Genomic DNA, 70859 nt, shown 5'->3' with positions numbered 1-70859 from the left:
GTTTCAGGCTGCGGAGGTGGCAGGCTGGCATTAACAATTTGCATTTTTCTTTTATTAGGTCGTGAGGAGTGGCACTTTGTATCTCTTACTGCAGTCAGGCAACGGAGGGCAATTGACACCTCTCAAAAATAGGGCGAAATGCAAAGGTTCTACTCCATACATTATTTATTTAAACAAAGTTTATGCAGGAAGGTGTGGGAAGCACATTTTATTTTATTACTAATTTTGTTTCTCTCTGAATCTCCAGCTAACCAAAGCTGCTCTGAGAGGGTAGCTCCCTACTGAGATGAATCAACAGACTACTTTACAAAGGGTGACCGTCTTTTCAGCTGGGAAAAGTGAAACCTGCTTATGTCAGGACAGACCACATGGTCTTTTCCTTCTCGCTCTTTCATTCACTATCCTTTTTACGCACAAAAATGAAAGAGGCTATTCCGAGGTGAACAGGACGCAAGGAGCCCCGTGCCACAATAACTTTGAAGTGTGCATAGTAGGTATCCACACAGCTTTCATCAAAATCTTTAAAAGATGCTCTGGGGAGTCAGAGGATCCGTAATGCCATGAAGCGTAATTTTAATGTATCCTTGTACTTCACCAACACACCATTGCACAGATCCGATGAAATCTGGCAAACAGAATTCCCCCCTCCGTTACTCCCTAGATAACTGGTCTAAAAAACAATACCTCTTACTGGATGAACCACAGTATGTGAAACAAATTTCTCCTCAAGGAGGAGTTGTTGTGTTTTGAAGCCATTTAAAACCTAAGTTGACATACTGGCCAAATTAACTAGGAATGCAGATTTTTCAGTCATGCTGGTAAGCTTGTTTTAAATTCCCGTCTTTTGCCCCAGGCCACAATCCTTCAAACATCGCTGAGGAAACGCAAACCATTTAAGGCCACCATTTTAATGAATGCTAGCTCTACAACTTTTAAGAAAACAAAAAGAGAACAATTGTGTTGAATGGAATTGTTTCAGGGGAAGATAATGTTTTCCACTCAAAACATCTTTTTGTGCAAGTTGCGATCTCAGGACGTAATGTTTTCCACATGCCCTAGCTTTATGATTAAAGCCCAAAGCATCCCACACATCTTAGGAAGAGTACACATTACACTTTGGAAAAAATGGTAAAGCATTTAATGAACCCGAGTTAATAATGGCCAGCTTAACATTGGCGCTTGTCAGTTTAAAAATATCCAAATTCCATTTTGGCATCAGCAAAACTAGTTTGCCGTATTTGATATGGTCAGTCGTCCAGGAAACTAGCACTTCTCTATATTCATCCTGTTTAGTTAACAATCTGAATTACCCGTAAATATTCTGGAAGGAACTGATTTCTACAGGAAGGTGTTAACTTATAAATTCTACCCTCGCTAGAATTAACAAGCATTTAAATAATGGACAGGCAGCTCTGCCTTGACCCCAACTCTTATGGGTCCAGGGATGGGAAGAGATGGTTGTCATTACCAACACAGGGGGAGAAGATCCCACAAATGAAAAGAAGAGGCGAGACAATAACTCAAGTTGTCTCTCTCACTCACACACAAGTGCTGGTTTTGACCAGAGGGCCATGCAGGAGAAAGATAAGACAGCTCCAGGATATGGAGAACCTAGGAGCATGTAACCAGAGTCATCTTGAACTTAGCAAAGTGGCTTGAAACATGCGATTCTTAAAAAATAAAAAAATGTAGGCACTGAGCCTGCTCTGCATTGCTAGCCAAACCCTAAAAAAAGGAAACCACTCACTATTGTTTTACACATCAGCTGAAACTTGTTTTGGCAAGTCCACCCAGTCGTATGATTTAGGGGTGGTTGTTTTTACTAAAAGGCAATTTCTTTCAAAAGAAAAAAAAATGCTTCATAGGTTTTACTGGTTTTATCTGTTTAATTGGGAGTTTAAGCATTTTTTAATAGATTTGCATATTTTATTAAATTTACCAGCTGCTTTTTTACCAGGGTAACTAAAAGCAACATGATGCATAAAACAAAACCAAAAAAAATCACATACTGAGATTGGATGTCCATCGAGCCAGCCAGGCACGACGACGCAACAGGCAAAGTTCAAGTGCCCTCAAAACATGCAAAAGTCTATTATGACAAACTGGAGTGAAGCAAAAAATCAAATGAAACAAAAGAAAAAGAAGCGGATTCGAACGATGAGCACAATCTTTGGTTTGCTCTCTGCAGGAGCTTTGATATGATTTCAGAAATTTCAACACTCCAACCCTTTCTTAGGTTTGTGCCCTGTATGAATTCTTCGATGCGAAGCAAGTTTGCCAATCTGACTGAAGCTTTTCCCACACTCGAAGCAACTATAAGTTTCGTCCCCTGTGAATTCGTTGGTGCAAGAGCTTTGAGTGAAGTTCTTGCTGCATTCCCATTGTGCATGGCCAGGATTTATGTGGGGGGGGGGGGAGATTTATTGGGGAGGAACTGAGCTATTTGCGACACGATTGGTCACTTAATTATTTTTTATTTATGTACTTGGTTGGGGGAAGCAGCTTGCCACTTGCCACCCCCAGCTATGCCCCTTTCCCATCACTTACTATGAACGTCTCCCTCATTCTCTTATCATAGCAATGGCACCCACCAGAGAGGTGCTGGAACTGAGCTCTGGCAAGTTCTTGCTGAGAAAAAGCCCTGGAGAGAACCACAGGGAAACCAACAGCAGCCATTTTTCTGCAGGCCAGAACAATTCCAACAGTACTTGTTGCCCACAAAGGCATGTGTACTTCTGAAAAACAGATCTTTAAAAAATAATCATTTAATCAGCAATAGTTAAAAAGAAATCAAACACATGTACGTTTCTGAGCACAATTCAAACTGTTGGTGTTGACCTTTAAAGCCCTAAACGGCCTCGGTCCTGTATACCTGAAGGAGCGTCTCCACCCCCATCGTTCAGCCCGGACGCTGAGGTCCAGCGCTGAGGGCCTTCTGGGGGTTCCCTCATTGCGAGAAGCAAAGCTACAGGGAACCAGGCAGAGGGCCTTCTCGGTAGTGGCACCCGCCCTGTGGAACGCCCTCCCATCAGATGTCAAAGAGATAAACAACTACCTGACATTCAGAAGACATCTTAAGGCAGCCCTGTTCAGGGAAGTTTTTAATCTGTGACATTTTAGTGTATTTTTGGTCTCTGTGGAAGCCGCCCGGAGTGGCTGGGGAAACCCAGCCAGATGGGCGGGGTACAAAAAATAATTCATTATTATTATTATTATTATTATTATTATTATGTAACTTGTGCATGTGTGGTCAGGCTCATCTAAAAACAAGCAACAGGCAGCACAAAGAGCTCAGTGAAGGCACCTGTCAAATGTCAACAGGCGGGGAGTTCCAACGAGTAGGTGCTGCCTGCACTAAAATACCCATTTCTTACAAGCGCAGAACAAGTATTAGGTAGGACCTGTCGGAGTACCAGTTCTGTGAATCAAAGTGGTCGAGTGAATATATATGGGGTAAAGGGATCCTGCATTTTGCTTTGAGCATGAAGGGAATAGGTAGCAACAGACCATTTATAAGCATTATTTTTATTGGGGGGGGGCGGAACCCACCAAACTATGCATTGGAATACAAGAGAATGAATTTTTTTCTAATGGGATCTGTGCTTTATTAAAGTTTATGAACCCATTACCAGGAAAAGCCCGTTCTGAACAACAAACGGTCCAAAGGAATCCAAACCAGCCACGTTCACAAACCACGGAAATGTAGGTGGGAATGATGCACTGGTGCAGGAAATCTGCATTTAGCTCTCTGTTCTGAGCCATGGTGGGATAAAACAAAACACCAACAATTACAGATACAGATAAGTATAAGATGTACTCTGTGTATCATTAAGCAGTTGCATTAATGTACCCAGTTGGCATTGTCTTGAAAAGTATTTAAATGTATGTCCATGCAAACTATTCATGGCCTCAGCTACAATAATATACTGCAACTTGGGGTCAGATCTGAGATTTCTGATCCTCTGGCACCATGACTTTAACAGTGCCTTCCATCACTGTTTTGCCACTTTCTACAACAGTACAGGAGACGGAAATATAAGCGAGGCATCTCTTCAGTTTCTTCACTTCCGCTGCAGCCAAGACCTCTTCTCCGACATATAACGGGGATGGGAAATGAATTTCCTGAGAAAGAAAAACGCAGCCATGCCCAGGCATCTTAGTGCCCAGAACAGCAGAGATGAGCCCGTTGATCAGAACACCGTGGACAACTCTCCTGCCAAATCTTGAGCTCTCTGCATAGTCTTCATCCAGATGCAATGGGTTTGTGTCTCCCGTTAACTTCGAAAAGGTAACAACATCCTCCTGCGTAAATGTCTTGGTTAATTCTGCCTTGTCTCCGACTTGTATGTGCAAATGATGAACAGAGGGTTGAGCAAGTGGAATGGCAACATCTGGCCGTGCTGGGAAAGTTTGCTGGAGTCTCGCACATAGAAATCTGCATTTCAGCCATGCCACCTGCATCTTAAGACAGCTCTGGCTTTTCACAAGCTCGAGTCAAGTTGACTTTTCGGTTTATTTAATCCAGCACCAGTTCTCTGCTGTTCCCAGCTAACGCAAGAAGAAACGGAGAAGTCTAGGAAGGGGAACAAACAGGAACGTGAATTTCAAAACAAGAACAGGAAAATTCCTCCTGCAGAAAGCAAAATGTGAGTAACTTGTGCCAACAGAATGGAAGTTGATTAATCTTCTTGGAAACCAGAATAACAATAAAAAAAATATTCTGAATCTCAGAAGCCAGAACAGCAAGAGGGATCGCTGTGCAGTGAAAGCAGCAATCCCTCTTGCTGTTCTGGCTTCTGGGATAGCTGCGCAGCCTGCATTCGCTCCATAAGACGCACACACATTTCCCCTTACTTTTTAGGAGGGAAAAAGTGAGCCTTATAGAGCAAAAAATACAGTCTAAGCCTAGGAGGTGAGGGTGAAGTGGGCATTTCAATGGCAGTGGGAGGGCAGGAACACTCAGTTCTGTAGCCACCAACAGTCACTTTTACATGCTGATGACAGCCTACATAATTATTTGGTATTCAGAATAAAATCATAACATGATATATCAGCAAATCAGTAGCCACAGAAGTGAACATTCAGAGTGAGCAGCTTCTAAGCAAGTTTGACAAGGCTTTTTTATGCATTTGTTATTTAAATTTCTGTTCCACCTTTCAGCACTAGGCACCTGCAAGGACAAATATATATATATATATATATATGATGGGGAAAAGCCACCTCCTCAGAACACACAGAATAGCTTACTTTTCTAAACAATCCCATATTGAAAAGAATTGGTCTTTTACCAGCATGAATACCACAGTACAGTATGGTACATAGATTTCCACAATCTGGAAGCTCCAGGGCAACAACCAAGAATATTTGATAAACAATGGAATTAAGGAATAAACTTTGATCAGCCAGTTATAATGAGGAGACTGAAGTCTGGCTAGCCAAGTAGTGTGATGGGGAATTCTGATCGATTAGTATTAACCAATGATCCAAATACCTCATTGATTACTCCATCCATCCAGAAAGTGTTTTAGCTAGCTGGGACTATTAACTGCAGAGGAAAATCAAAGCGGGACTTAAAATGAATTTTAATCTCTTCGCTATGAAAAAGCAACCGCATGGGTTTCAAATTCCGTACTTGAGGTATTTATTGTAAGCTACTTTTGGTTTTTCAAGAGAAATTCAGAAAATAAGACCACTTTACTACAATTTGCTTTGTGTGTACTACAAACCATTACTGAAATAAGACTTCTGTGACTGGTTATCACATAACATCTTTTGGCAACAATTTTTTATCCATCTGGGAGTAACCACCATTGCACTCAAAGGGACATAGGTAAAGGGACCCCTGACCATTAGGTCCAGTCGTGGCCGACTCTGGGGTTGTGGTGCTCATCTCACTTTACTGGCTGAGGAAGCTGGGGTACAGCTTGTTAATGTAAATCCTGAAAAAAATGACCATTCTGTTAGGCAGCTTTATAACCTGGGATCAGATTGTTTGCATCTTAACTCTTACCTGTATCACCCTAAAAGCACACTTTCTGTTCTGATATGAACCAAACAGCGTCAGAGCACTCCACAGCTTTGCGAGGCCACTGTTCAAACGACAGAATTAGAGACATTCTTGCTCACATAAAACAAGTGCCAACACAACATGACAGAAAAGGCTAAGGACAAATATTAAGATTTCAGTCTCATTCATTGAGAAGAAAGATCCACAAAACCAAGGCGAGCTTTCCCATAGAAAGTAATGCAAAATGGATTAATCTGTTCCAGACTTTTAAAAACAACCCCTAAAACAGCAATTTAACATGAATTTTACTATCTAACAAGACCATTGATCCATAAAATGAAAGCAATAAACAATGTACTGCAGTCACACAATCAATCAATCAATCAATCAATGAATTGTTAAACTGGGTTCCACACAGTCACAAAAAGAAATCAAAAAGAGCTGCAAAAACAGACAGACCTCAGCGTGACACTCAAAATGGAGGTGTGGCTCTCAAATCGGAAGAGTAACACTGAAAACGGAGCACGTTCGGCTTCTGAAAAAGGTTTGCAAACCGGAACACTTACTTCCGGGTTTGAAATATTTGTGTTCCAAGTTGTTTCTGTACCAAAGCATTTGAGAACCAAGGTACTACTGTACTGGCATCTTGAAATTGGAAGTATTTTTCCAAGCCTGACCTTGCAGGAAAGACGAGGAAATTACACCTTCACCACCATTAAGTAACACTCCTACACCCAAGCAACAACAATGCTACATACAGGCAACTCCCCATTTGTGCATGATTGGCACAAGCACAACCATGGAAGCAAGCACCGTTTTCGGCACCAGAAGAGGGTGAGGGGGACAGGCTTTGCACAGTTCCTCAGAACCCAACCCTGTGTAAATGAGGAGTTGCCAGTACAGTACCAACCAAGCTTGTGACATCTTCTTTAAACACAAAGAGCATCCCCTTCATTTTAGAGAGCCTTGTTTTCACCCAATAGCGCTTGCTAAAGATGTATATTCAGAGTTCCTTACGCATTAGGTACTCTGAGTACTGCAGACAATGTTTCTTCCTCATAGGTCAGCACATCGACAAGCAAAGCGGCACCAACCTAAAAAGAAAAGATATTACGTTGTTACTAAGAAGCAGAAAGAGACTTTGAAAAATGAAGTTGCTGAATACTCATACTTTATATCACTTCCTCTCTTCATAGTCTTCTTTTGTTAGGACCGCAATGTTTCACCTTTTTAAGTTGGGAGAAACAGCTGTCTGTTCTCCCCTAGTTTTAAAAGCATAAAGACAAACAGTGCATAGCTGTACTCCTTCAGAAGCCATCTTTCCTCTATGCAGTGGATCCAAATAAACAAGGGGATATTTACATATGCATAATTTGGAAACTGGAGAAATGCCATCTCCAAATAATGACAGTCAACATAAACAACAAACATACCTCACCATGCAGCCGTTTCAGAGCAGAGATGATAAGCTGTTTGAATTCAACAGCATTTAGGCAAAAGTCATCTTCCTGAAACTCCCTGAAATGTAAGTTAGCAATAACTCTTATTAGAAAACCCTATTGATCAACAAAAGAATACGCCGCACAAAATCCTTCCAAGGTGAAGGGGCAAAAGGGAAAAAAGGCATGAACTTACAAATGGATCTTTAGATAGTGGTATTCAGAAGCATTCTTGAGAACTATTCTTTTATAGGAAGATGGCTTGTTGCCCTCTCCAAATTCAGTCATTTTGGTAAGCTGACGTCTAAAAGAAGAAATAGACACTTAATGCACATCAAGTCCTACACTGGAAATTCCACAAATTAGGGCCCCACTCTCTTGGCCCCCCACCCCAAAAATCACTATTAATATACTTCTTCATTCGGTTCAACAATTACTTTGATAAAATACATAAAATGGCTTTAGATACCTATGAGGTCCATAAATTACCATAAAGCATATATTCAACACAAAAAACAGGGGCAATTTGTTGTTGACAAAGGACAGCTGGACATATAACGGGCCCCATTACCTTCAGTAGCTTAGGGCCTCATCAAACCTAAATCCGCCCGGTATATAAATTCAATAAAAATGAATGAATGAATGAATTTTCCCGCAAGTTAAGTGGAGCCAGCATTGAAGTCAACCTACGAAATCTGCATTGTATACGCACAGGAGCCGGCCAAGGCTGCCACGAGAGTTTCTTCGACGGAGCCCTGCGACGGGGAAACCTACCGACAACTATCCTGCATCGAACCAGGCGCCACATGCCTCCCGCACGTGCCTTTCTTCTCGGGACAACACACAGAACGATGCAGGGGGGGGCGGGGAGGGAGACAACAGGACAGAACTTCCGCCGGCCAATGATGGAGCCCCGTATCTTCCGTTCTGGCCAATGGCGGATGCGCGAAGTCGTCAGGAGCTCCGCCCCGCGCGTAGGCCGGCGGCCCAATGGGCTGATCGGTCATGGAAGAGACGTAAAGGAGCACTCGGGAGAAGAGAGGGCGGGGGAAGAATCAGAGTTGGCGCGGGGAGTGGGCGGGGCGGTTTGGAACGATTGGTAGCCAATAGGATCAAAAATTTCCATGCTTCGGAGGCGGGCGTCTCTCCCTTAAGTTGCTGGACCTAGCGCGCCTGCGTTAAAGGGCGTTCGAATGGGGCTGCTTTGTAGAGCGCTGCTGCGCTGTCGCGGAGGCTGAGAGCTGGGGAAGGGGGACGGGCAGCGAGCAGCGCTTGCCTTGCTGTGGGGACGGAGAGCAAAATGGGTCGGGAAGCCTTTTTCCCCACCCCCATTCCGCTTTTGCTTTTCATCCAGGGAAAGCTTACAGTCAAAGCAAATGGGCACAGGATGCCTCGCTTTGCTGCCATTCTTAGTCACAAGCAGACACCATTGTGCTCAGCGAGGCTTACTCCCGGGTAAGCGTGCACCATTTTTCGGGAGCCCTCCCGTGAATTACAGGAATGACTTTTGTTGTGTCCCCCCCCCCCCCCGCTGAGTCTGTTACTTCCCCATGTCTACATGAGTGGAGGGGAAAAACCATCATTTTAAAAAATCATTCCATTTGCAAAATTCTCTACTTGGGCATGAAGTCTTGCGCCAGTCACTGCCTCTCAGCCCAGTCTACCTCACAGGGTTGTTGTGGGTACTATTGCTCAGTCCTTTTTTTCCTGGGGAGACGCAGGGGTACGCATACCCCTAAACATTTTGTGAACCTTAAGTTTGGCCTCATTGAGGCGCAGTATTTCAATATGAGTAGGAAAATGAGAGTACCCCTAAACATTTTTTTTTAAGAAAAAAGCACTGCTATTACTACTATTTTTTATCAAATTTCTATGCTGCCCTTCATCAGAGGATGACAGTGATTTGCAGTATAAAACACAAAAATATATTCCATAAAATAAAATAAAGTTACCCCTCGCCCCAGTTTAAAAGTTCGTAGATTGTTTAATTAACCAAAGACCTGGGAGAAAAGGGATGTTTGCCTCCCTAAGGATGCCTAAAGATTTAATGAAGGCACCAGATGAGTTCCTGGGGAGAGCAGGGAGCCACCTCCGAAAAGGCCTGTTCTCATGTTGCCGCCCTCTGGGTACACAAAGGAATGCGTCTGATGATGGCTACAGGGTCTGGGTCGGTTCATATGGGGGGAGGCATTCTTGAGGCATTGTGGTCCAATTTATAGGCAAGGAGGAGGGGAACCATGTACGGCAGCTTGAGCTCCTTGGAGGAAAAAAGGTAGGATATAAATGCAATTTAAATAAATGAATAAACCTTCCTGCAAGCAAATCAGGATGAATGCTCAATAAATAGCCAACAGCGTCTAATTATCACCATCATTTTATTTGAAATAAATAAAAAAATTGTCCAGTATCACCTTAGAGACCAACTAAGGTGCTACTGGACAATTTTTTTATTTTTTTATTTATTTCGACTGCATCAGACCAATACGACTACCTACCTGAATCTAGAATCATTTTATTTGTATGCATCCCCAGATCCCAGCTATGGCCCAAATTAAATCTGATATTGCAGGACAAACGACTCCTCTTATAAAAGCCCTGTACAATAGAACCAAACTGCAGGTCCAATGTAGTTGGCAGGGACAGTTATCGAGCAGTATCAAGATGACTGGGGGGGTGAGACAGGGATGCATTATGCCCCCCCCACACTGTTTTGCCTATTCTTAAGCGACCTAGAAGCGAGCCTAATGGACCCAGATGGACACCTTCCAAAAATAGGAATGAGAAGGACCCCCTTGTTATATGTGGATGATGCGGCCATCATTTCATGTTCCAGACCGGGTTTGAAATATTTGCTGAGGAAGTTTTCTGATTACTGTTTTGAAAATGGCTTATCCATTGATTATGAAAAATCAAAAAATTAATATTCGAAAGAAGCTTCTCCTGGTTTAAATGGGTGCTGAATGGCCATAACCTTGAACAGATTACCGTATTTTTCGTCCCATAGGACGCTCCGTCCCATAGGACGCACCTAGTTTTTTGGGGGGGAAATAAAGGAAAAATTTTTTTCCTTTATTTTCCCCCCAAAAGCAGGTCCGGGAAACCCAACCAGGTCGAGGAACAGCAGGGTGGCGGCGCTGCGCCTCCCTGCTGTCCCCCGAGCTTGTGGGGCTGGCCAATGTCTGCCCGGCGTGAGGGGCGCCCTGAAGCAGAGCGCCCCTCGCGCCAGGCAGCAGGCTGCTATCTGCAGCGTGGGGAGCACTGCGGGGAACTCCTGGAGGGCTCCCCACGCTGCGGGTGTCTGCCTGGCGTGAGGGGTGCCCTGAAGCAGAGCGCCCCTCGCGCCAGGCAGCAGGCTGCTATCTGCAGCGTGGGGAGCGCTGCGGGGAACTCCTGGAGGGCTCCCCACGCTGCGGGTGTCTGCCTGGTGTGAGGGGTGCCCTGAAGCAGAGCGCCCGTCGTGCCAGGCAGCAGGCTGCTATCCGCAGCGTGGGGAGCGCTGCAGGGAACTCCTGGAGGGCTCCCCACGCTGCGGATGTATGCCTGGCGTGAGGGGCGCCCTGAAGCAGAGCGCCCCTCGCGCCAGGCAGCAGGCTGCTATCTGCAGCGTGGGGAGCGCTGCGGGGAACTCCTGGAAGGCTCCCCACGCTGCGGGTGTCTGCCTGGCGCGAGGGGCGCTCTGCTTCAGGGCGCCTCACCCGCGGGGCGGCAGGCTGCTATCCGCAGCCTAGACATCCCTGCGGGACCTCCTGCAGGGCTGCCTAGGCTGCGGATGTCTTCCTGAAGCCTGGAGAGCGAGAGGGGTTGGTGCGCACCGACCGCTCTCGCTCTCCACGCTTCAGCGAAAGCCTGCATTCGCCCCATAGGACGCACCCAGATTTCCGCTTCATTTTTGGAGGGGGAAAAGTGCGTCTTATAGGGCGAAAAATACGGTAAATACTTCAGTTTTCTAGGGCTCACATTCCATCATACAAGATCTTGGAAGCACCACTGGCAAACCTCCCTTCAAAAGGCGGAGATCACAAAGCTAGCCGTACTCAGATTCTTTTTCACAAAGGGCGGCAAGTATATTCCAGCAGCCTTACGGGTTTTCAACGCAAAATCCTTTCCCCAATTCCTGTACACTGCAAATGACTGGCATAATGGGGACCCGGCTAAGCTAGATGGCTTTCAGGCAAAATTTCTACGACCTCTGCTGCAGGCACCCAACTGTGTCCCCAACTCCATATTTCTCTTAGAAGCTGGTGAATGCCTAATTTCAACTAAAGCATGGTGGGCTGCCCTAAAACATTGGCTCAGGATTGCAGTGTTTGATATAGGGAAGGGTTTGTATCAACACCTGACCAATGATGAGTTTTTCAGCAATTGGCAGAAAACCATGGCTAGAAAAGCCATCTCTATTGGTCTGTCACCCCCCCCCCAACTCTATTATCTGGGTTATGAAGGCACCCTAAAGACGTTAAAGCAAAGATTATGAGATAATACACACAGTGACTTGCGATCTCTATCACACGCAGTCTGTAGTCCATTGGCAGTAGGAGTACAATATGGGCATGTCTTGAAGTTAACACCTTACATTAAAAACCTGAAAGTACCAAATTACCGAAGGTTATTCACCAAAGCCAGACTAAACATTTTTCCTTCTGCAGTGTTGGATGGCAGGTTGAGAGGAGTTCCCTACCAGGACAGACTTTGCTCGTGTGCCCAAGACATCAATTCTATAAAACATATTTTGCTGCACTGTGCGAAATACGAGCAAGCCAGGGCTGAACTGATATTACCCTTGCTGGTACCTTTTCCCGGGAAAATCAGAGGCTCACTATGTCAGGTTCCTATTGGAAGACCGGACTAACACTAGAACATTAGCAGTGGCAAAGTTTTTATCGGTGGTTGGAAGAACCAATGATCCCCATCTTTAAGTCTGAACAAAATGCTTGCTTAACCTGGTGGTAGGCTGTCTGAATTGTGTATTGCTTTGTAATGATTTGTTGGGTCTCTGGACTGTAATAAAGATTGATTGATGATTGATTGATTGATTGATTGATTATTTGTATGTCACTTTTCCACAGTTAAAACAATACTCAAGGCGGCTTACAATATGAAAAGATTTACATAATTACAAACATTGCAAAGTTGTCATAAAAAATATATAAAACACATCAAAAACTACATAACCAAACTGAACAATTTCCACATAAAAAATAAAGATACAAAAAAATAATGTCAGTAACAGTAGCCTCAACGCAATTTGGGATGAAGGCTCAGTATCCTGGCAGATTGGAAGCACCCAAAGTGAAGAAAAGTAGAGGGGGAGAACATCTGAAAGAGATGCCACAAGAGGCCGCCAGTAGACCAAGGAAAGGAATTGTGGTTTGCTACATAAGAATGGAACCAGGAAATCAGCAGCAACACAGTCTTGTGGCACCTAAAAAGACAAGCATGTTCATTATGGCATAAGCTGTTGTTTCTATGGCTCCATCATTGCAAGCCTTCCAATCTTATCCAAATAAACTAGGTCAAAAATCTTGCCTCCCGGTGCACTAATTGTTAGAGGTAGGCCTACAAGACAGCCTTTCTGATATATTATTGCTTGCACAGCTACACAAAATGTGTGATATCCAGCTAAATCATTGGATATCATCCAACATCCCAGGGCCAGTGTGGTGTTAATGGTTAGCATGTTGGACCATGACCTGGGAGATCAGGATCCGAATCCCCAATCAGCCATTGGAGCTCACTGGGCGACTCTTCTTACCTCTGATGCACCCACCCTGATATGGGACGCGGGTGGCACTGTGGGTTAAACCACAGAGCTTAGGGCTTGCCAATCGGAAGGTCGCGGTTCAAATCCACATGGCGGGGTGAGCTCCTGTTGCTCGGTCCCTGCTCCTGCCAACCTAGCAGTTCGAAAGCACGTCAAAGTGCAAGTAGATAAATAAGTACCACTCCGGCGGGAAGGTAAACAGCGATTCCGTGTGCTGCTCTGGTTTCGCCAGAAGCGGCTTAGTCATGCTGGCCACATGACCCGGAAGCTGTACACCAGCCAATAAAGTGAGATGAGCACCGCAAACCCAGAGTCGGCCACGACTGGACCTAATGGTCAGGGGTCCCTTTACCTTTACCTTTACCCACCCTGATAACCGTCTTTTCACTCAGAGGCCTCTCCTAGACACACCCTGCCTTGTTAGAATTGGCTTTCTTCTTGCTAAATCATTATTATATTAGTTTCCAGGCCTTGAATGTTCCATCCTTTCTTACTACATTGCAGTTCATCCTTTATCACCCGAGTGGGAATCCTGCAGACCTCCAAATGTTGGACTACAACTCCCATCATCCCGGAGCATGGAATGGGGCTGATGGGAGCTGGAGTCTGGCACAGGAGGGTCACGGCTTTCCCAGGCTTACTTTATAGCTTGGGTCCAGATTTCCCATGAGCCTTTCTATAGCTGCAAGACAGCAGAGGTTTAGAACTACCTAGATGGGCTACCTTCCCAGGTTAACAAGCCCTACTTTGGCCTTCGGTTACCTCTACAGCACATGCAGAAACCACCTCCTTGCCTGTTGGACCCACTACTGGTCTTGTATGCTCAATCTTCGCATGTAGAGGAAGTCCCTAACTCACCAAGGGTTTGAGGCCCATCGGCTACACTCACCTGTTTTAGTTGGCTAGCCGAAGCCTCTTCCCAGCACTGATGGGGGGGGGATATCCTTCCTGCCCCCTAATACAGCAACCAATGATGTCAAGGACTCTACAGTGGCAACTCGGGTTAAGTACTTAATTCATTCCGGAGGTCCGTTCTTAACCTGAAGCACCACTTTAGCTAATGGGGCCCCCCGCTGCCGCCGCGCCACCGGAGCACGGTTTCCGTTCTCATCCTGAAGCAAAGTTCTTAACCCGAGGTACTATTTCTGGGTTAGCGGAGTCTGTAACCTGAAGCGTATGTAACCTGAAGCATATGTAACCCGAGGTACCACTGTACACAATTGATAATACAACAGGGAGAGTGGGCGGGAGGTCCAATGCAGCGCAAGAGGCAGATTGGCCCATTTGCAGACAGGCTTGTATTCAAAGTCCCAGCCAGTGGGACTTCCCCTCGACAGCTGGGCATCTCCACCAATAGCCATTCGACAGCGGATCATGCCAGGCAAGGAGCCACCAGCCTGCAACACAGCCACACCCGTAAATGGCAAGCAGACTTTTGAGGGATAGCTGTGTTTTAGTTCACATATTGATTCAGGAAGTGTTATTGAGGTTGTTTCATAATCAAATGTGTACAGAATCAGGTCCCCCTCCACCCTGCTGCCTGCCACGTGTTCACGCCCTTTAGAGGGCGAAAATGCAGGGAATTCTGATCACAAATCTCTGGAATCGAGGGCATCATGATTTTTAATCACTAGTTACCCTGTTCCATCAAACCCAGCCCTGATTCTTTTGCATCATTACACAGCACACTGTAATCCAGTTCTTAACAGAGATCTAATCACCTTCCTTGGTGAGTAACAAATTTGCCTTTCCTGAAAAACAGAACTGGAAATCAGGTCTTTCTCTTTTTTTTTCAAGGCGAAGAAATGGTGATTACTAAGAAAACTGCCAGTCCACTTGAGCATAATTATGGCTGAACAAAAGATAATGTGAATGGCCAGGAGAGGGTTAGAGAGAGAAACAGAACTCATCTTGTCTGCAGGTGTGTCAAGTTTTATACGTCCACCTGTGCTGCTCATCTGAATATCTGCAAACTGAAAAGCGAATATTGCAAAACACCACAAGTCATTTCGCAGCCTACAATGGGAGGGTAGAAACCCAACATAAATAAGTCTAGCATTTAAATGAATCTCTCTACCAGAAACATCACCACCACTGAGGCATTATTGACTTTAGTAATAATTATATACTGGGCCAGATTAGATTAATCTATTGGAATTGGCGTGGTGTTAGCAATCAATGGCTTACTCACAGAAAAATTTGCCAATAAAGATTGCCTCGCCGGTTAAGAACCAGTCTTCGACTTAGAGCTATTAGGGTTTATTGACTTGGGTTTATTGCAAAAACCTGATCTCACCCACTGAACGGAGGTTTGGGTAAGCAAAATCTTCCTTCATATTTTGCATGTGACTGATAGGATCCAGTGAGCAAGATCGGGTTTTCGCAAGGCACATCCGCAGAACAATGAGAAAAATTACTGGACTTCAGGAAGTTAATCAGTACACAATACAGTCAAAATACAGGTCAAGCAAAAGTGTGGATGAGCTTTTAGGGTCTATCAGTTTGGAAATTAAACAAGGCTACCCCCCAGAAAAGTTTAAACGGGGGGCCGCTAGGGGCGCATTGGAAGATGGCCGACAATACCATCTCTCCGGCTCACACGAGGTAATTAAGAGGCTGATATGGGAGTATGCAGCCTCCCTTGTTACCCCAAGGGAATGGGGAAAACTGCCTTGCCTGCGGTTGCCATAAATCACCCCCAGATTCGAAAGAAGGGGGTGAGGGCACTAGGCACACAGCCCTCATGGGAGACGGCTCTCCCTGAAGCTGTCTCTGATCGCGTGTCCTGGTTGCAGGAGTTCAAAATAAACAATTAGAGAGAAGCAAATGCACATATTTCGAGTGAAGATCGGGAGATAAGACTGCTAATTAAAGTGATCTATGTGAAGTGGAGCGACTGGCTGGATTTAACAATAAATCAAGAAGAAGATTCATCAAAGGATCGGTATGTTGTAACGGGACTGAAAAGGGGAGGGGGACTTTTTAAATTTTATCTTATGTGAGTACCTAACAATGCTCCCCCCCAAGAAAGAATCGTTGCAATTACTGATTACAAGCAGGATGATTAAGAACTGTGTGGAAATAAATTACTAATCAAAGATATGGCTTGTGGGAACATCGGGAAAGGAATGAAAGTTCTTTGTGACGCAGTTATAAAAAGAGAGATTTGCTACGGCAGGCCTGGCCATAGGATATCGAGGGGGAGGAGGACCATGGCTTGTTATTATATCGGACTGTGAGTGTGACCTGGCAGGGCCCCCAGAGAAAATTGAGGAGAGACTGGCAGGCCTGTGGAAATTAACGGACAGACTTTGGGAATGTTTTTTATGGAGGTGCGGAAATGTCATCTGTCTATTTTGATATGGCTCTTGAAGGAGTGTAAAATCCACACAGGATATAACAACGTTTGTTTTCAACCCGCTTGTGGAGACTACCAGAGATCACAAAGAAAGGAATATATGATAACAACAAGAAGATGAGGAAAATAACAAAGAGAAGATTGAACAGAACTGTGAATACTCTTTTGACAGAACTGTGTACATTAAAGCAGCAGCAAGAGAGATGATTGGATCTCTTTCTGAGCTCGAAACATGGGTACCCCCAACAAAAATTTAAAAATTTGGCTGTGTAATTTGGAATTAATGTGATTTGGAATTAATGTGATTTGATTGGCCTGTTAATAAAAATTATTTGAAAAAGAAAAGAAAAGTTTAAGCAGTTATGAAAGCGCTTCTAGGTCTTATCCACCGCTGAGTAATCCATTGAGAAAAAGGAAACTGAAATGTTTAAATTAACATTCTTAAAGAAACCAGAAGCTTTTCTGTTGGGAATTTTAGGCAGAAATATCCCGAAAAATATAAGAGAAATCTTTTTATATGCAACAGCGGCCGCCTGTCTATTAATAGCATCTAATTGGAAGGGGGGAAAGATACCAACACTAACGGAATGGCAAAATAAATTATTAGACTATGTGGAAATGGCTCAATTAACAGATAGGTTAAGAGGTAACACAAAACAATCATTTTCTCAAAAATGGGAAATGTTTAAGAGAGGCAAAAAACAACAGCGACATATTATCTATGCTAGTGTTTGAATGACCCTTGTGTATGTAAAATATTAAGAAATAAATAAAAATCGGTACAAGATGTTGTACGAAAGTATTAGAAAGTATATTAAATGTAAGTACATTCAAAATCATAAAGGTCAACTATATTGGGAAAGGATGGGAAGTCTACATTTATTTTATTTTACTTTATTTTGTTATCGGTTACTTTATTTTATGTCACATTATTTGATCTTAGCTTAGTTGAAATCTAAGCGGCACTAGAAGTTTAAATTAACACCTTATGGTAAATTAATTTAAGAATACCGTATTTTTTGCTCTATAAGACTCACCTTTTCCCTCCTAAAAAGTAAGGGGAAATGTGTGGGCGTCTTATGGAGCGAATGCAGGCTGCACAGCTATCCCAGAAGCCAGAACAGCAAGAGGGATTGCTGCTTTCACTGCGCAGCGATCCCTCTTGCTGTTCTGGCTTCTGAGATTCAGATTTTTTTCTTCTTGTTTTCCTCCTCCAAAAACTAGGTGCGTCTTGTGGTCTGGTGCGTCTTATAGAGCGAAAAATACGGTATATATTTTCTTTGTATGTATGTGTATGCGTGAAGTTAAATCTGTAATGACATTAATTAATTTCAATAAAGATTTTTTTTTCCACAAAAAGAAAAGCAAAGGAGCTTTTTAGTCCTGTGAAGAGAAAGGGAAAGATGATACTAGGCTTGAAGTTTAAAGCAAGGGGAAAGGAGCATTTTTTCAGCCCAAGGACCTCACTTGCTCACTTCAGGCGCAATGAGTGAGTGGAGCAACAGATGTGACTTTTCCCTATGTCCTGGTCAAGCAAAAGCAGGTTTTTCTGTATTCCCGGATCAAGGGCATAGAATCCAATGAGGGCATGCAGCAGGGCTGTGACCTAGTGATGGGGATTGACTTAGAGAGAGTACGGAGGGCTGGACTGGGAAACTTGGAGGGCTGCATTCATCTCCTGTCATGGACTGGCTGGATGTAGAGGAGTGGAGGGAGACACCAGCTGGGGAACCCCCAGGGGAAGAAGTCTCAGAACCAGGGGACTGGTGGTGGGGCGACGGTGAGTGGTCAGAGGGAGCAGACTGAGAGAAGTGTCAGAAGCAGATGAGGTCACAGGGTTTGGTGAGCAGGAAGAGTCTGTGGTAGAGGGCAGTTCAAACTCTGAGGCAGAAGCGGAGGCTGGAGGGGTGCGGGGCCAGGAGACAGAGAGGTAGGCTGCTGAAGAAGCCAGGGAGTCTCCCCCTCCTGCAACCAGCTCCCCTCCACCTGGTCTCCTAGGACATACAGAGAAATGAAGAGGGCAGAACAGGGGGGGGGGGGTTTGCAACTGCTTAAGAAAGACCCTGGAGAGGAGGTGCCTTAGCAAGTGGTGGGAAGATGGGGACCTTCAGTTCTTGCAGCTGCCTCATTGGGACAAGACCTGCTGGGAAGAGTTGTTGGGATCACTAAGGCTGCACTGTTTTGGTTTCTTTGAATAAAGTGTTAACTTCACTGACACTGTATATTCTTTGATTGACGACCTACGCTTGACACCAGTTCCTGACAACTCCCCAGGCTTGTGGTTTACTCCCCTACTTTAAAGTATCCTGGAAGGATTAGTGGAATTAGAGCCTCAGGAGTAGGAGTAGTACAGTGGTACCTCAGGTTACAGACGCTTCAAGGTTACAGACTCTGCTAACCCAGAAATAGTACCTCGGGTTAAGAACTTTGCTTCAGGATGAGAACAGAAATCGTGTGGCAGCAGCGGGAGGCCCCATTAGCTAAAGTGGTACCTCGGGTTAAGAACAGTTTCAGGTTAGGAACAGACCTCCAGAACGAATTAAGTTCTTAACCCGAGGTACCACTGTAGTGTTTTTTGAGGGGTGACATTATATCCTTCCCCCTCCCTGCAAATCCACCACTTGGGATCCTGAATTGGCCAACTAGTGGATTTACACAAATCCAGAGGAATGGGAACAAACAACATTCGTCTTTGAAAAAAGCATTTTTCTGTTTAAAGGGGAAAGGAAAAAAATATGCTCCAACCATATGAGAAAAGGGTGGTGAGAAATTTCCGGTGACACACAAGTAATCCATTGTTTTTCTTTGTCAATGGTTACAAAAGCAGCAGATCTTGGCTGTGAGTCCCGGAATACCTGTTCCCTGCCTTGCAGGCCTTTTCCACCTGGCCTGGGAGGGTGAGGCCTTGACTGGCTCCAGCTACGAAAACTGAGGCTGCTGAACAGACTCTGTGGCTGGAGGGTGTTGTTGGCAGGGGGTTGTTGCTGGTGGGTTTTTGTGTCTTTATTTTAGATTTTGATGTATGTGGAAATGGTTCAGTATGGTTAGGTATTTTGTATTGTTTTATTTATTGTTTTTGACTACTTTTGTTATGCTGTAGTGCTGTATTTTTCTCCATGCTGTAAGCTGCCTCAACCATGATTTGAACTGTGGAAAGGCAGACATATAAATAAAATTATGTATGGAAAACAGGAGTGCCTGGCGTGCTCTGGTCCATGGGGTCATGAAGAGTTGGACATGACTAAACGACTAAACAACAACAATGCATATGTGCACACGCTCTTGGAGCACATCCCACAGGAAATTGATGCGGATGGCATTCTAGGGCACTTGAGACATCCCGAAAAATTGGACGGTGCTTCCTCTAACCCAGGATGGGGGGATGTGTGGCCTCCAACTTCTATCAGCCCCAGCCAGCATGACCAGTTGTCCGAGTTGTTGGGAGCTATAGTCCAGCAATATATGGTTCCTCATATCTACTGTAACTGAACCATTTTGGCCAAGGGAAAGATGGACTAATAGCTTTTCTCATAGCACCCCTTGATTGTGTGGGACAGGAGGGTAGGCAGTTATCATTCACATGAAGAAGAAGAAGAAGAAGAAGAAGAAGAAGAGGAGGAGGAGGAGGAGTTTGGATTTGATATCCCACTTTATCACTACCCGAAGGAGTCTCAAAGCGGCTAACAATCTCCTTTCCCTTCCTCCCCCACAACAAACACTCTGTGAGGTGAGTGGGGCTGAGAGACTTCAGAGAAGTGTGACTGGCCCAAGGTCACCCGGCAGCTGCATGTGGAGGAGCAGGGAATCGAACCCGGTTCACCAGATTAACCACTCTTAACCACTACACCACACTGGCTCTCTCACATGAGTGGTAGTTGGTTCCAGAAAACAGCCACCTTGATTTCTCTGTGAAGTGAGATGAGGTCTTTCTTTTTTCATGTATATCCTTCCTTCCTTCTTCCTTCATGGTACCCAAAGCATAGGGTTGCCCATCCAAACCCTGACCAGACTTGAACCTGTTTAGCTTCAGCAAGGTGCCTTCAGACCAGACCCTGGGACCATCCATCTGGAGTCAACCAAGACAGGAACAAAGCTGGTTTGAGGGATGTATCAGTCTGGGACACTAATCATTTGGTGACAAAACTCCTGGTGGTTTCAGTCTTACAGTGAGACGGACATCAATATGAACCAGGCTCTGGAATATTCAGTAGCATCAAAGGGCGTTGGCAGGGTGTCAACGGAAGAAATTATTATCTTAACACCTCCACTGACCTAGGGAAGAAATTGTTTACAAATTTGCAAGCTAGCTCCTCCTGCCTGCTACAAGATGCAGATGCCCACAGCCGTGACAGCAGTGAAAAAGTGAGGTTGGGGAACAGCTCACAACTTCCCATCCCAGGTAAGTTTCAGCATATATCAGAAATGGGAGTGAGATTGCCATTTATGTATTTGCCAGCCTCTCTAAGCACGTTGGCTATGTCAGTGGGAAGAGGCAGGTGGATCAACCTGCTGAGATGATGTAAATCCTGTATCATAACACAACGTTGATTGTAGTACATTGTGTAGAACAACTCGTCCTTGGACACTTTGTTGAGCTCAGTACAGCGTACAAGAGGAAGGTTTGTTGTCCATTGTATTTATAAGTTGCTGGAATTCTGCTAGTGCTGGGAAATATCCCTGAGATTTATGCAAGATGCTTGGGCTAAAAACCATTAAGTTTGGGGTGAAATAGATCCTTACTGGGTAGCATGAACTGTTGGCGTAGTGGCAGTGACTGGAATGCATATACCGTTCCTTCCGAAGCTACTGGCTGCCTATTTCTCAATGTGGCTTACCCCTGATTGCACAGAACCATTCATCCCACACAATCAGAGTTGAAGCACACAGAGAGTTGAATGGAGAGAACATTATGCACAGAATTCCGAATGAGGTTTAAGTTTAAAGTTTCGAAGAGGCTCTTTGTTTGTGCCAGCGGCCAAACAGGACCTTCCAGTTCATAGCGAGGTTGCTTTTATTAAAGCACTCAGACTTGGGGTTGCGTCCAGTTGTGTTGCTCCGACGAAGGGAGGTTTTTGACCCAGCAGATGCTTGCATCAGTGGACCAGGAACGGAGGGCAACTTCTGCATATTCACACACAAACACACACCCTGCAGACTCCATTGCCCACTCTTGATTAGAGGCTTGGTGGACACTTTGGAACAACATAGGAGGTGGCACCAGAGGCTGCAGAAGGGAAGGCAAATCATCAAAAATAGCCACCCATCCCATTCAGCAGGTGCTTCTGCTGAATTAAAATGGCTTCCATCAACAGAATGATGATACAACCCTTTGATAGTACAAGTGGGGCTTGCCACAGAATGTTGGACTGTGGTGAGATGGTCCTATGCAGCTTTTTGGCCAGGTAGCTGTGTCCTTTTCCATTCCCCCAGCTTCCTGTTATTTTACTCCAACACACACACACACACACACACACACACACACACACACACACCCTGCAAGCCTTGGTGTTTCCCAAAGCCTGGGGTTACATGGATGATGTGCATGGATGATATTATTCTTATGTTTTGGCTGCGTCAATTTTGATACTCAGGGAATTCACTATTAGTAGATAGGACTTTATGGGCAAGGAAACTGAGTTGTTTACCTGCTGTCCCTTAAGATGTGTTTCAACCTCAGTTTGAAGGCATCTGAAAGCAGCCCTGTATCAGGAAATTTTTAATGTCTAATGTTTTACAATTTTTTATGTGCTGTAAGCCGCCCAGAGTGGGAAACCCAGCCAGACGGGTAGGGTACAACAACAACAGCAACAACAACATTTTGAGCTGTAATTTTTATTACCTGTACCCCTTTAATCTTTCCTGTTGTTGTCTAAATGTTTACTACGCAGGCAAATAAAGAGAACCTTAACTAGTTGCCATGAATTTCACTCTGGGCAAGATGCTGATGCTGATTGCATTCTTCTTTGTGGGTATCTTTTCAACCATCTTTAATAGGCGGTATTCCCACTGGACTTTACTATTGTTCAGGATCATGATCAGGTAAGTGGTTACCTGGGGAGATATATGGGGTGAGTTGTAATGCCTTGGTCAAAGAGAAGCAAGCATCAGCATGCATGGTCTTACATAATACCTGGATGAGAGATCACACAGGAGTCCCTCATCCTTGGCTCTGAAGCCTACCCCTACCCCTTGCCTTGGGGAATATATTTCGGAGAAGAAAAGGCTAAGGAGTGAACCCTACACAAGTGTGGAGTCCCTAAGATGGTTGGATGGTGCTTTGCATGCCTCCTTCCAGCAACTCTTGCAGCCAAACATATTGCTCTGCTTTCCTTTGGACCACCTCAGCGAGGCTGAGAGGAGGGTCTTGTTGTCTGGGCAGCCCAGGACCTCTGTACACTCTGCCCAGGTCTGTTGCCCCAGGCGTGTCACTTTGGTGCTGCTAACGTAGTGGTTGGACTCACCCCCAGAGGCACACTCCATTGTCTCTCGACACAGACAGATGCCAACAACTATGGCTTATTAGGAATTTGCCATCACCTTTGGCCAGAACAGTAAACATATGAACTAAGAAGGGATTCTTTAACTGTGATTCCTCCATCTGGTTTGGACCAGATGACCTTCCAACTCAATTCCATATTGGTACAGGAAGTACAAGTTAGGCCGGTTGGCATTTTAATGTGAACCAAAACTAATTTCTCCTCACGGTAGAGCTTTAACTGGAAGTGCTTCCTCTGAAGAACCACCGGTCTCTTCATCTTGCTTCTCTCTGTGCTTTTAGGTGCAAGCGTCTGAAGAGGGGCATGAAGGTGAAATTCGTTGAACATGGGGGCTACAGGTTCTGTTACTTCTGCCGAGGGAAACCAGGCTCTCAGCCATCAGTGCTGATGCTTCATGGTTTCTCATTCAACAAAGATATGTGGCTAGACACCATCAAAGTAGGTTTCCATTTTTCCAATAGGGCAACTTTGATGTCTCTTTTGTGCCTTCCCTGAGAGGGTTGGAAATGACCAAACGTACCCAACTTTTACACCTTCAGCATTTGACTTGGGGCATTTTTCTCCCCAAGCCATTGTCGAAAAGGCAAGAGTTTCACCGATGAGACGTAAAGTGTGAGCATCTGCCCTAAGGACACACAGCATCCTCATCTTTCTGTAGTGCAGGGGTTGGGGGCATCATGTGGCCCTCCAGATGCGGTTGGACTCCAACTCCCATCAGCACCAGCCGCAATGGCCAATGGGATGGGTGAGAGGAACGTTACTCCAGCAACACCTGGAGGAGCCATAGTTTCCCCACCCCTGATGCAATGTGTTAAGGTGCCATAAAAGGTAAAGGTAAAGGGACCCCTGACCATTAGGTCCAGTCATGGCCAACTCTGGGGTTGTGGCGCTCATATCGCTTTACTGGCCAAGGGAGCCGGCGTACAGCTTCCGGGTCATGTGGCCAGCATGACTAAGCCGCTTCTGGCGAACCAGAGCAGCACATGGAAACGCCGTTTACCTTCCCGCTGGAGTGGTACCTATTTATCTACTTGCACTTTGACGTGCTTTCAAACTGCTAGGTTGGCAGGAGCAGGGACCGAGCAACGGGAGCTCACCCCGCCGCAGGGATTCGAACCGCCGACCTTCTGATTGGCAAGTCCTAGGCTTTGTGGTTTAACCCACAGTGCCACCCACGTCCCTACCTGGTTCAAAATTGTGGAAGTACAGCTGTGAGGCCAGGCTTGTTGGTCTAGCAAAGGGAGACAAGCTGGTGTCCCCCAGCTGCTATTGGGCTACAACTCCTGCAGGCCCCATGGCCAATAGTCATGGATGGTCCCATAAGCCATGAGGTTGGCCACTGTGAGAACAGCATGCTGGGCTAGATGTTCCCTTCTAATGTTCCTGTGATGGGAGTTGTAATCCATTAACAACCTGAAGGCATCACATTGGCTGCTCCTGGATTGGGAGAGGCATGGTTGTTGAATTAGATTTAAGGTCTGGCGTTCAGCTGCCAAACCACCTCATGCTCCAGGGGGGAAAAGGGACCATATCATAAAGAGGGAGTGGATGACTTATTGTTTGCATCATCTTGCATCTCAGGCATTGCAGCTCTGCCTTTTTAACTTAATCCTATCTACCCACTCCATAATACACTCAAACATTTTCTCACTGTATATGTTTCTTTATACCATAGGCTAAAGAAGGGTGTGATGGTATTTATTTGGGCACATCAACCACTCCACCCCTTCGATAATGACCAGCCCAGTTATGGTTGCTTTGAATTCTCGGTCTCATTTCCCATGCCGTCTTTCCCCAGCTCTTTCCAAAGGACCTCCACGTGGTCTGCCTTGACATGCCTGGCCACGGAGAAACCACTCGCCTGCTGGCAGAAAGTTACACGGCAGTAAACCAAGCGAAAATGATACACCAGGTAAGGCTGGCAAGCAAGTGGTTCTGGACTGGTAAGGGCGTCACCGTCGCTGAAGTATGGAGATTGCCTTGGCTCCAGTTGCTTAAGCTGGAGCCAAGGAACTGGTTTTGCAATCGCTCACCAGCCGGGTGCATTGCAACTTTCCCATTCTTGCGGAAGGTGATGTCTCCTGGGCTCAGCTTTCCTTGAAAACCTTCCTGCTCCACAGCCTCTGCTGACTATTATTTTAAAGAGAATCCAACGTAGGAATGATTGGCAGCAGCTAGGGACTTGCTTGGGAAATTCCCTTTGCATGGCGAGTTCCTGCCCCCACCAGGTGGAAATAATGACGCACGGCACAATTATTAAGGTTAATGGGCTAAACAAGACCACAGCTTTATTGGTTACAGGTGATGAGCGGTATTGGCTTAGGCATTGGTCCTAACCAACTATATCCGACTTCAGCCCGTCCGCTTGAAGTCCGGGAAGGGTTAACCACCAGTAGGGGGAGTCCTGCTGATGCACATCAACTAGGAACGTCCCCGGGGTCACCGATAGGGAGTGTGTCTTAGGCCCTCACCACCTTAGGCTTCGGACAGGGCCATGCCCCCCCCCCGAATCCTTTATCTGACTTCCATATGGGGGGCAGGTGATGGCGTTACCTCCCCTCTTCCATCTACGGAACTATATCAATGCCTAATCGCCAATACCCAGAAAGTTGTGACGATTTGCTACAAGTTAGGCGAAAACCAAGTGGCTGGTGCCAATTTGCCAAGTGGAAAAATTCCTACCAGGCGCCTCAACGGTGACCAACCAAGGTCCATAGCAAGGTCAAAGACAAAACCTTAAAGGGCGGGAGGGTGGGAAAGCCAAACAGCTGCGGAGCAGCAGAGGGAGATCCCTGGCCGCATCCTGCCTTAAATAGGGCAGGCCATGGCCCCAGAGCCAGCCAATTGGCTGGCCAGGTGGTGACATGGCCGGGAATCCCCCCAATCGCACGGGAGCTGCGATGGGGCATGTGGCGTGTGTGGTGGGGCCGTAAAGCCCGCAACCCCACCTCCGCTGAAGGGCGGAAGTGGCTAAACCAGTATGGGCACCTTTAACATCCAGCTTAACCTCATGCTTCTTCTTTCAGTTTGTTGAGTGCATTGGCCTGAACCAAAAGCCTTTCCACCTGGTTGGCATGTCCATGGGCGGAACAATTGCTGGTATTTATGCGGCTCAGTATCCATCTGATGTCTCTCGCTTGTCTCTCCTTTGCCCACCTGGTAAGTGTCTGAGGCAGGGGTGGGGAATGTCAGACCTGGGGACCAGATGCAACCCACCTCCCACAACACCTAGGCCTCTCTATTTCATCCTCCAAACTCTCCACAGATCACACCCTGTCACCAGCCTTGCTTTGCACCCCAGATTCCTGGCTGCAATTTGTCCTTGAACACTGATGATTGCCTCTTGCTTGTCTGACTGAAGGATAGAGAGGATTGTGTGAGTGTATATGGAAACTAGCCCTATACTATTAAAGCACACTCTTCCCCTCAAAGAATCTTGGGCACTGCAGTTTATCTCTCACAGAGTTCCTGTTGCCAACAACACATAACAAACTACCATGCCCAGAATTATCTGAGGTGGAAAAATGTGCTTTGAAAGTGTTCAAAAGGTACGGTGGTACCTCGGGTTACAGACGCTTCAGGTTATGCGTTTTCAGGTTATGGACGCGCCGAAACCCAGAAGTACCAGAATGGGTTACTTCCGGGTTTCAGCCCTCGCGCATGCGCAGAAGTGCCAAATCGCGTCACGCACGTGTGCAGACGCAGCACTGCAGGTTGAGAACGTGCCTCCCGCACGGATCGTGTACGCAGCCCGAGTTTCCACTGTACAGTGTATTGTTCTCAGTGCTGCTCAGAGAGTAGTTTCTCTTCACAGACAGACAGTGGTACCTCGGTTTTCGAACGTAATCCGCTCTGGAAGACTGTTCGACTTCTGAAACATTCAAAAACCGAAGCACAAAGGGAGGCCTGCAGATTTAATTGAGAAAATTGAGAAACACTCAACAGAAGCCATTTGACTTCTGAGGTGATTTCGAAAACCGAGGTACCACTGTATACAAATATATACAATATACGGGGAGGAACCTAACCCATACATTCTTACATAAATTTGAAATTATTATCCTAACACATACGTTAATATCAATAGTGTACCACATTTGGCAACTGTGCTAGGACTATTGAGGTAGCCACCAGCAATGTTCCTTGCTCCATTAGCTCACGCCAGTCCCAACTTCTATTCCAGACATTACCAACTTGGCCTTGCAGATATTTGCTGCACTACAACTCCCATCAGCCCTTGCCAGCATGCTCTTACTGCCTGGGGTTGATGGGAGTTGTGGTCCAACAACATCTAGATGGGGTCAGGTTGGCAAAGGCTATTGAGGACTTTCAGCACTGTTCTGTGGTACCAGACCTTCCATTTATAGCAACCGGTTGACCAGTAACTACATTTCTAAGCCGCACATTTTCTCCCAACTCTTTAGGCCTACGGTATGCAGCAGATAATGAGTTCATCAACCATTTGAAGGAGCTGCGGAAATCTACCAACTCACACACCAACCCTCTGGTTCCTTTGACCGTAAAACAGGGAGAAAGTTTGCTCAGACTTGGCTTATACCATCCCAGCAATACAAACGTGCAGGTGAAGAGGTAGCGCCCTGAAAAATTGTAGTGCTCTGGCCTAATAGTTTGTAGGAGGAGGAGTTTGGAGTTTGGATTTGATATCCCACTTTATCACTCCCCTTAAGGAGTCTCAAAGCGGCTAACAATCTCCTTTCCCTTCCTCCCCCACAACACTCTGTGAGGTGAGTGGGGCTGAGAGACTTCAGAGAAGCGTAACTAGCCCAAGGTCACCCAGCAGCTGCATGTGGAGGAGCGGGGAAGCGAAGCCAGTTCACCAGATTACGAGTCTACCGCTCTTAACCACTTGTCCACCTCCCTGCCTGCCTGTCTTCTGCAGCATTTGGTGGTACAGGCAGGAGAGGCACGAGACGAAATCTGAAAAAGAAGGCTGGGTAAATAGACTGTGTTTGGTGAACTTGCAACTTTTCACTTGTCAGGGATTCTTAAGCTCAGTTGGTTAGAGCGTGGTGTTGTTAACGCCAAGGTTGCAGGTTCGATCCCCATATGGGACAGCTGCATATTACTGAATTGCAGGGGTTTGGGCTAGTGTCAGGGTTCGGGGAATCGGCTCCCTCCACCCCTGTGGCCATAAATGAGCAGATCAAATGAAAGGAATTCTTACCAGTTAGTTTCTTTAATAAACACAGCGAAGGGCAAAAGAAAGCATCTAACCAGAATGGCGGTGCTCCCAGTAAAGGCCACTTCCCCTCTCCGTCCTTATTAATCCACGTCACTCCCACATCTTGTAATCTGAGTCTGTAGTCTCTGCCCTTTCTGTTCTGACACTTTCTGAGCTCTCCGAGACTTTGGGGAAGGGGGGTGGATACTATCCAGAGACTGTGAATCTGTTAACTCTCTCTCTTCTAGTGTTTCTTCTGCTAGCTGTTCCCCATCCAGTATTTCCCAGCTTCTGCCTTCTGAACTATGCCCTTCTGCAAACCACGGTTCCAAATCTATACTGTCCTCCTGCTCCTGGGAAGATTCAGGATCAGGGGAGGGGGGAGGGGGAGGCTCCCACCATTCTTCCTCAGTGCAGCCCTCCTCAGCATGGTCCCTGACTGCTAGATGATCCTCAGGGTCTCTTCCAACTCCACAATTCTATGAATCTATGATTTTTAGCTGTGATTGCTGTATTGCCAAGAGTTGGCCTACTTCTTCTTCTCCTTCTTCTTCTTCTTCTTCTTCTTCTTCTTCTTCTTCTTCTTCTTCTTCTTCTTCTTCCTCTTCTTCTTCTTCTTCCTCTTCCTCTTCTTCTTCTTCTTCTTCTTCTTCTTCTTCTTCTTCTTCTTCTTCTTCTTCCTACCTCACCCATCTAGCTGGGCTGCCCCAGCCACTCTAGGCCACCCTTGGGATCCCTCACAAGACTACATTTCTATGCTTCTAATTAGGAGAGAGCTCCCACAAGGAACTGCACTGGAAACTTCACCCATCCATTCATTATGTAGTGCCATCAATCTGCATGATGCTTTACAGAGGATAGGTCTCTGCCGGAAGAGCATAAGATAATATAAACAGTGAAATGGTAGGAAAAGGGGGCCAAGTGCAGTCGGACTTAAAAGTTGCGTGTGTTGAGGTTTGGCTTGGAACACACGGAAGCTGCCTTATTTAGGTCAGACCATTTGAAGAGGCACGTAGTGAGACCATTCAACCGCTGCTGGTGAGGCTCGCTGACCTCCCGGAAAAGCAAATATTTGACCTTTTCCTGTTAGACAAAGATCATAAGACGACCCAGATGATCGCCAGATTCTGTGTACAGATCTGTAGACACAGACCATCCCTCAACCCAAACTAGTTCGTTAAGAAAATCCCCAAACTCAGTTCCATGGGTGACTCTGGTTCATCTCTCTGTGGTAGTTTAGTTTTAAGTGTCTATACGCTTATCGCATTTATAAATTTTAAATTTATTGTTGTACATTGTTTTAAATGTCTTCTTTCCTTCTGGGATTGTACCCCCAAGCGTGTTTTATAAGCTGGTCTCCGACCGTTATAAATTATCTATCTATCTATCTGGTCAGACCATTGGTGCGTGTAGCTCACGCGTGTAGCTTTTGTCCACAGGGGTTGCCAACCTTTCCAGGCCGTCTTACTTATTTTTCTTTTCTTCGTCCCTTTAGCTCCTAAAGGGCTATCTGGAAGACAGGAGGCCACACAAGTCTTTCTTCTTAAAATGTAAGTTCAATAGCATTGCCTACGCTCTGCCTGGGGAATTTCACAGAGGCTGATTCTGGTTTCCTATCAATATGCTAGATGGAACAAAGATATGCAGCCCAGCCCAGCTGTTGTCTTGTGTTTTGTTTTGTTTTTAAATATATTTAAATTTTATTAACATATAAAACACATACAAATACATATACGCAATACACATACACTACACGCTACCTTATTTCCATAACATAAAACATACCTACATTACTCTATATAATACCTACCTATGCTATACATATCAACATACCTACACACCTACCCCACACGGACACCCACCAAGGGACTTGACTTCCAGCCGTTCTTCTTACGCTACTTTATTTTTCCAACTAGCTTAAACACATTTCATTATTTCTTTAATCTCTTCTTCTATCTTGACTTTACTCTCCTTTCACTCTAATCATTTTCTGGATTCACTCTGTCAGACGTTCTACTTTTTCTACATAAATTTTGATGTACAGTGTTACCTCGGGTTACATACGCTTCAGGTTACATACGCTTCAGGTTACAGACTCCGCTAACCCAGAAATATTACCTCGGGTTAAGAATTTTGCTTCAGGATGAGAACAGAAATTGTGCTCTGGTGGTACGGCAGCAGCAGGAGGCCCCATTAGCTAAAGTGGTACCTCAGGTTAAGAACAGTTTCAGGTTAAGTACGGACCTCCGGAACGAATTAAGTACTTAACCTGAGGTACCACTGTATTCCTTAAAGATAGCCCCCTCCTTATTCACTTTTTGTACCATATCTCCTCTTATCCTCCCTTTTAGTTCGGCAAAATGGAAGCTGTTGTCTTGAGGCAGCAGCTGTGCTGCTTGAAGCAGTCTGGCTGCACCTAGGCTCAGCTTAGTTTGCATCCACTCCATACAGTTAAAGCACCCTTGTACCACGTTTAACAGTCAGGGGAAACTCCTGGGAACTGCAGTTTGTTAAGGATGCTGCGAGTTGTAGGCGTGTGAAGTCAGTAGAGGGTGGTGTCCATTGGGATAAGTAGGGTGTTAGGCAGGAGGCCAACAGTAGGTGGAGCCAGAGCCAACCGATCAACTAATTCTAGTTTTGCCCCTTCCCTCCTCCCTGAGTTCTACAAGGACAGTGCTAAGACTTAAGGTGAAGGAAGCTGATCGCGGGTGCCACCCTCTGGACGGTTGTAAGGAAGAAGGCAAATTTGTCATGAAAAACACAGTTAGGTTCCTTTTCCCCTTATCAGAGCGTTTTCAAGAAACAGTGCCCCACTTGCTGTAATCGACCAGCTTCCACCGCACCCTTAAAAAACTACATTTCCCAGGATTCCATAAGGGGAAGCCATGACTGTGAAAGCAGCCTAAGAGTTTGTTAAATGTATAGTGTGAATGTGGCCTTGCGCAGAGGCAGATTTAGGGCAGTGCAACCGGTTCTGCCGCGCTGGGTGCCAAGCCTAGGGGGCGCTGCAGGGCATCACAACTATGACGTAATTAATTGAGCAGAACAGAAGGTGAGAGGTGTGGGGCGGGGATTTTGACCTTGTAGAGGGCTCTGCTGAAATTTGAAAGACCAAAATCTGTCCCACCGTGCGCATTTGTAAATAAACCCAAATATTACAAAACAAAAACAAAAAAAGCCATACGTATCCAGATGTCATTAATACTCCAACTTCCATCAGCCTCAGATAGCAAGGCCAATGATAAGGGATAATAAGAACTGTAGTCCAGCAACAGCTGTGGGGAGAAGTGGGCACAGGGTCTTCAGGCCTGCTGACTAGGAGTCTTGGTTGACCACAAACTTGACATGAGCCAACAGTGTGACGCGGCAGCTAAAAAAGCCAATGCAATTCTGGGCTGCATCAATAGGAGTATAGCATCTAGATCAAGGGAAGTAATAGCGCCACTGTATTCTGCTCTGGTCAGACCTCACCTGGAGTACCGTGTCCAGTTCTGGGCACCACAGTTCAGGAAGGACACTGACAAACTGGAACGTGTCCAGAGGAGGGCAACCAAAATGGTCAAAGGCCTGGAAACGATGCCTTATGAGGAACGGCTAAGGGAGCTGGGCATGTTTAGCCTGGAGAAGAGGAGGTTAAGGGGTGATATGATAGCCATGTTCAAATATATAAAAGGATGTCACATAGAGGAGGGAGAAAGGTTGTTTTCTGCTGCTCCAGAGAAGCGGACACGGAGCAATGGATCCAAACTACAAGAAAGAAGATTCCACCTAAACATTAGGAAGAACTTCCTGACAGTAAGAGCTGTTTGACAGTGGAATTTGCTGCCAAGGAGTGTGGCGGAGTCTCCTTCTTTGGAGGTCTTTAAGCAGAGGCTTGACAACCATATGTCAGGAGTGCTCTGATGGTGTTTCCTGCTTGGCAGGGGGTTGGACTCGATGGCCCTTGTGGTCTCTTCCAACTCTATGATTCTATGATTCTATGACTTTAGGCACTCCTTTGCTTCGTCACAGAAAAGTGTCAGGGCATATCACATTTTATGTCTGTAGCAATCTCTAAAGAAGGGTGCTTATCTGCATTTTCCCACCAACAATAAGCAGACCAGGGGGGCAATGCACACAGCATTAAGATAGGACACACTTTTTCATGTGTGGAGCTGGTCCTGTGTTTCTAAGAAGACGTGCAAAGTGACCCTCTGATGATTCAACGTGGTTCTTGGGCTTCTGGGTTTCTCTTCTGCTACAAAACAGACGCACACCTAACTTCAGGGCAACAAGCCTGGAAATGCGCAACAGGTAAAACGGCCACAGAAACAGGCCTGACTCTGCTTCTTTCTTGGAAAAGGCTTTTTAGACATGTCCAGCAGGGAGTCCAGGTACCGCTTGCATGACAGCATGAGCAAGATCAGGGCTCCAGCGCAAATCATCTGGGGAAGGGAGGACAAGGTAAGCTAACTGGTTAAATCAGCAATGGTACACTGGGCTAAAGATTTAGGTAATCATATTGACATGGCCTCATGGGGGGAAACTGTGGAGAGCGGATATGAAATTTACAGCCCGTTTTACTTTAAAGGAAAAAAATTATGAAAATGCTATACAGGTGGTATTTAATGCCAAATAAATTAGCAAAGATGTATGGACAGTGTCCAATAAACTCTGGAAATGTAAACATAAGGAATGGATGTAACAAATTGAGAGAACTGTTCATGAAATGGTCCTGAACTGGTCTCCTGTAGTGTGCTTTGGTAATAATAATAATAATAATAATAATAATAATAATAATAATAATAATTTATTATTGATTATTGATTAGAATATTTGTGTGAGATTGCACGGGAAAAATATGGAATAACAGATACAATCTTGCTTAAAATGTATATAGGAAGTGCAGTGTAAGCGATGGAAGTCAATCAATGAAATTTTATTATTCTTTTCATACTGAGATATTTGTAGAATAAATTTGGAAGAAACTCTTCCAACTTTTCTTCTTCCTTTCTCTTTATTTTTTCTTCTTTTACCTTTTCTTCTTCTTTTCTCTTTTGTTCCTTTTTTCATATATATGTGCTTATTTGAAAAACATATTTATGTATGTATGTATTTGCAATATTTTGCTTATATTTTGTAACAATTATGTTAAATAAATAAAAAATTATTAAGAGAAAAAAAATTGAAACAATGCACACATTGTTTTGTTGTTTAGGTGATGGATCCTTCCGGGGCAGAAATGTTAGCCAAAGCCATCCCTGCCTCCCAAGTTCATATACTGGAGAAATGTGGACATTTCATCACTCTCGATAGGCCCAGGAAACTGTCAAAACTTCTTCTGGAATTCCACTATTCAGTCTGTGGCACAGCAGAGAATAAGAAGATGGCGTAAACCTCGCCAAGGATGGAGCAGCAGCTCATGAAGATTCAAAGCAACTTGGTACCTCAGAAAGGACAATGTGGAAACGACATTTTGAATGTTCCCCTCCCCACCTGCTTTTTTCACAACAAAAGGTTTATGGAATATGATATATGGGCTCTCCGCAGGGCCTAAACAGAGCTGAGGAATTTGCATGCTTCATTTTCCATGTCACAACTTGTAATTAGGTCACATCGGTGGGGAGAAACCAACCAACCAACTTGTGGGTATTAGATTTCAGATTGCGATCCTATCTAGGGGCGAGCCCCATTGAATGCACTAGAAGATATTTATAAGCAAACACGTGAAGGGTTGCACCAGATGGCTGCAGTGTTATGCTTACTTAACTGGGAATAAGTTCTCTTGAACTCAATGGGTGTAACATTGCAGAAAAAGCATTAAAACTGTGGAAGATAAAATAGGTTTTCTCAATCTAAGGAATAATGTTTTGAAATACAGTGGTACCCCGAGTTACATGCGCTTAAGGTTAAATACGCTTCAGGTTACAGACTCCGCTAACCCAGAAATAGTGCTTCGGGTTAAGAACTTTGCTTCAGGATGAGAACAGAAATCCTGCTCTGGCGGCGCGGCAGCAGCAGGAGGCCCCATTAGCTAAAGTGGTGCTTCAGGTTAAGAACAGTTTCAGGTTAAGAACAGACCTCCGGAATGAATTAAGTACTTAACCTGAGGTACCACTGTATGGTGAAATCATCTAAGCTACATGGCATTTTTGAACACTTTCCCCCATTTTAAAACTGGACTGCATCCACTTTTGAAATCTTTGCTTAATTTTGACCTGTTGCCAGCAAGGCACCCAGCCGCCTCCTATGAATATTTGACTTATGCATCAGAGCAGGAGAACGCATTAGATAAAGGTGAGTCCCAGGGTGAAGTGGGATACTGCAGAAAGAACTGGGGTTGGTCAGAGGCAAAGCTGGGTTTATGCAAGATGGCATGATTTGAAGCAGGGACCCTTGAAGTGCTTTGTGGTGCCTTGATGATGCAGATATTTTACAAAATGCTGCAGACAAGCATCTCCTAAAAGTGAACGTACCTGTCATTCACCCAAAGGTCCCAGAGTGGGTTTCAACAATTAAAGCACAAACAAGTTACAGAAATGAGGTGAATCCTAAAAATATGTATCTTGGGTGTTAAAAGCCAGGGTAAAGAGGTATGTCTTCAGCATTCACCAAAACCTATACAGTGGTACCTTGGTTCTCAAACTTAATCTGTTCCGGAAGTCCGTTCCAAAACCAAAGCGTTCCAAAACCAAAGCGCGCTTTCCCATAGAAAGTAATCAAAAATGGATTAATCCGTTCCAGCAATTTAACATGAATTTTACTATCTAACGAGACCATTGATCCATAAAATGAAAGCAATAAACAATGTACAGTCATACCTCGGGTTAAATACGCTTCGAATTGAGCGCATTCGAGTTGCGCTCCTCGGCAACCCGGAAGTAACAGAGAGCGTTACTTCCAGGTTTCGCTGCTTGCGCATGCACAGATGCTCAAAATGACATCACGCGCATGCGCAGAAGCAGCGAAAAGCGACGCGCACGTGCACAGATGTGCCATCACTAGTTACGTTTACCTCTAGATGTGAACGGGGCTCCAGAATGGATCCCGTTCATATCTAGAGGTACCACTGTACACAAAGTCACACAATCAATCAATCAGTAGCTGAACTGGGTTCCACGCAGTCACAAAAACAAAAAAAGAGTTGCAAAAATAAACACGCAAAATAAATAGCAAAAATAGACATATCTCAGTGTAACACTCAAAACGGAAGTGTGACACTCAAATCGTCAGCGTAACACTCAAAAAGGAGGACGTTCAGCTTCAGAAAATCGTTCGCAAACCGGAACACCGGAAATCGTGCTCCAGCGGTGCGGCGGCAGCAGGAGGCCCCATTAGCTAAAGTGGTGCTTCAGGTTAAGAACAGTTTCAGGTTAAGTACAGACCTCCAGAACGAATTAAGTACTTAACCCGAGGTACCACTGTACAATACAAATGTACCAAAGTCAACACCATCCCCACCCCCCCATACATTTACATTTATATTTCCTCAATCCATCATATTATTATTTTCTCCTTCCTCCCACTTCCCTCCACCCCCACTCGATTTCCTTCACATTATACAATTTACAATAGTCTTTGCATTCTACAGTCTTCTCAAATCATCTATATATTCTTATTATCTTTCCTTACTAATTTTTCTTCCATCCAATACTTCACTTTTTAATCTAGGCATATTAGCGTATCTTTTTTTGAGCAATATTTTGCCATATATTCATCAAAACATTTCCATTCCTTTTTTTAATTTTTGATTTGACTGATTTCTTATTATAGCACTTAATTTGGCCAAAATTAAATATTCATTTAGTTTACAAATCCATTCCTCCTTTGTGGGTATAGTTTGTGACTTCCACCTAGCAGCAATCTGTAAGCCAACCTTTCCCTGAAGTTCTTTTCACATTTGTTCTTGCATATTTTTTATCATAATTTTTGTCTTTTCCATATTCATTTTAAAGCCAGACACCTTGCCAAAGTCATATATTATCTTTATTGCTTTAGCAATACTTGCTTCTGGTTCTTCTGTTGTTAACAAAATATCATCCGCAAAGGCCCTGATCTTAAAAACCTCTTTTCCCAATGTTATTCCTATAATCACTTTGTCTTTCCTTATTTCCGACAACAATATTTCTAATGTCAATATAAAAAATAAAGGTGAGAGGACACCCTTGTCTGGTGCCCTTCTGCACTGGAAAGCATTCTGTCCTGACACTATTAATTATTAGACTAGCCTTCTGCTTCTCGTAAATCGCATTTATACCTCGTATCATACCATTTTGAACAGCCATGGCTTCCCCCTCCCCACAAATCCTGAGAACCGTATTTGTGGCTGGTGCTCAGAATTGTCTGGAGACCTCTATTCCCCTCACAAAGCTACAATTGCCAGAGTTCCCTGGGAAGAGGGGTTGACTCTTAAATCACTCTGTGGATTGTAGGTCTGTGAAGGGAATGGGGGAGTCTCCAATTTTCCCCACCCTTAACAAATCACACTTATCAGGAATCCTTTGGGGAAAGCCATGAATGCTCAGTGGGATGAGAGTGCTTTAAACGGGCAAATGGGGTCTCCGTCTTCCCCGCAATGGTGAGATGTGTTGTCAGTTCATAAATTTGCATCTATACATAGAAAACAGCACATGCAAGTTGTATGTTTATCTGGTTCCTCCTGTGGCTTTGCCACTCTTCAGGCGAACAGCACAAAGCAGTTTAATATAAATGCTAAATCAAGTAAGCAACACTTATTGCTACATAATAATGCCTCTGCCAAGGAATTGCTTTGGGTGAGATCACTCTTCAACGGGTTGCATCACCAATGAATAAATTGGGTCCATATTGGAAGAGAAATCATCACTTCCTCTTGGAGAAATGAACACCTGGTACGGGAATGGAAGAAACAACTGAATATTGTAAAACCAGTTTAAATTGTACGGTTCCTGTGTTTTCAGCATACTTTGAAAACTTAGGGGACTTGGGAGTATTTTTAAGTTTACCTGGGATGGCCCAAGACATTTTGCCACCTGAGGTGAAGGGCAAGATGAGGGCAGTCCCACGTATTTAATGCAGAGAAGTGGGCTGGGCTGATGCTTGACTCTTATATCAACACTGAAGAAGGAATAGTGTCCTCTTTCAGGAAGCAAACTAGTATAGTGGATGCAAAGCAAGCCATGTAATATGCACAGCTCTGTCCTACAAATCTTGTCCCTACTAGTTAGCAGCTGCCACCTGAGGCAATTGCAACACTCTGCCTAATCAAAGGGCCGGCTCTGGGCTTATCTTCATCTCAAAAGAAATCACAGCAAAAGGAACAATGATCTATTTGGAAAACATCAGAGAACCTGAGAAATTGCATGAACAAAGGAATAACAAAAATATGAGCAATTGGAATTGGAGAGGAAGAAACAAGATTTGTTGTTGTTGTTACAAAATATTTATATAATAGCGTGTTGTTGTTGCTGTTACTGAGGCATCTGATCAAAGATCTGTATTTTAAAATAAGCTTAAAAATATATTTGTAGATGCTTGCTCCAAATGCTTGCTCCAAATGCTTGCTCCAGGCCAGGCAGAAACCACCTGGCTGAGAGTCTTTTTGTTTATTCTCCTGAACAAGGGCCCCTCATTGATTTGTTGCAGTACCTCAAAGTTGTAAAAAGGAGCAAAAGCTGGGAACAAAAGGTCATACGAATTACAGAATACAATCCAAGCTGCAAAAACACTAATTAGAGTTGGTAAATAGTGCCTCCCATCAAAACATGGTTTAAGGTATCCTGAGAAGGTTAAAAGGCAAAGAGCTAAAAGCAACAACAGCTGCTGCCTGGTGAGGAAGAGAAACTGCTCTGAGGTTGTTTTTGGTCATTTTAGAAACTTGATTTTTAATAAGTTCTTCCCTTCTAAAAATCAATCTATATATATATGTACTGACTTTAATGTGACTATACAAAAGAATGTAGAAAGTAAGAGATGTTAGATTCTTATGTTAGATTCTTATCTCATTGATGGTGTGTGAGAAGGTGAACCCAAGACCTCTGTTTATATGACAAAATTTGAAACCATGAGCCATCTGTTTTAGCCATTTGCCCCTGTTGCTAGAAGGGCAGAAGAGCAAAGGGCAGAAGAGCAAAGAGCAAAGGGTAATCTGATAATTAAGATGTCTTGTCGAGACAAATGTAAGATATATGATAGAAGGAAATATAGCTCTTTGTCTCCCATAAAAGGTAATAGGAAATGGGTGTATCTTTTATGATTGGTTCTAGCAAACAGCCAATAGGAATTTCAACCAGGCTGATTGGACAGAGGCAGCCAAAGGAGGAGTAAGGAGGCTGGGCTGAGGGAATATAAGTGCTGGTCACCAGGGCTGGAGTGTGCAGAGCTTTTGGTAAATATACCACTGTGCCAATCATTTATTTGTCTGACAAATAAATTATTATTTTAATTTCTCTATTGCTGCGTTGAATATTTCATTCCAGCTAAGCGTTAACCACAAGCAGGGTGCTACATTACTATACTACCCTTCATCCAAGCAACACAGAGCTGTTTACAATATAAAAACACAAAAATACATAACATAGTAACAAATAAAAACAACACACACACTTAGTTCAAAAGGCCGTCGTTTGTTTAATTAGCCATAGGTAGGCCCCAAGTGCTCACTGGAAGGACAGATCCTGAAGCTGAGGCTCCAATACTTTGGCCACCTCATGAGAAGAGAAGACTTCCTGGGAAAGACCCTGGTGCTGGGAAAGATGGAGGGCAGAAGGGGAAGGGATCGGCAGAGGATGAGATGGTTGGACAGTGTTCTCGAAGCTACCAGCATGAGTTTGACCAAACTGCGGGAGGCAGTGGAAGACAGGAGTGCCTGGCGTGCTCTGGTCCATGGGGTCACGAAGATTCAGACACGACTAAATGACTAAACAACAACAAAGGCCTGGGAGAAGAGGAATGTTGTTTCCTTGTTGCCTAAAGATATGCAACGAAGGTGCCAGGCGAACCTTCCTGGGGAGAGCATTCCACAAGCAGGGAGTCACCATTCTGGGAAGGTTGCTCATCAGTGCCTTCCTTTTGTTATGGAGATTAACTGATGGATCTCAGCAGGCCCGGATTTAGGTTTGATGAGGCCCTAAGCTACTGAAGGTAATGGGGCCCTTTATATGTCCAGCCGTCTTTTGTCAACAACAAATTGTCGCTTTTTTTTGTGTTGAATATATGGTATATGGTAATTTAGGGACCTAATAGGTCCCTAAATTACCATATACCATATGGGATGCGGGTGGCGCTGTGGGTTAAAGCCTCAGTGCCTAGGGCTTGCCGATCGAAAGGTCGGCGGTTCGAATCCCCGCGGCGGGGTGCGCTCCCACTGTTCGATCCCAGCGCCTGCCAACCTAGCAGTTCGAAAGCACCCCCGGGTGCAAGTAGATAAATAGGGACCGCTTACCAGCGGGAAGGTAAACGGCGTTCCGTGTGCTGTGCTGGCCCGCCAGATGCAGCTTGTCCCGCTGGCCACGTGACCCGGAAGTGTCTGCGGACAGCGCTGGCTCCCGGCCTCTTTGAGTGAGATGAGCACACAACCCTAGAGTCTGGCAAGACTGGCCCGTACGGGCAGGGGTACCTTTACCTTTATCTAATAGGTCCATACACAATGCAAAACACTGTTGCTATATGTAGGCTTTATTTTATTTGTTTTTTATCTTATATTTTGGAAATGTACATCTAGGTTTTACTTTAATTGGGGGGAGGGGGCTAAGCTATAGCTTGTTTAGCTTATACGTAAATCCGGCACTGGATGTCAGCAGATGGCTGCCTCTACTCCATAGGTCACCTAGAGCCATGTTCTTCACTCTTGGGTCCCCAGATGTTGTCCATGGTGAAATAAATGTATTTGTTGCAGGATTTGATCCTAGAAAAGAAAAAGAAAAACCATAATATTGAGTAACTGAGTCCGGATAATTCAGGAAACTGCAACAGCAGTTAAAAGATCAAGTGTCTGTCTCTGAGCAGGGCAAATACTTTAAGCCAAGCTTCCTCAACCCGGGGGCTTCCAGAAGTTTTTGACTACAGTGCCAAAACTTTAGGAAGTCATCTGGCTGGGGAAGGCGGCAAGCTCACCTCACCCCAGTCTTTGTGTGTGTTTCCATCATCTGAAGAAAAGTGCTTTTGTAGGTATGTTTATGCTATAGTGATGAACGGTGGCTGCTACTTCTCAGAATATTTATTTTAAGAAATACAGGGAGAGGTATGTATCAGCAGTATGATAAGGTGTGTTCCAGGATGATCTCTGCTTTGGGCAACCTGGTATTTTGGAGAGCGAATTTGGTTCATTATTTCATTCATTTTAACTCTTGGGATCCACTATCTGTTGGATCTGCACTGGCTTTGATTATGCATTCATTCACATGGTTTTTTATTTTGTTACCTACCGTATTTTTCGCTCTATAGGACGCACTTTTTCCCCTTCAAAAATGAAGGGGAAATGTGTGTGCGTCCTATGGAGCGAAGACGCTATAGCTAAAGCAGCCCCCCGCGACCCTCTCCCGGCTGGAGAGGTGACACGCGGCTATGGCAGGAGCCTCTATAGCTGTGCGTCACCTCTCCAGTCGGGAGAGCGCGCGCGGGGCTAAAGCGGGCTTTTGCGAGAGGTGAGGGAATCCCCCCACCTCCCAGGAAAGCCAAGAGAAGCCGTGCAGCCCTTTTTAAGTGCGCACGGCTTCTGCCGGTTTTGCGGGAGGTGGGGGAATTCCCCCACTTCCCAGGAAAGCCAGGAGAAGCCACGATCTCTTTAAAGGGGTTGCGCGGCTTCTGTGGGCTTTTGGGAGAGGTGAGGGAATCCCCCCACCTCCCAGTAAAGCCAGGAAAGCCCTGCGCAGCGTCTCCCAGCAAGGAGAGGCTGCACGGGGCTAAAGGGGAAGCCAAAACACCCCGCTCTCCATCCCGCTCTCTGCCTTGGCTTCCTCCATAGCCTCGCGCAACCCCTCCGGCAAGGAGAGGCTGCACGGGGCTTTAGCCCCACACAGCGTCTCCTGGCAAGGAGAGGTTGCGCTGGGCTAAAGAGGAAGCCAGAACAGCGAGCGGGATCCATCCTGCTTGCTGCCTTGGCTTTTGCCATAGCCCCGCTCAACCCCTCCGGCAGGGAGAGGTTGTGCGCAGCCTGTACGCTGCTCTTTGGGGCTGGGGGGGGGGGAATATTTTTTTTCTTGATTTCCCCCCCTAAAAACTGGTTGCGCCCTATGGTCCGGTGCGCCCTATGGTGCGAAAAATACGGTACGTTAATTTTCTAATCTTTTCCCCTCGATGGGGACAAACCCCCTGTGCTGGCCATTTCTGTAAAATAATCTAGACTTGACGGCCTAAGTTTTATTTACAGAGAGCCTGAAAGCAATTAAGAAGTTCAATATGTTAGTCAAATAATTTGTGACAAGGTGCATACTCTGGTAACTCATGTTCTATTCAGCAAAACTGGAATATTGGCTAATTGCTAATTAGAGTGAGCAGCTGTCTAGCCCTCATAATTAAACTATAACCCTCTCGGGGAAGCACTGGTGACTTGAATCTTTGCCAGTGGCTGTATCCTGGGCGATACTGTCTCAATCTGGTAGTAAGTATTATATTTCTCAGTTGCTTTGATGGGAAATAAAGTTTGGTGTACATGAGTGGGTTGTTTCAGATGTATTGTTATAAGAGTCTAATTTTGCTAGCCTTTTGTTTTTGCTTGAAGTGGTTGTATCGCTATGGATTTTTAAATTATTTAATATGCACGATAAAGCATGTAATACTTGTTTACAAGCAGCTAGATCTCATGCTCTCATGGTTTTGTTTCCCTATAGGAGCAGGCATTTTAGAACGGAGTATTTTAAGACGCATTGTTATTTTGTCTAAAGCAGGGATGGGGAACCTGTGGCTTTCCTTTTGCTATTCAGCTAGTGTTTTGAGAAGATTTAGCTTTATCATACAGCATAGCATTTCAGGAGCAAAATCTGAAATCTTTGTGAACCATGTTTTGCTAATATGCACAGCTTTTTCTTCAGCTGGAACTCAGTGGAACTCAGTTCTGGCACTCATTCTAAGAGAACAAAAGAGGTGTTCATGGTGAGTTCTGGCACCCCTTTTTCTAGAAAAATGGGACTGCTAATATGTTTGTTGTATGATGGGGTAGGTTTTAAGAACAGGCATCCTAGAAATTGAAATGCTGACGGATTTAAATTATTTTGATGGGAAAACATGAGTGTCTATATAGATGGTTATTACAGTGGTACCTTAGTTCTCAAATGCCTTGGTACTCAAACAACTTGGAACCCAAACACTGCAAACCTGGAAGTGTTCCAGTTTGCAAACTTTCTTTGGAAGCCGAACGTACTCCGTTTTGAGAGTTATGCTTCCGATTTGAGTGCCACACTTCCGTTTTGTTTTTTTTAAAAAAAATATTTTATTAAGGATTTTCTTGTTTTACAGAAGTAAGTGTAATGCCTCGTATTTTTTTTCTCCATGTAACATTTTTACAAATCCTTTTCATTTGTTGAGGCATTAGGGGGAGAAGAAAAAAAAAAGAAAAAAGAAAGGGGGGGTGGAGAGAGGGAAGATGGAAGGGGGTGGGGTCGGGTGGCGGTGTTTCTATTATGTTTAATGTATGTAGAGTTTGGGGTCAGCGTTTTTTGTTTTGTTCACTTGTGTTCCTTTGGTGGTGAGAGAGGTTGGGGTTGGCCTAGGGTGTGATTGTTTGCTTGTGATTGGCTGTGGTGATCTTTGTTTTCGTGTGTGAGTGAGGTGGGTGGGTGTTTTGGATCAGGTTAGCCATATTGATTTGTATGCTGTTGGTGGATTATTGTCATTGTCCTGTTGGGCTGTGTATGTGATAAAGGGGAGCCATACCAGGGTGAAGGCGTCTTCTTCTGTTTGTCCCCGTGTCAGTTTCAGTTTGTTAGTTAATTTTTCTAGTAGGGCTGTTTCCCATACTATTTGGTACCATTGGTCCATGCTTACTCCTGACAGGTCTCTCCAGTGTCTGGCTATGATGCTTCTGGCTGCTGAGAGTAGGTGGGTTATGAGTTCTTTGTGGTGTAAATGGGCATTGTTGTCTTGGAAGATGTTTAGTAGGGCCAATTCTGGGGTGATGTCTATTACTTGCTTAGTTATTTTACATATTTCTTGTATGGCTGTTGTCCAGAATAGTTGGATTTTGGGACACTCCCACCATGTGAGAAGATGAAAGAGTGTAGTTTTCTCTGCCAACTGCGAAGTTGGGTTGAGGGGATCCAGATTGGGAGGGTTTTGAATAGGTAGGTTAGTTTTGGGAGTGTGATCATTTTGATCATGGCTATTTTGTCTGAGAGAATGAAATTCATGTTGTTCCATCTCTTTAGGTCTTTGTTAATTTGTCGCCACAGGCGCTTGTAGTTGTGGAGGTACAATTTATTGAGGTTTCTGGTTATTTGTACCCCTAGGTATCTGAACTTGGTGTGGCAAAGTTTTATTTTGGTGACCTTCGTGAGTTCTTTTTGGATGCGAGGAGGGGTGTTGAAGCACATAGCTTCTGACTTTGTAAAATTTACCTGTAGGCCCGACACCATTGCAAATGTGTTGAGTTTTCTGATTAGGGAGGTTGCTGTGCTTATGGGGTCTGGTGTTGTGACCATTAGGTCATCTGCAAAGAGCCCTAATTTATCGGTTCTGCCTTTTATTTCCACTCCCTTGATGTCTGTGGCTGCTCGGATGCGGACTGCTAAGGGTTCCAGAGCCAGGATAAATAAGAATGGAGACACTGGGCATCCTTGTTTCATGCCTCTTTGGATAGCTATAGTATTAGAATCCATATTGTTAGTTCTGCATTTTGCTGAGGCTTGGGAGTATATTTGTTTGAGGATTTGTAGGAAGTTGGGGCCAAATTTCATGTTAGTTAGTACTGCTAATATGTATTTCCACTCTAAGCAATCAAAGGCTTTGAGGATGTCTAGGGACATAATTGTCAATGGGAGTTTGGTTGCCTTGCTGTGTTCGATCAGGTTCAGTAGTTTCCTGATGGGGTCTGTTATATTGCGGCCAGGGACAAAGCCAGTCTGGTCTGGGGCTATTAACTTGTGTAGGAAGATTTTTAGGCGGTTGGCCAAGATTGATGTGAATATCTTATAGTCTTGGTTTATTAATGAGATTGGGTGGTATGATTCTACTTTGAGGCTGTCTTTTAGTGGTTTTGGGATGGAGACTATTTTGGAGTGGGTCCAGGTTTTGGGGATGGGGCCCCCTTTTATGATGTCGTTGAACAGGCGGGTCATGTAGGGCATCAAGGGTTCTTTGAATTTCCTATAGAATTCTGCTGTGAAGCCGTCTGGTCCTGGGGCTTTGTGTGGTTTCAGGTTTTTGAGGACCGCATCTATTTCCTCTGGGGTGATAGGGCTGTCCATGAATTCCTGTTCCTCATCAGTTAGGGTAGGCATGGTCAGTCCTGCTAGAAATTTTCTGATTTCCTTCTCTGGTGGGTTATGGGAGGTGTATAGGTTGGAGTAGAATTCTGCAAATTCTGAGGTTATTTCTTCGGGGGAGAATGTTATGTTGCCGTCTTTTTTGGTGATGCAGTGTATTCTTGTTTTGAGCGCTTTTTTCCTACATCTATTTGCTAGTAATCTGGAGTTTTTCCCTCCATATTCGTAGAAACGTTGTTTAGAGTATAGAATGTTGATCATTGTTTTGTTAATTTCTAGGGAGTCTCCTTTTTTGTTCTATAAGTTTAAGGAGTTTTTTAGATCCTGTTTGTTTGTAGCGTGATGAGAGGGCTGTGATGTCTTGTTCTATTTTGCTAATTTTTGAGGAGGTTTGTTTTTTAAGGAATGTTTTCTCTTTTATGCAAGCTCCTCTGGTGACCGCTTTCATTGCGTCCCATAGGAGGGGGGTTGTTATATTGTTATATTGTTTATATGGGGGGGGATAAAAAAGATTTTTTTTTAAAAAAAAAGGGAGAGGGGGGAGGAAGGGGTTTTAAAAGGATTTTTTAAAAAAAGGAAAAAAGAAGGGGGTAGTTTCTTTCTGCGATCTCCTTTGTCATGCGGCTTTCCTCTGTTTTCCTTGCCGCTGGAGGGATAGGCTCCGGTCCGCTCAGCCACGTGTTTTTTCGGAGCCTCTTTTGCCTTCCTGTGCTCACCTACCTCTCCTCTTATTTCCCGTCGGCAGAAATGGGGGCAGCAGCGGTAAAGTTGGGGCTCCTTTTTCTTTCTTTTTCTTCTTTTCCCCTTTTCTTTTTCTCCCTCTCTGCGTTAGCTCCACTGTCCTCCTGGTTTTGGAGCTCCTCTCGGCTGTTGGGGGGTGGGTAGTCGGGTGCCTTTCCGGCTCAATCACGGTTGTGTGTGGGGGGGGTGTTTTGGCTCCTTTAATAGACGTCCCGGGTACCCCTGATTCCTCTCCGCTGGCAGTGCTGGCAGCAGCAGTCCTGGGAGTCTGGGAGTCGGCCAGACAGAGCCTTTTACTCTGTCTGGCTTCAGGAGCTCTTTTCTGCTGTTGCAGCCGCCATGCTGCCTCGCCGGAAGCTCGCCACACTTCCGTTTTGAGTGTTATGCTGAGGTCTATCTGTTTTTGCTATTTATTTTGGGTTTTTGTTTTTGCGGCTCTTCTTTTGTTGTTTTTGTGACTGTGTGGAACCCAGTTCAGCTACTGATTGATTGATTGATTGCGTGACTGCAGTACATTGTTTATTGCTTTCATTTTATGGTCTTGTTAGATAGCAAAATTTATGTTAAATTGCTGTTTTAGAGGTTGATTTTAAAAGTCTGGAACGGATTAATCCATTTTGCATTACTTTCCATGGGAAAGTACACCTTGGTTTTGGAACGCTTTGGTTTTGGAATGGACTTCTGGAACGGATTAAGTTTGAGAACCAAGGTACCACTGTATTTATTCTTTTTCCTTAAAAGAAGAAAGTAGATCTACGTGTAATCCAAAACATAGCTACTCAGAAATAAGTCCATTTGGGTCCAGTGAGGCTTACTCCAAGGTAAGTGGGCATAGGATGGCACCTTAGTCTGACTGGTGGTCCTCCAGATGTTGGCCTCCAACTCCCAAAAGCCCCCCTCCAGCATGGCCAGTGCCAAGGAATGATGGGAGTTGGAGTCCCACAACTGTCTCCCTCAGGAAGTTGTGGACTCTCCTTCCTTAGAGGTTTTTAAGCAGAGGATGGATGGCCATCTATCAAGGGTGCTTTAGCTGAAATTCCTATACTGCAGGGGGTTGGACTAAATGGCCCTTGGAGTCTCTTCCAACACTACAATTCTATGATTCTGTAAACATCTGGAGGGCAACAGCTTCTTCATCCCTGGTACAGGCCTGTACTCAGTGGCATAGCGTGGGTTGTCAGCACCCGGGGCAAGGCAAGTAATTTGCGCCCCCCCCCCCGCTGCACTGTCCCTCCCCCAGATAGTCCCTCGCTCTCTCTCCGCACCACACCGCACCGCACGCCTGGCACCCTCCCCTCCACAGTGGGCGGCTCCCTGGCGGCTCGGATTGGATTCGCACAGCCAGCACTGCAGTGAGAGAGAGTGAGTGAGCCAGGTAGGGGCAGAGAGCTGCGAGTGCGAGCGAGCGCCCCCCCAGATGTTGCGCCCGGTGCGGCCGGCCCCCCCTGCACCCCCCACATTACGCCACTGCCTGTACTAAAATAGTTATACCCTACAACATGGGACAGGTTTGCCTACATTGGAAAAGGTGGCTACAGCAACACATATGCTATGAACATGAATGAATCACAGGGAAGACTATCAAGGGCGCCCTTGCTTCTTGCAACAGGCCATTGTATTGTAAGGAAAGGGTGGGAAATCTGTGACTCTTCAGATGTTGTTGTAATGCAATTCCCACTATCCCTGATCCATTTCCATAGATTTTGAGCAACATGTCAACGGTGCTTTATTTTGACAACACCTCTAGGAAGTAGTTTCCTTCCAGTGGATCCAGACAACAAGCTGAAACACGGCAGGACAGAGTTAGTGATTATTAGAAGTCCCTGTGAGTGCTGTCACAAAAAGCCCTGATTTAACAGTTACGGCTTCATTCAAAGCATCATGGGAACTGTGGTTTATTAAGGGTGCTGAGTTGTCAGGAGATGCTTCACAAAGCCACAATTCCTGGCACCCTTAGCATATTACAGTTCCCAGGATTCTTTAGGGGAAGCCATGACTGTTAAAATGGTATAAGTGTGCTTTAAATGTATGGCGTGGATGTGACCTCACTTACTTTTAATCCAGTTTTGTTAAAAATGGTACAGTGGTACCTCAGGTTAAGTACTTAATTCGTTCCGGAGGTCCGTACTTAACCTGAAAGTGTTCTTAACCTGAGGTACCACTTTAGCTAATGGGGCCTCCTGCTGCTGCCGCGCCGCCAGAGCACGATTTCTGTTCTCATCCTGAAGCAAAATTCTTAACCCGAGGTAATATTTCTGGGTTAGCGGAGTCTGTAACCTGAAGCGTATGTAACCTGAAGCGTATGTAACCCGAGGTACCACTGTATACTCCTTGTACTACTCTTCCTTGCCTCTCTTTTGAAGAAACATCTAACAGCGGAAGACATTTACCCAACTATTAACTATTACCCAATTATTTTATTTGTACAGGCAGCAAAGAAGAGCATTTGGTTACCCAGCATGGAGCTCTCTCTGGCCAATATATTCTTGAAGATTGTGAGCATCATTGGATTAATCTCTGCACTGACCCTTGTCACAGTGTACCACCTGCTGCCTAGGGCAAAAATATCCAGGATCATGATATGGTGAGTCTATCTCTAGGAGGGTATATGGAATGATTTCCATGTCTTAGGTTTAGGTTAGGTTTGTGACATTTGCACCTTCTCAGCTAGCAGAAGCTCTGGGATATGGGGTAGATCCACAAGTACATATTTGTAACTAAGTCTGCCTTCAGGGATCCAACTGTGAACTGATGTGAGTAAACTTTTCTTGACTTTAAATAAGATTGCCATGTCTTTATTCTTTTAAGAGGGATAAAAGGAAACTTACGAGGAACATACAACCCAATACTGAATTGTATGATAGTGAGAGACTTACACAAGCCTGCAACCAGCTATCTGCTGTGCATGTAAAAGGGAAATGTAAACTCTGCTACGTGAAGGAACTTGCTAACGAAAGTTAGGAAGGATATTAATAAACAATCTATCTTCTGCCTCCCTGAACGTTCCCACAAAAAAAGTCCCAAATGGATTTACAATGAGGATAAAAGACAAAAATAAAAAATACATCAACATAGAATAGAAACATCCAATCACTGGTGCTGCCCAAATGCCCAGGAAAACAATTGGTTTGAAGGCTGGGCTGAATTATACCCATTTCGCAGATGGGCAATCCGATGCAAGAAGTAGAGCTGCAGAAATCCTAAAGCCCCTACTTTAACTGGAAGCCACTGCAATAACATCCCTCCAGTTGAAAATCCCTTGACCGTTCATTTTGCTTCTCTTTCTGCTTTTAGGTACAAACGTCAGAAAAGGGGTGTGGCGGTGAATTATGTTGAGCATGAGGGCTACAGGTTCTGCTACTTCTGCCGAGGGGAACCCGGACTCCAGCCATCTGTGTTGATTCTTCATGGATTGGCTTTCAACAAGGACATTTGGTTAAATACAATCAAAGTATGTTCCTGTCCTTCTAATCAGGCAACCATGGTTGCCAAATCAAGGCTAGTGCAAGACATATTGTGCTGGGGGGCAGGGGACTCCTGTACTTTTCCACAATTGTTATTTGTTTCAGTTGGCCTAGTGTGGGAGATCATTCCACCCAATGCATTGTGCTAGAGGACAGGGCTAAATTAACCCTACGGCTTAATAGCTGTCCACTCCCCTATTTTGCCACTATTTAATGTTGCACTCAGGACTCTGTGCAACATTTATACCCTTATACTGGAGAAACACCAGGGTGTTCTTTGACAACAAAGAACTTCAGCTATTATTGTTTGATTCCTTGGCGTCATCACTGATTTGACATCCTTTCCCAGTTCCTTCCGAAGGACCTCCACCTGGTCTGCCTTGACATGCCTGGTCACGGTGAAACCACATGTCTGCTGAGAGACAGTTACGCGGCGGTTGATCAAGCTAAAAAGATACACCAGGTACGGTCCAGCTGTCCTCAAGTGTGCCTTGAAACCTGGGAAGTGAGAGGTTGTGAGAAGATGGCCTCTTTTTGTGTGGTGTGGTGGTGGTGTTGAGAGAGATATGTTTTCTGACCAAAAATGAAGCATTGCAGTTGACTGTGGTTACTGAAAGGTAAAGGGACCCCTGACCATTAGGTCCAGTTGTGACCGACTCTGGGGTTGCGGCGCTCATCTCGCTTTATTGGCCGAGGGAGCCAGTGTACAGCTTCCGGGTCATGTGGCCAGCATGACTAAGCCGCTTCTGGCGAACCAGAGCAGCGCACGGAAACGCCGTTTACCTTCCCGCCAGAGTGGTACCTATTTATCTACTTGCACTTTGACGTGCTTTCGAACTGCTAGGTTGGCAGGAGCAACGGGAGCTCACCCCGTCGCGGGGATTCAAACCGCCAACCTTCTGATCAGCAAGCCCTAGGCTCTGTGGTTTAGACCACAGCGCCACCCACATCCCTAGGGTACAAACCAGGTCTGTTGAGCAGCTTTGGCTGGCAGGGCAGTGGGGTGGGACTGCATTGATGACCTGGTGTCTTAACCCAACTGTCAGTGGCACTTGCCAAGTGGTGAGCTTGGCCACTGTGAGAACAAGATACTGGGCTAGATGGGTCATTTGCCTGATTGCTCTTCTTATGGTCTTCTCTAGAAGTTCTTACAGAGACCTGGGACTTTCTTGGAAAATGTCCCAAAACCAGAACCTCTCAGCAATACAACCTCTCTTCATTCACGTTTCAGTTTGTTGAGTGCATTGGTCTGAACCAAAAGCCTTTTCACCTGGTTGGCACGTCCATGGGGGGAATGATTGCTGGCGTTTATGCGGCTCAGTATCCATCTGAGGTATCTGGCTTGTCCCTTCTTTGCCCACTTGGTGAGTATTTAGATTTTCAAGGCAGATCTGAAGCCGATTAACTCTGAATAAAGAAGACATGATAATATGTCTGAGAATAACAAGGGAGAAGGGGGTTGTTACTATGGGTTGTAGCCAATACTCATCCTTTTCAAAGCAGATTCATTGAAATAAATGAACTTAGGACTCCCAAATTCAGTGTGTCTGCTCTGAGTAGGATCTAACCCTCCTAGTGCTAAGCTACCATTCTGTAGCATGTTCCAGAACATGAATGAACAGGGATGATGGCAGATCCATGATTACAAACACCTTGGGCAGACCACCTTTCTGCTCTCACATACCCTCACTTAGTCCCAGCATGTGCATAACCTCCTCAGCCGTCAATCATGCCAACACAACCCTGACAAGCAGCAGGTCGGAATCCCATATTTTGGAATTGGTTTGCCGCTATATTCCTTCTCTCAGCTGTGCACTCTCTGCCACCTCTTAGGGCTGCGATATCCGGACGATAATAACAACGCCTTCAAGCGCCTGAGGGAGCAATCGATTAAGTCGCATGATGTCTTCAAACTTGGCTTATATCATCCCAGCACAAAAAACATGCAGGTGAAGAAGGCAGCTCTCCAAAGATGGTAGTGCTCAGGCCCAGGGATGTTGCTTAAAAGAATTCAGCTAACTTTGACTCATGGTAGACCAGATGTGGTGAACCTTTGGCCTTCCAGATGTTGCTGAACTATAGCTTCCCTCATTCCTGTTCATTCAGTGTGCTTCTTGAGGCTGATGGGAGCTGTAGTTTGACAACACCTGAAGGACCAAAGGTTCATTATGTCTGTCCTTGACCCATTGAAGTTAATAGCCACGACTAACTTAGGTCCATTAACTTCAGTGGGTCTCCTTTGAATAAAACTTAGTTGAGTGCAACCCCAAATGCTTACATTTGCTATGTGCTCTTGAAATATAGAAATCATGCAGCCCATCCCTTCAGGGCTTGCGATCTGAAGAAACAGAGGGCACATGAGGGAATCACTGCCACTGAGGCCCTGGCTGAAGAGGATGGGAATGGCTTAGAGGCTCAGGGAAAAGGGATTGGGATAGGTAGCTACTGTACTGTAGCCCCAAGCAGCTGTGCCTGAAGGAACCACTTTATATGAACCAAAACAAGGAGATACCGATTATCACCCCTCCCTTTGCCTACGTCATGGGTAGGCAAACTAAGGCCTGGGGAGCCGGAGCCGACCCAATCGCCTTCTAAATCCAGCCCACGGACGGTCCGGGAATCAGCGTGTTTTTACATGAGTAGAATGTGTCCTTTTATTTAAAATGCATCTCCGGGTTATTTGTGGGGCATAGGAATTCGTTCATTTTATTATTTTTTTCAAAATATAGTCTGGCCCCCCACAAGGTCTGAGAGACAGTGGACCAGCCCCCTGCTGAAAAAGTTTGCTGACCCCTGGCCTACATTGATGGAACTGCTACGTCCTGTTGCATGATGGAGTCCTAATTGCCTTGCACTTCCTGTGAATGACTCACCTCTTTCCCCCCTCTCCTTAGCTGCTAAAGGGATATGCTGCTGACTGGAGACAACAGAATGCTTTTTTGGTAAAATGTAAGTACAATAGCAATAATATTACTGTTGTTGTTGTTTATTACCTGCCCTTCACTGAAGCCTTTCTACCTTATCCCGTCTCCCTTTGCGCGTTGCCCCACGTGGAATGAGAAAGGAGAGTAATGAACACCAGGGTGTGGTTCACGGAGAAAGGATTTATTCAGTTCTGCGCAGAGGCAACCAGCGAAATTGCTTCCAAAGGCTGGCGGCACTTACAGCAAGCAAGCTAGCATCTTTTATACCCTTCACATCACCCCATTCCCCTCATTTCCTTATTTGGTTCATCTAGTGCCCTCTTGGCAGTTTATCATTGGCTCCGGTCTTCTGCATAAGCTGCTTCCTTATATGGCTATGTGGTATGGCTACTTGTTCCTCTTCGCACAACATGTTTTTCTACATCCTTACACCGTGTGCTCGTGACACAACTCTGTTGCGATTGTGACACAACTCTGTCCTCCTCGTTCTCTTCGACACCTTTGTAATTTTCCTTTTACACTGTTATCTCCTTCATCACGTTCTGAGGCTCCAGGGTGGAGTAGAGAATGAGACTCTTAAATCTCAATGTCGTGGGTTCAAGTCTCACATTGGGCAAAATATTCCTGCATTGCAGGGGGTTGGACTAGATGATCCTCATGATCCCTTCCAACTCTATGATTCTAATTCAAAACAGTAAAAACGGTTTAGGAGTTACTTAAATTCACAAGGATAGAGCGGGCCCTAAAAATATACATTTCAAGTTTCAAAGGCTATGGTAAAAACATGTGTCTTCAGCAATTGCCCAAATCTGTCTAGTGAACCCATTTGAAATGCAACAGTAGGAATGATGCGTTCCTGAAAAATCTTCACTCTACCTTTTTGGTTTTTGTTCCAAAGGTTTTTTAGATCTTTCCAACCCAAAGTCCAAGTACAGCCTTCATGACAATATGAGCAATATTAGCGCTCCCACACAGGTCCTTTGGGGAAAGGATGACCAGGTAAATGCTTTATATTTACGTGGCTTCTATAGCTATAGTTGTAACAAAACAAAAGAAATCCATTGTTTGGATTCCATAGTAGGGCTTGCCTACCTATGAGGCAAGCTGAGGCAACTGCCTCAGGTGGTGGGATCCACAGGGGCAGCAGATTGGAGGCATTGCTGGTCTCCTCCCATCCCTAGGGAGAAAATGGTGCAGGCTGCCCTCTGTGGTCTCCTGGGCTCCGCACACAACCCATTAATTAAACCATTGTTGTTGTCCGGTGGGGGGTGGGTGACTACACAGGCCTAGGTGGGGTCACCTGTCCTCACCTCCTTCAGTAGGACTCATTGATTGACTCCTGCCCCAAACAGCAGCTCTTGCAAAAAAAAAGTCAAAGCACTTTGCAAAATGTGAATAGCAATGAGAGGAAAAACACCAATTCTTTGTTGTTCAGGTGGCTGACTCGTCTGGCGCAGAAATTTTAGCCCATGCCATTCCCAACTCCCAGGTGCATATGCTGGAGAGATGTGGACACATCATAGCATTTGAGAGGCCCAGGAAATCTGCAAAGCTCCTCTTGGAATTCTACAATTCAGTTTGCGACAAAGCGGAGAATAAGAAGTTGGCATAAACCTCACTCAGGAGTTAAGACGCTGATGCGTTCCAAGCGACTTTCTACTCTGGAAAGGAAAATATGGATCTGATATCCAGGATGTCTGGGATGGTTTCCTTCACTGGTCATTAAAAAAGAAGACACTGGTCTCTGCCCCCTGCCCAACAGATAAAGTTTGGTGTACAGTGGTACCTCAGGTTAAGAACTTAATTTGTTCTGGAGGTCCGTTCTTAACCTGAAGCTGTTCTTAACCTGAAGCACCACTTTAGATAATGGGGCCTCCCGCTGCCGCCGCGCCGCCAGAGCACAATTTCTGTTCTCATCCTGAAGCAAAGTTCTTAACCCGAGGTACTATTTCTGGGTTAGCGGAGTCTGTAATCTGAAGCGTATGTAACCTGAAGCATATGTAACCCGAGGTACCACTGTAATTTGTTTATTTACTTACCTTACTGTCAAGCTGTCTCCTTTACTTCTACAAATTTTCATACTGGTGAAATGACCTATGGGCACAGAATGCAAAAAATATTAAAATTGTGGCATTTTTTGTAGTAGATGACTACTTTAATCATTGGAACAGAAGTGGAGAACCTGAAGACCAGGACACTCTATCTGACGCAGCCCCAGACCAGAGCCCTCACTTGTCCTCCCTCCATCATGCCTTCTGTAGTGGTCAGATGGGATTACTATGAGGAATTATGAAATATGGAGCAAGCCATTGTGTCAGCAATTAAAGCATTGCGTTGACTAGGTTTGATTCACTGACAATAATTTCTGATCAAATCCCACAAGCCTCTGCATCTCTGCCATTTGCTTTCTCTACACCAGGCATGTATAAGCATTCTAAAACACAGGCCAGTTGCTTCATCAGGCATCCTCAGTACATAAAGAAAGTAGGTTACTTTGATGTAGTTTAATCTTTAGATAGATCTTAAGGGCCAGGAAGAGAGTTCACAAGGAGATGGTGAATACTGCCATCCTGCCTCTCCTGTTTATGACCTCTGGGGTTTTGCTGAATGCATTCCTCCTTTTTACTCCTGTTTTATTTACATGCATGCTCAAGTAGGAAATAGTTTCTTTATAGTTAAAAGGATTTCTTCTGATCTGACTTTGTCCCACATGGCGGTTTTGAAATGCTCAGAGGAAATCTGATTGGTTCTTACAAACACTATGTAAGAAGTTCTTTTGTGAATAAAACGACCTGGGCCAAGGGGTGGACAGAATTATTATTATTATTGGCACCTCCTCCCAGAGTCTTGCTGGTCAAGCCTCGTGTGTATTTTATTAATCAGAGTCCAATCCTTCCTTGCTTTGGGAACACTACACCTTTCTAAAGTTCTTGTTCAGCATAGAATTGTAGAGTTGGAAGAGACCCTGAGGATAATCTCGTCCAATCCCCTGCAATGCAGGAACGTGCAGCTGTCCCGTACAGGAATCAAACCTGCAACCGTGGCGTTATCAGGATGTCCATCGGGCCTCGGGGCTGTCATCCTCCATTCAGCAACCCAGCATTGGCTTCCTTCCTTTTCCACAATAAATGAGACAGAATGTCCTTTTATTCCACCTACAACACAAGAATATCTGTGGAGAGGATACTTGTAATTGATAATACATAAGTAAATGTATTGCTTGTGTACTATGTACTCCGTATGAAACTTAGTAAGAATGTTGTGCTTGTATTTAAATGAAAAACAATTTAAAAATTATTGGGGTTTGTAATGGTTCTAGGGGTTGCTCGTGCGTAAATCGGCGCCACCCCTGGGTGGGTTGCCTGTGTGAACCCTTTCTGTCTGGACAGCTACTCGCCCGTGGCTGTCTCAATCGCTGGCAGAATCCGTCAGTGGGCAGTTCTTGAACTTCTTCCAGCATAAAAGTTCTTTGACGCCTAGTCGTCGCCTACTCTCTCTGCGCGGAAGCCTTCTGCGCAGGGAGGGTGTGGGCATTGGAGGACCCGTGCTCTCCCCGCTGGTCCCCGGCAAGGAGTCTTGGAGCCACCTCGCCGATTCCCCCATCTGCCCCCCTCCTCCACTGGTGCTACGCTGATTTCCTTCCCCAGAAGATGTGCTGCTTCTCTCCCTCCCGGGACGCTCTCCGGAATTCCTCTGGAGACCTCCCTCTCCTTCGGGCTCCGATGGCAGTTCCCTGACAGGGTTAAATGTGGAGCTGCCCCGAAAAAGGTGCTTGCAGAGACAACAACTTGTGTTGTGGCCTCAAAGCGACCCTGTGAGCTCTCCAAGGTGCTCTGGATTCCCACCTTGAATTCGACTTAGACAATGGGTAGGCAAAGTAAGGTCTGGGGGCTGGATCCGGCCCTATCACCTTCTAAATCCGGCCCATGGACGGTCTGGGAATCAGCATGTTTTTACATGAGTAGAATGTGTCCTTTTATTTAAAATGCATCTCTGGGTTATTTGTGGGAAATAGGAATTCGTTCATTATTTTTTTTCCAAAATATAGTCCGGCCCCCCACAAGGTCTGAGGGACAGTGGATCGGCCCCCTGCTGAAGGAGTTTGCTGACCCCTGTCTTAGACTATCCCCTGCAGGCCTTGAGCATTCAAAGGACAGGACACTGGACACTGACTTGGATCTCCAGCTGTTTTTGGACTACGGTTCAAATAGTGTGCATGCATAGCATCCTGTGATTGATTCGGGACAGGGCTTATCTGCCCTCCTCCTGGCAATATTTTATTCAAGTTGACACCCCGGCCTCCATGTATTGTAAGCCTTGTGAAAGTAAATCAAGACGATTGCTAAAGAAATAGGTCATCAGGAGGAGCCCTGGCCCACAACTACCTTGACCTTCTCAGTGGAAGGAAGATCAGTACAGTGGTACCTCGGGTTAAGTACCTAATTCGTTCCAGAGGTCCGTTCCAGAGGTTCGTTCCAGAGGTTAACCTGAAGCACCACTTTAGCTAATGGGGCCTCCTGCTGCTGCCGCAGAAGAGAGAGGCTTCTGGATCATAATATTTGCTTCTTGTTACTGCTGTAATTTATATAGTTCATCTTATGCTGGGGGCTATCACTTGACTTTGCATTATTGCAAGATGGTGGAGTTGATGAAACTTACAGGGGAAGCAGAACCTGCTGCTATAACAAACTCAGACAGGAATGCACACAATAGTGTCACTAAATTGATAGTTAAAAGTCCGGCATTTCTAGAGTCTTAAAAGGCATCTGAAAGTCATTAATCAGCCTAATTTATAGTTGTGCAAAGTTTAGTGGGTATTAGGAGCATAGGGCTGGAACCAATCAAGTTCTACTCAAATTGACTCATTTATGTTAAGTGGCCTACTCTAAGTAGGACCAGTGTTAGCCACAACCCATTTGGTCCCAGGCAAAACAGATTTCAAAATAACTTCCCAAATAATAACTTAAAATTTAACAACGGCAAAAAGAGCAGATTATTATATATGAAAACACAGGTCTCAAGAAGTTAAGAAGGAAACACAGAAACATACTAAGGCTGTAATGTAAGTAGAGATAGAAAGTAGGTTGGGTTCCAGGAAAAAGGATTAGCTGCTTTCTAAAAAAAAGTGTTGTGAAACTGTCTCTAAAAGGAGGAGGAGGGTTGGTGATTGTGCAAGCACCAGACAATCAGCGCTGATGTCTCCTGTAACTTGTAGAGCTGGTTTCGCTGAGGTCAGCCAAAAGAAGAAAACCATTTCATACCCGCCAACATTTCTCCGATGAAAATAAGGACGTCCTATTCCATAATAGTAATTTTACTATTTATACCTCACCCATCTGATTGAGTTGCCCCAGCCACTCTGGGCAGCTTCCAACATATATAAAAACATATATAAACTTCCCTATACGGGCTGCCTTCAGATGGCTTTATACCCGCCAACATTTCTCTGACAGCCTACCATACGTTCCGATGTTTCTCTGATGAAAATAGGGATGTTCTAAGGAAAAGCGGGACATTCCAAGATCAATCAGCAACCGGGAGCCAATGTGGTGTAGTGGTTAAGAGCAGTGGACTTGTAATCTGGTGAACCGGGTTCGTGTCTCTGCTCCTCCACATGCAGCTGCCGGGTGACCTTGGGCCAGTCACACTTCTCTGAAGTCTCTCAGCCTCACTCACCTCACAGAGTGTTTGTTGTGGGGGAGGAAGGGAAAGGAGAATGTTAGCCGCTTTGAGACTCCTTTGGGTAGTGATAAAGCGGGATATCAAATCCAAACTCTTCTTCTGTAAATCCAGGACTATCCCTGGAAAACAGGGACACTTGGAGAATCTGCTATTCGTTTGAACAGGATGCTGTGAGCCTGGCAGCATTTTCAAAAGTGTGCTGTTGCCAAGTAAATAAAACAGAAATGAAGTAAAATCCCCCCCGCCCCCCAGTAGCATTACTAAGAGTATGCAAGCAGGACTTTATGCTGAAGCTAAAGCTTTCACAGGAAGCGGGTAGTGCTGTGGGTTAAACCACAGAGCCTAGGACTTGCCGATCAAAAGGTCGGCGGTTCAAATCTCCGCGATGGGGTGAGCTCCTGTTGCTCGGTCCCAGCTCCTGCCAACCTAGCAGTTCAAAAGCACATCAAGGTGCAAGTAGATAAGTAGGTACCGCTCCGGCGGGAAGGTAAACGGCGTTTCCGTGCGCTGCTCTGGTTCTCCAGAAGCGGCTTAGTCATGCTGGCCATATTACCCAGAAGTTGTATGCCGGCTCCCTCGGCCAATAAAGCAAGATGAGCGCCGCAACCCCAGAGTTGGTCACGAGTGCACCTAATGGTCAGGGGTCCCTTTACTTTTACCTTTAAAGCTTTCACCTCGGCCGCAGTAGTGAGGCAGACAATTACAATTCTAGGGGGAGAGTTTCACAAATGGGACACCATGACTGAGAAGGCCTTTCCCCACATCACACCACACAGCAAACTGCACCAATGGGCAGGACTGTGAGGAGGGCATCCACAACAGTTCTTAAAGCCCAGGTTGGCAGATACCAAGAGACGGTGTGGCGTTTGCCCTCCTAGGTGGATCATAAGGAAAGGGTTAAATGAGTGTGAAGTGATTGGCCAGTGGGAACCCAATGGGAGGAGTTAGAGTTAGAGTTGGAGTTGTGTGGAAGTCAGTTGGGAGCTGGAGAAGGAAGAGGGAGGATAAGTCTGTGGGTTGGTCGAGTTGTGAGAGAGTGAGAGAAACTGATAGGAGGAATCAGATAGACAGTTGGGATAATCAGTTAGCAGTTATTAGGAAAGGTATAAGCCGGTATAGAAACTAAGATTAAGAAACTGACAAGAAAAATTATCTGAAACCGGAATTAGCCAATCACATGAGGCCCATTGTGTAAATAATGTATATAAAGCAGACATTCTGGGGGAACTCCCATTCCTCCTCACCACTATGAGCTGAATAAAGAATCCACTCTCGACTCCGAGTATATTACATTAACCTTAATATTACATGCCCTGTCCTCTTCCCCTTTCATCATAACACTTGGCTTTAGTCCTTTTTATCTTTGATGATGATTATTATTATTTTTACTTTTCAGGTAGAGGAGAAACTTAATATCACAAACATGGATTTTGTTCTGATCAAGATATTCTTGATAGTCATAGTTTTCATTGTGGGGATCTTATTGACGGCTTTTCTCGCAATATACTTCCGAAGGCCTTCACTATTGATCAAGATAGCGATACGGTAAGTATATTTCTTGGAAAATGTACAGGATGCAATTTGGAGAGGGGTGCAAACAGGTGCCCCCACCATAGCTGTCAACCGTCCCTTATTTGGCAGGAAAGTCCCTTACCCCAGCACCGTGTCCCACTGCTGTCCCTTATTGATGATATCCCTTAAATTTCCCAGGTTTCATTTTTTATATATATATATATAATATTTTATTGGGTTTTACAATAGATACAAAACAACAATAGGTAAAAAACAACACAACAAAAAAGGAAAAAATAGGAAAATACGACAACATACAAACACAAAACAGCAAAGCATAAAAAAGAAAAAGAAAAATATTAAAAACAGTTTTTGTCTCCTTGTATTCTTTGCATTAACTTATTTCTCCGACTTCCCCAGACCTCCCTTCTCTGTATTCCAGATCATATATTCTGTCAGCAAATTCCTTCCCTCTGACATATTTTAATTTTATGATAATCTTAATATCTTAATATAATTGCGTTTCCTTATATCTGAAAATATTAGATCTTTTTCTTTACACTTTTTTACTAATAACCTTTTACATTCAATCTGGTGTCATCAAACATTCATTATCTTATAATGTTTCTGTAGATAGTCTTTTAATTTCCTCCAATCTTCCTTCACCGTCTCTTCTCCCTGGTCTCTGATTCTGCCAGTCATTTCTGTCAATTCCATGTAGTCGATAACTTTCATCTGCCATTCTTCCAGCGTGGGTAACTCCTGTGTCTTCCAATACTGTGCGATGAGTATTCTTGCTGCTGTTGTGGCGTAGATAAAGAATGTCCTATCCTTCTTGTGCACCTGTTGGCTGACCATGCCCAGGAGAAAGGCCTCTGGTTTCTTTGGGAAGATGTATTTAAACACTTTTTTCAGTTCATTATAAATCATCTCCCAGAAGGTCTTAATCCTTGGGCACGTCCACCAGATGTGAAAGAATGTACCTTCAACCTCTTTACATTTCCAGCATTTATTATCAGGCAAATGATAGATTTTTGCTAGCTTGACTGGTGTCATGTACCACCTGTATATCATTTTCATAATATTCTCTCTTAAGGCATTAGATGCCGTGAATTTCATACCAGTGGTCCATAACCGTTCCCAGTCAGCTAGCATTATATTGTGACCAACATCTTGTGCCCACAATCATTGCAGATTTCACTTCCTCATCCTGTGTATTCCATTTCAACAGCAAGTTATACATTCTTGACAAGATCTTAGTTTTGGGTTCTAACAATTCTGTTTCCAGTTTTGATTTTTCCACCTGGAAGCCAATTTTTCTGTCCATTTTATAAGCCTCCATTATCTGGTGGTAATGAAGCCAATCACGGACTCTATTTTTTTAATTTGTCAAAACTCTGTAATTTCAATTTTTCTCCATCTTGTTCTAAAATCTCCCAATATTTTGGCCAATTGGCCTCCATATTGAGTTTTTTTAGTGCTTTTGCTTCCATTGGGGACACCCAAAATTTTCCAGGTTTCAAAGGAAGCAGCTCCTCTCCCTCCCTCCCTCCCTGCCGGCCAGGGAGGAGGGAGGCTTCAACTGTGTTGCTTGGCTGCGTTGCTCACCCAATAAGGAGTCTAAGAACGACTGGGGGGTGGAGCTTGCATGCCTTGTGCCGATCAAATCGGCTGCGTTGCCTGGGGACTCGCCTTTGCTCAGCGCTTCCCAGCGGAGAGGTGACAGTGGTTTTCCTTGCTGCGCCCCCTTTGCCGGGTTGCTGCGCTGTGGGAACCACCGCTTGAGGCTTCGTTTGGCTGCCAGCTGAGCTTTCTGCCTTTGGCTTGGAGGGGCTCAGAAGTTGAACATACCTGTGCTTGAAAAATCCCTTATTTTGGCTGGTGATCCCTTATTTTTGAGGCTGCTGGTCCCTTATTTTCAAATCTGTAAGTTGACAGCTATGGCCCCCACAGCAGGCTCACTTGCGCCTGGCACAGCTCCATGGGACCCGAGGGAGGAGTCACTTCTGACCTGACGGCGGAGAGGAGGAGAGTCAGCGGCAGCTCTGCTGCCGGGTCTGGCCAGAGCAGGAGGAGAGTGGGCAGCCACTTCCCTGACCCTCTCCTAACCCTGAACTGTGACACCGGAGGGCGGCCTCTGCGCCCCCCCCCCAAGGGCATGCCCTGCATCCCCGCCCCAGGCAGCATGGGCATATGCTCTGCCGCTAGCAGCAAGGTCAGTTACGGAGTTCACCCAAACCAGAGAAGAAGTCAAGTTACATGACATAAGAGTGATGCTGAGGGTAGGCCTGGATTTAGGTTTGATGAGGCCCGAAGCTACTGAAGGTAGCTCTCTCTGAGGAGAGCATTACACAAGCAGGGACTAACGACAGGGAGTAACTAAGAAGAAGAAGAAGGAGAGTTTGGATTTGATATCCCGCTTTATCACTACCCGAAGGAGTCTCAAAGTGGCTAACATTCAACTTTCCCTTCCTCCCCCACAACAAACACTCTGTGAGGTGAGTGGGGCTGAGAGACTTCAAAGAAGTGTGACTGGCCCAAGGTCACCCAGCAGCTGCATGTGGAGGAGCGGGGAAGCGAACCCAGTTCACCAGATTACGAGTCTATTGCTCTTAACCACTACACCACATTGGGACGCGGGTGGCGCTGTGGGTTAAAGCCTCAGTGCCTAGGGCTTGCCGATCGAAAGGTCGGCGGTTCAAATCCCCGCGGCGGGGTGCGCTCCCACTGTTCGGTCCCAGCGCCTGCCAACCTAGCAGTTCGAAAGCACCCCTGGGTGCAAGTAGATAAATAGGGACCGCTTACTAGCGAGAAGGTAAACGGCGTTTCCGTGTGCGGCTCTGGCTCGCCAGAGCAGCGATGTCACGCTGGCCACGTGACCCGGAAGTGTCTTCGGACAGCGCTGGTCCTTGGCCTCTTTGAGTGAGATGGGCGCACAACCCTAGAGTCTGTCAAGACTGGCCCGTACGGGCAGGGGTACCTTTACCTTTACCTTACCTTACACTGGCTCTCATCACCTCCATTGGTCCCATCACCTCCTGGCAAATCGAAGGGGAAGAAATGGAGGCAGTGAGAGATTTTACTTTCTTGGGCTCCATGATCACTGCAGGTGGTGACAGCAGTCACGAAATTAAAGGAAGCCTCCTTCTTGGGAGAAAAGCAATGACAAACCTAGACAGCATCTTAAAAAGCAGAGACATCAGCTTGCCAACAAAGGTCCGTATAGTTAAAGCTATGGTTTTCCCAGCAGTGATGAATGGAAGTGAGAGCTGGACCATAAAGGCTGATCGTCGAAGAATTGATGCTTTTGAATTATGGTGCTGAAGGAGACTCTTGAGTGTCCCATGGACTGCAAGAAGATCAAACCTATCCATTCTTAAGGAAATCAGCCCTGAGTGCTCACTGGAAGGATAGATCCTGAAGCTGAGGCTCCAATACTTTGGCCACCTCATGAGAAGAGAAGACTCCCTGGAAAAGACCCTGATGTTGGGAAAGATGGAGGGCACAAGGAGAAGGGGATGACAGAGGACGAGATGGTGGGACAGTGTTCTCGAAGCTACGAACATGAGTCTGACCAAACTGCAGGAGGCAGTGGAAGACAGGAGTGCCTGGCGTGCTCTGGTCCAGGGGGTCACAAAGAGTCAGACACAACTAAACAACAACAGAAACAACCACCACAGGAAAGGCCTGCTGGGAAAAGGGGGGGAAGGACTGGAAACTGTATTGCCTGCGTAAGAAAGAGCTGACTGTGGGGGAACCACCGCCCGGCGCGCCCGGCGCGCCCAGAACCACCGCCCGGCGCGCCCGGCTCTGATCTGTCAATCTGAAAACACAGGGTAAAGGAGGGACTGCGGAGAGAGACTCTGAGATTTTAAGCTCTGCAAACTGGATTATACTGTTAAAAGCTGAGACTGTTTAAGTCTTGTTACTGGGAGGAATTAGCTGCAAAGTTGCTGGGAAGGAGAAGGAGAAGACGGGAGCCATTGTTCCCAGGGGCTATTGTATCCCCCTGGTGGACATAAGGATTGTTACAAAGACTGATACAAAGAAACAGAAAGCAACTGGGAATTTTCCACTGTTTGGTTTTAAAATCTGACAGCTTGCTGCAGCTGGGAAAGTGACTGGGGACTTTCCACTGTTTTGACTTCAAGTCTGACAGCTAGCCTCAGCTGAGAGTGACCTTGAAATAAGTTGCTGTGGTATGGCAAGTGATAAGGGAAAAGTAGACCAGCTGCAGGAGAAGACTACAAGATCTGGGAAAACCTTTTACTCAGGAAGAAGAGCCTCTATACCTGACCCAATTGGAGGTGCATCTGTACAACCTAAACCAAAAGCTATGTCTTCAACTGAGGACCTTTTCAATACAGGATTTGCAAAAATTCAAGAATCATTAAATAAATTGACAGAGGAGGTTGTAGAAACAAACAAAAAGGTGTCAGAGACATCTTCTAAAATAGATCAAAATACAGCTTGTATTAAACAAAATACGAATTTAATTCAGCAATTATTGCAGGAATCATCAAAAACAAGGAAAATTGCAGAAGAAGCTAAAGCAGCTGCAGAGGCCACAGAAGAAAAAATACCACCGATTAACAGGCAACTTGAGGACTATAGAACAAGATTTTCCATGCTTGAATTAAAAGATAAACAAACGAATCTCAGGATCAGATCCTTGCCAGAAATTGAAAAAGAAGGTCTTAAGGAATTTCTTGCACAGGAATTTGCAGATTTCTGGAAACTGGATCTGGATAAAGAAGAAATCAAAATAGTAAGTGCTTTCCGACTGGGTAAAACAAGCAGGAGAATCAAGACAAGAGACTGTTTGGTCACCTTTGGATCTAAAGAGGAGAGAGATAAAATTTTGGGACTACATTTCCAAAGGCCTTTGGAAGTTGGTGAATCAAGAGTGGAATTGTTCAGGGACATCCCCAAACATCTCTTAGACCTCAGATCTAGCTACAGAGACTTGGTCACACAGCTGAGAAAGAACAACATCATCTTTAGGTGGGAGTTCCCTGAAGGGCTTTCGTTTAGTATAAAAGGAAGGAAAATAAAAATAAAATCAGTGGAAGATAAAGACAGATTTTTAAAGGACTACGAGGAGGACTTACAGAAGGAATTCTTTAAAGACCAAGACCCGTCCGATACACAAGAGAGAAAAAGGAGAGATATAGCTAAAGCAATCTTGGATTTGGACAAGACGACACCACCGGGACCAGAAGAGAAAGAAGACACATTGGGAGCTTCTGGAGGAATATAGCAGACCAATTTCAAGATGTCTCTGCAACTATTAAGCTGGAATTGCAACGGTCTAAACGTGGTTTCTAAGAGAAAATCAATTTTTCACATTTTAAAAAAAGAACAATTGGACTTGATTTGTTTACAGGAAACACATGTAACTAGGCTCCATAGAAAAATTCTAATTAATAAAAGACTAGGTCAAGAGTTTATTTCATCGGACAAAGTTAAAAAAAGAGGAGTGGTGGTATATGCAAAAGAGAGCCTAGCACCAAAATTAATTTTTAAAGATGAACAAGGAAGATATTTGGCAATTGAAATTCAACACCATGGACAGAAATATCTGATTGTTGGCGTATACGCACCGAACGAAGGAAAATCGGAATTTTTCAAAAAGTTACATGAGACATTGATGGACTATCTGGAGTACAATGTGATCTTGATGGGAGATATGAATGGAGTTGTTTCTACAAATATGGACAAGGCACAACGGCAGGTAGTCACCAAAGATGGGAGACTACCGAAAACCTTTTTTGAACTGACTGATAACCTGGACTTGGTGGATATCTGGAGAACCAAAAATCCTTTAGAAAGAGAAGGAACCTTCTTTTCTGAAGCCAAAAAGACATGGACAAGAATTGACCAAATCTGGATCACAAGAGGACTGGCACCAAAGACAAAAAAAGTAGAAATCTGCCCAAAGACTTACTCCGACCACAATGCTGTAAAGATGGTAATGAACTTACAACCAACTGGTTCTTTCAGATGGAGGATGAATGACTCTCTGTTTAGAGATGAGGAAATAACCAAGAAGGCCCAGAAAACTCTGAAAGACTATTTTGAGATAAATTTAAACACTACGGTGGAAAAAAGAACTGTATGGGACGCAAGTAAAGCTGTTATGAGAGGATTTTTGATACAACAGAACGCACTCAAGAAGAGATTACAACAGGAAAAAAGAGAAAAGATATTGGAAAAGATTAAGGAAGGTGAAAAAAGACTGAGATCAAATCCAAAATCACAACAAATCTTGAGAGAGATAAAGTTATATCAAGTACAATACATGCAAATGATAAATCAAGAGATTGAATGGAAGGTCAGACAAATGAGACAAAGAACTTTCGAATCAGCAAACAAATGTGGAAAGTTATTGGCATGGCAAATAAAGAAGAGACAGAAAATGAATACAATAACAAATTTAGAAGAGGAAGGAAGAATTATTCAGAACCCAGTGGAAATTAGGAGTGCCTTTCAAAGATACTTTAAACAGCTTTATTCACAACAACCACAGAAGGAAGCAGATATGGAGGAATTCTTGAAAGAAAATGGGCTACCGGAAATATCTCAAGAAAGTAAATTTAAATTGAGCTGCAGGATAACAGAACAAGAGGTAGAGAGCGCCATCCAAAATATGAAACTTGGCAAGTCCCCAGGACCTGATGGGTTGACGGCAAGATATTATAAATCAATGAAAGACTGGCTAATTCAACCCTTGAAGGATATATGTAATGACATATTACAGGGGAAAAGGACACCAGAAACGTGGAAAGAAGCTTTTGTGACTCTCATACCAAAGACAGAATCGGAAAAACACCAACTTAAGAACTATCGGCCTATATCATTACTTAATGTGGATTATAAAATTTTTGCTGACATTTTGGCTAGAAGATTAAAGAGGGTTTTAGCGGAGGAGATTCACAAGGACCAAGCAGGCTTTCTCCCAGGAAGGCACCTATCTGATAATGTAAGGAATATAATTGACATTTTGGAACTTTTACAGGAAAGAATAAACACAAAAGCAGCTTTAGTATTTGTGGACGCGGAGAAAGCCTTTGATAACATTTCTTGGGGTTTTATGAAAAAGAATCTCCATAGTATGGGGGTAGGCCAAGAGTTCGAAAATGGTATAGGTGCAATCTATTCTGAACAAAAAGCAAAATTAATTGTTAACAATGTTTTGACTGAAGAGTTCAGAATAGAAAAAGGAACACGACAAGGTTGTCCTATTTCCCCTCTGCTTTTTATATCGGTCCTGGAGGTGTTGCTGAATACGATTAGAAAGGACCAGATGGTAAGAGGGATACAGGTCGGAGTTAAACAATTTAAATTAAGAGCATTTGCAGATGACTTGGTTTTGACATTGCAGGAGCCAGAGTCCAGTGTGAAGAGGGTTTTAGAACTGATTCAAGAGTTTGGTCGATTAGCAGGTTTTAAACTCAACAAAACAAAAACTAAGGTTTTGACAAAGAATCTAACAGAAAAAGAGAAAGAAAGGTTTCAGAATGAGACAGGTTTGACAGTGGTGAAAAAAATGAAATATCTGGGAATTATTATGACCTCAAAAAATGGGAACTTATATAAGGATAACTACGAAAAATGCTGGATGGAGATAAAAAAAGATCTAGATATATGGTCTAATCTAAAACTCTCACTGTTAGGTCGTATTGCTGTGATAAAGATGAATGTATTGCCAAAAATGTTATTTTTGTTCCAGACACTGCAGATTATTGATAAAATGGACTGTTTCAAGAAGTGGCAGAAAGATATATCCAGATTTGTCTGGCAGGGCAAAAAGCCAAGAATAAAATTTAAAATATTAACAGATGCAAAGGAAAGAGGAGGCTTTGCCCTGCCAGACTTGAAACTTTACTATGAAGCAGCAGCTTTTTGCTGGCTGAAAGAATGGCTACTTCTTGAAAATACAGATATACTGGACTTAGAAGGATTCAATAATGCGTTTGGGTGGCATGCTTACTTATGGTATGACAAGGTTAAAGTTCACAGAATGTTTAAGATTCACATTGTCAGGAAAGCATTGTTTAATGTATGGACTAGATATAAGGATTTCTTTGAAAACAAGACTCCAAGGTGGTTATCTCCGATGGAAGCAAAAGCAGTCAAAAAACTCAATATGGAGGCCAATTGGCCAAAATATTGGGAGATACTAGAACAAGATGGAGATAAATTGAAACTGCAGAGTTTTGACAAATTAAAAAGTAAAGTCCGTGATTGGCTCCACTATCATCAGATAATGGAGGCATATAAATTGGATAGAAAAATTGGCTTCCAGGTGGAAAAATCAAAATTGGAAACAGAATTGCTAGAACCCAAAACTAAGGTATTGTCAAGAATGTATAATCTGCTGCTGAAATGGAATACACAGGATGAGGAAGTGAAATCAGTAATGATTAAATGGGCACAAGATGTGGGTCACAACATAATGCTAGCCGACTGGGAACGGTTATGGACCACTGGGCTAAAGTTTACGGCATGTAATGCCCTAAGAGAAAATATTATGAAAATGATATACAGATGGTACATAACACCAGTCAAACTAGCAAAAATTTATCATATGCCCGATAACAAATGTTGGAAATGTAAAGAAACTGAAGGTACCTTTTTTCATCTCTGGTGGACATGCCCAAGGATTAAGACCTTTTGGGAGATGATCTATAATGAACTGAAGAAAGTATTTAAATATACATTCCCAAAGAAACCGGAGGCCTTTCTCCTGGGCATGTTCAACCAAGAGGTACGTATGAAAGACAGGATATTTTTTATGTACGCCACAACAGCAGCAAGAATACTTATTGCAAAGTATTGGAAGACACAAGAATTACCCACGCTGGAGGAATGGCAGATGAAAGTCATGGACTATATGGAATCCGCAGAAATGACTGGCAGAATCAGAGACCAGGGTGAAGAGACGGTGGAGGAAGATTGGAAGAAATTTAAAGACTATTTACAGAAACACTACAAGATTAATGAATGTTAAAATAACATCAGATTGAATGTAGAAGGTTATTGGAGTAAAATTTTAAGGATCAGAAGACCCAACATTCTAAGTTCTAAGCATTGAATAAGCTATATTAAGACATTCAAATCAGAAAAGAGGTTAATTATGACAGAGGGAAGGGATTTGTTGTTTAATTGTATGAATTGGAATACAGGGAAGGGAGACTCGGGGAAGTCAGAGAAACAAGTTAATGCAAGATTAATATGAAGATAAGATTGTTTTTATTTCTGTTTTTTGTAGTATGTTATGTTTGTGTAATTCTGTATGTTTTTGGTGTATTGTTTGTTGCTTTGTTTTGCTTTGTTGTCTTTTATGCAAAAACGAATAAAATATTTATAAAAAAAAAAAAAAAAAAAACCAGGAAAGGCCTGCTCTTGTGTTGCTGTCTTCTAAAGGCTTCTGGTAGAGGAGGCAGACAAAGAAGGACCTCAAATGATAATTGCAGGGTTCAGGTTGCTTCATATGGAGAGAGGCAGTCCAAGCAAAATCTACAGTAGCATACTAAAAAAAGGCCATAAAATGCCCTGAAGCAAAACAATCACAGCAGGAATCACAACACAGGATGGCAGGAAGATAATCTTTCCCAAATGATTGAAGGATCAAATTGCACCCAGAACATTTCGTGGCAGCTTACGCAGATGATCTATGATCTATAAAGGGGCCCTTTATATGTCCAGCTGTCTTTTGTCAACAACAAATTGTCTGTTTTTTTGTGTTGAATATATGGTAATTTATAGACCTAATAGGTCTATACCTATGCAATGCAAAACACTGTTGCTGTATGTAGGTTTTATTTTATTTGTTTTTTATCTTATATTTTGGAAATGTACATCCAGTTTATTTTTTCCTTTAATTTTTTGGGGGGACCCCCAAGAGAGTGGGGCCCTAAGCTATAGCTTGTTTAGTTTATACGTAAATCCGACACTGGCTGAGGGCAGCATGCAGGCTGCAACGTCTGTCTTAAAGCAAAGGATCGGGCAATGATAAATGACCTCTACAAAACCATCGCGTTGATTGCCTGCAAAACATCCTTCCTGTGCATTATCTCCTTTATCTTCCTCTCTCTTTACTTGTAGGTTCAAACGCTGGCAGACCGGGGTAGAGGTAAAATATGCCACCTTCAAGGACTATCGGTTCTGTTACTTCTGCCGTGGAAAGCCTGGACCCCAACCAGCCATGCTGATGCTTCATGGGTTCTCTATCAGCAAAGACATGTGGTTAGGCACAGTTGAAGTATGTTCCCATTTGCTGTTCAGGGCCTGGGACCTCCTCCTCCTCCTCTTCCTCCGCCTCCTCCTCCTTTTATTTATACCCTGCCCATGTGAGGAACGGCTAAGGGAGCTGTGCATGTTTAGCCTGGAGAAGAGGAGGTTAAGGGGTGATATGATAGCCATGTTCAAATATATAAAAGGATGTCACATAGAGGAGGGAGAAAGGTTGTTTTCTGCTGCTCCAGAGAAGCAGACACGGAGCAATGGATCCAAACTACAAGAAAGAAGATTCCACCTAAACATTAGGAAGAACTTCCTGACAGTAAGAGCTGTTCGACAGTGGAATTTGCTGCCAAGGAGTGTGGTGGAGTCTCCTTCTTTGGAGGTCTTTAAGCAGAGGCTTGACAACCATATGTCAGGAGTGCTCTGATGGTGCTTCCTGCTTGGCAGGGGGTTGGACTCGATGGCCCTTGTGGTCTATTCCAACTCTATGATTCTATGATTCTATGTGGCTGGTTTTCCCCAACCACTCTGGGTGGCTTACAGTAAATAAAAATATTGTAAAACATTAGATATTAAAAATTTCCCGATACAGGGTTGCCTTCAGGTGTCTTCTAAAAGTCAGGTAGTTGTTTATTTCCTTGACATCTGATGGGAGGGCGTTCAACAGGGTGGGCGCCACTACCGAGAAGGCCCCCTGCCTGGTTCCCTGTAGCTTTGCTTCTCGCAATGAGGGAACCGCCAGAAGGCCCTCGGCGCTGGACCTCAGCGTCCGGGCAGAACGATGGGGGTGGAGACGCTCCTTCAGGCATACTAGACCGAAGGCGTTTAGGGCTTTTAAGGTCAGCACCAACACTTTGAATTGTGCTCGGAAACGTACTGGGAGCCAATGTAGGTCTTTCAGGACCAGTGTTATATGGCCTCGGCGGCTGCTCCCAGTCACCAGTCTTGCTGCTGCAGATCAGGGCTTCAGGATCCTGCCCCACTAAAAGAGGCCACAATGCCACCCTTCAAATTACGGGTCAATAGCCTAGGCAAAGGGGACGCGGGTGGCGCTCAGCACCTAGGGCTTGCCGATCGAAAGGTCAGCGGTTCGAATCCCCGCGGCGGGGTGCGCTCCTGTTGTTCGGTCCCAGCGTCTGCCAACCTAGCAGTTCGAAAGCACTCTCGGGTCCAAGTAGATAAATAGGGACCGCTTACCAGCGGGAAGGTAAACGGCGTTTCCGTGTGCGGCTCTGGCTCACCAGAGCAGCGATGTCACGCTGGCCACGTGACCCGGAAGTGTCTCCGGACAGCGCTGGCCCCCGGCCTCTTGAGTGAGATGGGCGCACAACCCTAGAGTCTGTCAAGACTGGCCCGTACGGGCAGGGGTACCTTTACCTTTAGCCTAGGCAAAGAGAAAAGACAGTGCAGAAATGACTTCCAGTATATGGTGAGAGAAATGCTCAGAACCAGCCCTTACACGAGAACCTGTGCAGTTCTCTTCCTTGCCGTCTGCAAACCTGTGAAAACACAACCCTCTCACATGAGCAGTTTTCAAGACAAAGGCTCCCCAGATGTTTTGCCAGTGTGGTGTAGTGGTTAAGAGCAGTAGTCTCCTAATCTGGTGAACCGGGTTCGCGTCTCCGCTCCTCCACATGCAGCTGCTGGGTGACCTTGGGCCAATCACAC

General features: G+C 44.7%; 3 protein-coding genes and 1 long non-coding RNA gene across 9 annotated transcripts in view; 2 read left to right on the top strand and 2 right to left on the bottom strand.

Annotated features, from left to right (window-relative positions):
• Window positions 1-2749: 2749 nt before the first annotated feature.
• On the bottom strand, window positions 2750-8416 carry LOC310670938 (ribonuclease P protein subunit p14-like). 6 transcript variants are annotated; one of them, XM_083426822.1, is made up of 6 exons: window positions 8133-8416; window positions 7643-7743; window positions 7441-7525; window positions 7025-7101; window positions 6011-6089; window positions 2750-4573 (listed from the first exon to the last, which is right to left on the bottom strand). In XM_083426822.1, the coding sequence occupies exons 2-6, from the start codon at window positions 7732-7734 to the stop codon at window positions 4517-4519; spliced, it is 390 nt and encodes a 129-aa protein (XP_083282948.1). In that variant the 5' UTR covers window positions 7735-7743; window positions 8133-8416; the 3' UTR covers window positions 2750-4516. The 6 variants fall into 6 exon arrangements, with proteins under 6 accessions (XP_083282948.1, XP_083282946.1, XP_083282949.1 ...); XM_083426820.1 differs by having other exon boundaries at window positions 7643-7750; window positions 8137-8416; XM_083426823.1 differs by having other exon boundaries at window positions 8217-8416.
• Window positions 8417-20852: 12436 nt separating this feature from the next.
• On the top strand, window positions 20853-54607 carry LOC310672952 (uncharacterized protein). The gene is made up of 18 exons (XM_083430635.1): window positions 20853-20964; window positions 22454-22604; window positions 23344-23500; window positions 24861-24974; window positions 26089-26221; window positions 27487-27644; window positions 29740-29794; window positions 32587-32687; window positions 33442-33614; window positions 46870-46981; window positions 47791-47945; window positions 48656-48812; window positions 49175-49288; window positions 50057-50189; window positions 50659-50774; window positions 51720-51774; window positions 52648-52748; window positions 53185-54607. Exons 2-18 carry the CDS (start codon window positions 22483-22485, stop codon window positions 53359-53361), a joined length of 2133 nt encoding a protein of 710 aa, XP_083286761.1. The 5' UTR covers window positions 20853-20964; window positions 22454-22482; the 3' UTR covers window positions 53362-54607.
• Window positions 42551-47744, bottom strand: LOC310671101. The gene is made up of 3 exons (XR_014507782.1): window positions 46833-47744; window positions 45729-46511; window positions 42551-42560 (listed from the first exon to the last, which is right to left on the bottom strand). It is a non-coding gene; the product is annotated as an uncharacterized lncRNA (long non-coding RNA).
• Window positions 54608-58830: 4223 nt separating the features above from the next.
• LOC310670756 (monoacylglycerol lipase ABHD6-like) overlaps window positions 58831-70859 on the top strand; it is a 23227-nt gene continuing 11198 nt past the window's right edge. The window contains exons 1-2 of the mRNA XM_083426486.1: window positions 58831-58976; window positions 69054-69210. Of these exons, the coding sequence (XP_083282612.1) occupies window positions 58855-58976; window positions 69054-69210 (279 nt within the window). The 5' untranslated portion in view covers window positions 58831-58854. The remainder of the gene's footprint in view (window positions 58977-69053; window positions 69211-70859) is intronic.

This window comes from Podarcis tiliguerta, assembly GCF_965153285.1.
Source record: "Podarcis tiliguerta genome assembly, chromosome: 2".
NCBI lineage: Eukaryota > Metazoa > Chordata > Lepidosauria > Squamata > Lacertidae > Podarcis > Podarcis tiliguerta.
This window is presented reverse-complemented; position numbering and strand designations above follow the sequence as displayed.

What these genes read in the sequence shown, in the direction of transcription:
- LOC310670938 (XM_083426818.1), bottom strand. Translation starts at nt 4,461, where the DNA reads ATGCAGGTGGCATGGCTGAAATGCAGATTTCTATGTGCGAGACTCCAG.
- LOC310672952 (XM_083430635.1), top strand. Translation starts at nt 22,483, where the DNA reads ATGAATTTCACTCTGGGCAAGATGCTGATGCTGATTGCATTCTTCTTT. An exon ending in TCTGGGGAAGGGAGGACAAG is followed by an intron (nt 32,688 to 33,441) that starts GTAAGCTAACTG and finishes TTTGTTGTTTAG; the next exon opens with GTGATGGATCCTTCCGGGGC. An exon ending in GTCCCTTCTTTGCCCACTTG is followed by an intron (nt 50,190 to 50,658) that starts GTGAGTATTTAG and finishes GCCACCTCTTAG; the next exon opens with GGCTGCGATATCCGGACGAT.